The 69495-nt window shown below is 41.8% G+C and overlaps 12 protein-coding genes across 12 annotated transcripts in view; 6 read left to right on the top strand and 6 right to left on the bottom strand.

The window, feature by feature from the left end:
* The window catches only part of F4817DRAFT_12239 (uncharacterized protein), a 2038-nt gene extending 941 nt beyond the window's left edge, over positions 1-1097 (top strand). Inside the window, exons 4-6 of the mRNA XM_049297650.1 lie at positions 1-9; positions 86-548; positions 614-1097. The exon at positions 1-9 is cut by the window's left edge and continues 28 nt beyond it. Of these exons, the coding sequence (XP_049161406.1) occupies positions 1-9; positions 86-548; positions 614-1091 (950 nt within the window). The 3' untranslated portion in view covers positions 1092-1097. The remainder of the gene's footprint in view (positions 10-85; positions 549-613) is intronic.
* A 15615-nt stretch (positions 1098-16712) lies between these two features.
* Positions 16713-18053, top strand: F4817DRAFT_329697 (uncharacterized protein). The gene is made up of 2 exons (XM_049302301.1): positions 16713-17064; positions 17129-18053. Exon 2 carries the CDS (start codon positions 17265-17267, stop codon positions 17493-17495), a length of 231 nt encoding a protein of 76 aa, XP_049161405.1. The 5' UTR covers positions 16713-17064; positions 17129-17264; the 3' UTR covers positions 17496-18053.
* A 4753-nt stretch (positions 18054-22806) lies between these two features.
* Positions 22807-25836, top strand: F4817DRAFT_357120 (PLC-like phosphodiesterase; the record flags this gene model as incomplete). Its single annotated transcript, XM_049305878.1, has 1 exon — positions 22807-25836. One exon carries the CDS (start codon positions 22807-22809, stop codon positions 25834-25836), a length of 3030 nt encoding a protein of 1009 aa, XP_049161404.1.
* A 7153-nt stretch (positions 25837-32989) lies between these two features.
* Positions 32990-35655, bottom strand: F4817DRAFT_329692 (palmitoyltransferase PFA3). The gene is made up of 2 exons (XM_049302300.1): positions 35232-35655; positions 32990-35088 (listed from the first exon to the last, which is right to left on the bottom strand). The coding sequence occupies exons 1-2, from the start codon at positions 35422-35424 to the stop codon at positions 33605-33607; spliced, it is 1677 nt and encodes a 558-aa protein (XP_049161403.1). The 5' UTR covers positions 35425-35655; the 3' UTR covers positions 32990-33604.
* Positions 35656-35870: 215 nt separating this feature from the next.
* Positions 35871-37676, bottom strand: F4817DRAFT_11999 (glycoside hydrolase family 7 protein). Its single transcript, XM_049297619.1, has 3 exons — positions 36958-37676; positions 36482-36890; positions 35871-36332 (listed from the first exon to the last, which is right to left on the bottom strand). The coding sequence occupies exons 1-3, from the start codon at positions 37564-37566 to the stop codon at positions 36031-36033; spliced, it is 1320 nt and encodes a 439-aa protein (XP_049161402.1). The 5' UTR covers positions 37567-37676; the 3' UTR covers positions 35871-36030.
* Positions 37677-38612: 936 nt separating this feature from the next.
* F4817DRAFT_313394 (uncharacterized protein) lies at positions 38613-40071 on the bottom strand (the record flags this gene model as incomplete). The annotated part of the gene is made up of 3 exons (XM_049300243.1): positions 38613-39147; positions 39205-39827; positions 39895-40071. The coding sequence occupies 3 exons, from the start codon at positions 40069-40071 to the stop codon at positions 38613-38615; spliced, it is 1335 nt and encodes a 444-aa protein (XP_049161401.1).
* A 1037-nt stretch (positions 40072-41108) lies between these two features.
* F4817DRAFT_11965 (UBC-like protein) lies at positions 41109-42605 on the top strand. The gene is made up of 3 exons (XM_049297610.1): positions 41109-41247; positions 41313-42455; positions 42522-42605. The coding sequence occupies exons 1-2, from the start codon at positions 41199-41201 to the stop codon at positions 42158-42160; spliced, it is 897 nt and encodes a 298-aa protein (XP_049161400.1). The 5' UTR covers positions 41109-41198; the 3' UTR covers positions 42161-42455; positions 42522-42605.
* Positions 42522-49761, bottom strand: F4817DRAFT_11972 (uncharacterized protein). The gene is made up of 2 exons (XM_049297612.1): positions 49567-49761; positions 42522-49462 (listed from the first exon to the last, which is right to left on the bottom strand). The coding sequence occupies exons 1-2, from the start codon at positions 49631-49633 to the stop codon at positions 42984-42986; spliced, it is 6546 nt and encodes a 2181-aa protein (XP_049161399.1). The 5' UTR covers positions 49634-49761; the 3' UTR covers positions 42522-42983.
* Positions 49762-51135: 1374 nt separating this feature from the next.
* On the top strand, positions 51136-51388 carry F4817DRAFT_313391 (uncharacterized protein; the record flags this gene model as incomplete). Its single annotated transcript, XM_049300242.1, has 2 exons — positions 51136-51223; positions 51285-51388. 2 exons carry the CDS (start codon positions 51136-51138, stop codon positions 51386-51388), a joined length of 192 nt encoding a protein of 63 aa, XP_049161398.1.
* Positions 51389-57146: 5758 nt separating this feature from the next.
* F4817DRAFT_313390 (uncharacterized protein) lies at positions 57147-57566 on the top strand (the record flags this gene model as incomplete). The annotated part of the gene is made up of 4 exons (XM_049300241.1): positions 57147-57234; positions 57298-57396; positions 57456-57484; positions 57555-57566. 4 exons carry the CDS (start codon positions 57147-57149, stop codon positions 57564-57566), a joined length of 228 nt encoding a protein of 75 aa, XP_049161397.1.
* An 837-nt stretch (positions 57567-58403) lies between these two features.
* F4817DRAFT_363179 (uncharacterized protein) lies at positions 58404-62383 on the bottom strand (the record flags this gene model as incomplete). Its single annotated transcript, XM_049306619.1, has 11 exons — positions 58404-58839; positions 58977-59951; positions 60033-60458; positions 60534-60815; positions 60892-60978; positions 61054-61225; positions 61290-61589; positions 61651-61710; positions 61765-61990; positions 62041-62207; positions 62375-62383. 11 exons carry the CDS (start codon positions 62381-62383, stop codon positions 58427-58429), a joined length of 3117 nt encoding a protein of 1038 aa, XP_049161396.1. The 3' UTR covers positions 58404-58426.
* A 640-nt stretch (positions 62384-63023) lies between these two features.
* F4817DRAFT_363176 (uncharacterized protein) lies at positions 63024-63913 on the bottom strand (the record flags this gene model as incomplete). Its single annotated transcript, XM_049306618.1, has 1 exon — positions 63024-63913. A coding segment is annotated over one exon (789 nt), but the record flags the coding sequence as incomplete, so codon positions are not given.
* Positions 63914-69495: the final 5582 nt, after the last annotated feature.

Below are 69495 nucleotides of genomic sequence, written 5' to 3'. Positions count from 1 at the left end.
CCTATATGGGTATGTACTAGGACGGGGATTGGCTTGACTATATGTCATATGGAGCGACGGGCGTGACTAACTTTTTCCGCGATAGGCATGCGAACGGCATACCTAGGAGTCCACGTCTACGATATTCCGATGACGGCCGATGTCAGCCTCGGAATGTATTGGAACTATGTGTTACAGATTCTGTATAACCCGATACTCGCGCTTGTCAAGTGCTCCGTGTTGACGTTCCTCCTACGAATAGGGGGGCAAAGACGACGGATCAGATATTCGATTCACGCCCTCAATATATTCACCCTTGGATTGATGATCGCAATCTTCGTGACTGCGGTCTTCCAGTGCTCTCCGATCTCATATTTCTGGGAACGTATCACCAATCCAACTATGCCGGGAAAGTGTATCGATACTGGGACATTCTATGTGACGACTGCGGCATTGACGATATTCACTGATGTACTCGTTCTGGCCCTCCCTTTCTGGATATTCATGGGATTGAAAATGGCACCCAAGATCAAGTTCGCCGTAATGGTCGTGTTCTTACTAGGAGCCGTGTAAGTCATCATACTCACAGTTGGACGAATTGGAAGCCCGGAAACTGACTTTTTTTTATTTTTAGCGTTACTGTGGTTAGTATTCTTCGGCTGCTATGGATGATCGAGACTTCGCTCTACCCGATGAAATACGACTACTCGTACGATATTCGGTTTACGTATTCCGCCGTCGAAACAAACTTAGCGATAATCACAGCATCGGGACCAGCACTACGGCCCCTATTTATGGTTTGGTTCCCTCGGTTCTTCTCCTCTCTCCGTGGAACTTCGAACCAGAACTACCGCTACCGAGACGGGCCTTATGCATTAAACGATACGGGGAATGCCAACAAATCAAGCGGAAACGGTAACGGCTCTAAGGGAGATCATCTCTATGGCACGTCGTCTTTTGCTCTTAGAGACATGAAGAGGCGGACAGAGATACGGGGTCACTCACCGACAACCAGCGAAGAAGAGATTATGACGTTCAATGGTATTGTACGAACAACAGAGGTCGATATCCAGTTTGTTGCACGGCCACAGACAGCTCATCGAGGACAATGACGAAAGTCCTACCTATTGAGAAGTAATGTAATATTGAAAAGGGGGATATGTATATATGGCATAGGGCAAGGTCTGGCTTACTTTACCGCAAATAAAATAAAATAATGGCCTCGAATACTCGTGGGAAGAATACGGCGTTGGTATGTAGGTAGCTCTTAACTTGAGGCCGGGGTATATAGTAAAAGCAATGGGTAGTACTTAGCTTGCTAGTAGCTCAGTAATAGGATTTATAATATGTAGAAATCTAGGGGCATTTCTAGAATCCTGGGGCTCTTTAACCCTTTATATAAGGTAATTTTATAGTATCAAAGACCGCCACTTGAATATTATCTTAAGCTTGATTTCCTCGATACGATTATGCCCTATTATCTTGGGCACTGACTATCAGTGTATAAGTGGGTTAGGGGTAGATTTAGGAGTAGGTCTACTAGGATCGGGTATATAAGAGACGCGCAGCGCCTTCGTAAGAGGGTAGAAAGGCAGGCGTTAATAGTTCAATACACCTCTCCTGACATTCACTGTATGTATGACATTCATCAGGGGTATAAATCCGACACTGAACACTGACCTAGGCATCCATTAGGTTTGATGCTATTACCTACCAGAAGTCTATATCACAAATAACGTAGTTATACGTAGTTACCTAATATTAGATTGCCCTGACCGATAATATCTTTCAGAAAAATCCAAATAGATAGTACTCGTGTGTTCCTCTGTCGTGGTCGATGAAGATAGGAGTGCCTTACAAGTTAGTTCCGACGTCTGTAAGGTAATAGGTCACAACCAATAATCTCATGAATACATTGATATATAAACGTATGAAATTATAGGACTTAATGGATATATTGTATCATCTGTTCTCTTCAATATTCATGCCGTCGTTATAACAGTTATAGTTACAAGAATTTAAGTAGCCTTCCATTGGACTTTGAGAATCCTTATAGTACCTACTAAGTACTCGAAAACCAAGTATTAGCTTGAATCATTTCGATTGATAGATATTTGTAATCATAGCCCTCGTCTGTATTATCTCTGCCTATCTAATTCATACGAAATACAGAAAACAAGGCTTTAAAAGCTACCTTGGTAGTACAGAGCTAGGGGAAAAGCTAGGAACAAGTCTCTGAAGTTATATGAGGTACCTTATTGATACTAGTACTTTAGGTAATTCTTAAAGAAAAGAATCCTAAGGGGTGTCTTAGTCTTATCATCAGGTCAAGCTTGTTTTGAACCTAACGGTTGAACTAGTAATATATCTGGTACTACCACCGCCGTTTTCTCTGTTCTATTACTCGAGGGAATCGATATTTGGGGTGGGTGTACAAATTAAGTATGCATAGTTGAGTAAGCCAGCAGCCGCAATTGACCACTAAACTCTCTCGCGCAATCTAGGTAGCTTAGTTATACCATATTAAGATCATATAGACCTCACCAACTCCAGTAATTTGAACCCATCCAAGTACTACGGACCCCAATGACGAGTCCTATCAATGTCAAAACGAGATGTAGTTACAATCTAACACCGTCTAAATACAGGGTGCGATCAGCAGTACATCTAGTCACTACTTGCCACTACTTGTCACTACTTGTCACTTAAGCAGCGCCTTAAATACTACCCATTCTATACAATTTACAAGGTACAGTATATACTACAATTCCACTTACACTATATACCCTAGCAAAAAAACTGCTCCTTATTAATTGGTCCCGATATGAACACCATAGGGGTGGCTTAGATCGAGATACCTATGCAGACCATACTATTATTACGCGTATTAAGCAACACGAGTATAATTGACCCCATTAGGCAACCGCCTTGCTTGATTCAAAATCGAATCCCTGTAGCTTACGGAAGATAGTCCTAAATCCCGCATTCTCATGCGTCGAAGCCACTGAGACAACCCCAGTCTCTCTTTCTCTACCAATGTCCACCTCCACGGCGCATATCGTATAGAGCATGCCCGAAAAGCATACGAGGCGTAAATAACTATGTCGGGATTAGAGATATCGCAGGGTTAAGTATAATACCTTCTTCCAAGGCTTTAATCGTTAGTATCCGGAGGGATAGATGAATAGGGGCTGTGGTGGGGTGACGTCTTACCACGACGAATAATGGGAACACCCACGTACGTTTGTAAGTGAGAACTTCAGGGTTGTTTTTGCTTTTTCGTCTCTGGATTCATTATCAAACGTACCTACTTATGCTAGACAGGATTGTTGCTCGGCATGACAGCTAAGGATGAGAGCAGAGCCAGCCCTAGCTCTAGAAGTCTCGCTGGAAACTGAACACTTCTTAGCCGGTTCTTAGACGCCATAATACACTACTAAAAGAACTATGTTAGGTACGTCAGATCATATTAACGTCTTAATACATACAAAGGGCGTTAGGAGTCCCTTGCAAATACCTCGTATTGGGGCGGCTGCTTCCGAGTTCTCGCCAATGACAGCAAATTACGTAGTCGGGAGGGGCTGTTAATATTAGTTATAAGCGTAGGACTTGACACTGTTATTGGATCTCTCCGGAAAACTAATAAACACCTATTCTCACTCTCCTTAATATCACTTTTTACTCCTTTTTGCATATCTTTACCTACGCAAGGACTAGTCGGGCAACAACCGCACCGGGGCACGGCTCAGACAGCAAGTATAGCCTATAAGGTCCTCTTTTTCGTATTATGACTATACTTGGTTATGTTACATGGAGTCCTAAAGTCCTACTCGTATAAACAACGAAGGCCTCACAGCGCATTCTGCATACGCGGCTCCCTCATCACCCACTCCCGAGGCCGCCTGCATTCAACCCCAGGGCCAAGACAGGGGATGGGATGAGAACAGGCAAGAGATGCTGACGGTGCGGAACTTGTACCTTTCAGCGTCCCCGGCTTGGCAAGCCACCGTGGATCTGACCAGGTGCCGAAGGTTCCGCGGAGTTACGGCACCGCCGCAATTCTGCTTGAACCCCTTTACCCCTGTCTTCTCTTGCATAGATCTTAAGAAGGCTTGGCTTGGCGATGGACAAAAATGAGCACGGCTTCACACAGCGTATCGCTTACCACAGCTGGGCATATCTGTCTTGCCCATGTCGAGACTCTCGCCTGACAAACAGCATGTTGTCAGAACAGAAGCGACAATCGGCACCATTCCCATATCGCACAGCATCCTCCACCTATCGCCCCCATCGCAGGGATCTCATCGTTTTCCTTAACCCCCAAATCCACGGGTGGGACAAGGGAGGGGAAAGACAAACCGCCTTCGTACCTGAACTCGCCCTGCGTGGCGAAGCGGGGAAGCGGACGTAAATACAGATCTCGAAAGTCGCGCACCAAGACAACGATCAGTCTAGACGTCAGCCGATTTCTCTCGTTCATACGAGCTATGAGATCAGGGAGGAAGAAAGAAAGGGGAGATGAAAAAATTAGCTCGAGAGACAGCTCAAACAGATTATTTACTTCTCGCGGCACCGGAGCCTGGCGACGCCGGATTGCCCCCGTCCAGTAGGGTGAAGGCCTTGCCGCATCAAATATACATATAAAACATGGGGGTTGCACGACGTAATACGGGACATTCGACCAAACGGAGAGGCGACGTGGGGAATTGGCTCGCGTGGTCTCCCTGACAAGCAAGCGCCATATCGCCTGAGGTAAAAATATTTCTCGATCGCGCAGGGAACCATTTCGGCCCACCGCTGCTGCGGGATAGAGTTCCACGATGGACGACCACATCTTCGGCCAGGGCGTACAGGATACAGATGTGATGTATCAGACTTTGACTTATTTGTCTGCGAAGTCGGGCGTGTGTTTTGGGGTCATTCCATCTCCGCAGATTCCCGTTTGCCCCCAGGTAGTTGGATGATGTGGCATGATGAGTGATTCGGCTATGGTGCGTTTGTGGCCCAGCGTGGTAGAGAAAAAAAAAAGGAGATTGACTTTCCAAGGTTAGTTACCGATATGGCCGCACGGGCATTATGTTGAGCATGTCGGTGCAGAAACCACCTCCGCGAGACACGCATAACCCAATTTACAAGGACGGGCCTTGCAAATACATACCTACATACGATCCGGATTGCCAACTGTACCTAAGGTTACGCATTGGGCGAGGCAAGAGATGAGGCGTCCAGGTATCACGGCATTGCGCCGGGATTACATAGAGATGTGTACCCAGGAATCGTACAGATCCAACCGACGCATTGATTTCGACAGGGGAAGTTCTACGAGTTCTGGACGCCGCGCCGTCCAACCTTTTTAGAAGTGAGACAAGAGATGGCCTGTGGGACGTTTCACTATCCCCACAGAATCTGACACTCCTGTGGTACGCAGAAGTCTGCAGGAGAGAGATGATATCGAGCGGAAGATACGAAAAGTTGTGTAGCAGAGCATAGCAGAAACAGAGTAAGCAGCTGAGCTGCAATGGGGATAGCTCAGCTGCCGACTCGCCCAGTCGCCCAGTCTTCCTAGCTAAGCCGACTTAAGCACCGCTACGAACGGGACGTAATCCAAAGTGATGCATTTATTTTCTTGTTGTTGTTCCATTCTCCCGAGAGTAAGCGCGTATAAGGGAATGATCAGGAAATGCCACGTCAAGTAGCGCGGCGTGTGGTGGTTTAAGAATAAGCCAAGGAGGAGACTAGGAGTAGTACCATGACAGCACGTGCGGGAAACTACAGCGTGTTGGACTCCTTACATACCATACCTATGCATATAGCGTAGCCTTGTGACACTAGGGGACGGTGCGAGGCTCACTAATAATATGTCAGCCATATATGTGCGTGTGTGTGTGTGTGTCTGTACGAGGTATGTATATGTGTATGTATGTGTGTGTATGTAGGTGCGAGGTAGGTATAGATGGTGTATGTACCCAGGTTTGTATCCCCAAATACGTGCGTGCGTGCGTATATGATATTTCGGACCTGCGGCCCTGCCAAGATATACGAGCAGGGACGACAGAAGCGAGCTGCAAAACACCGTTAATGGTACCATCAGCGGCGCCGAACCGACCACGTCGTTTTTCGCCGATCATGAGCGGGCCCAGACCCAGCGCAGTGACCGGTTTGGTTGCAGGGCTGAGACGAATGAAACTCGGAAATATCATCCCGATCAGCGTGGTATTCAAAACCCGTCTGACCGGTATTGTTCGGAGAGGGAGGGGGGGTGGTGAGTAAGGCCCGTCCCAGGTGCCAGGTATTCAAGCTCGTGGGCTCCAGAGGACCGCCTCGGGCCCAATCTGGCCTAGGGCGACGGAAAGGTGCAGCGAGCGTCGAGTGCAGCCTGCTGCTGCATCACGGAGCTATTTCTGGGGGCCCAAGCCCTAAGGTACGGCACAAGGCGATGCAGGGCTGGTAGGGTGTGTAGCTATTTGGACCCCACGGCACATTTGATGACGCTCAGATGACCCAAGATTTCCAAGCTGTGTTGCTACTCCTGCAGAATGTACGATAGGAGATCTAGCTACTAATTCATGCTAGTCATTGCTAGTAATCCCCTAAGGCGGTCAGGCGCCCAACAGAGCTAACCAGGTCTAGGCTCAGCATGTCTAAACTATAGAATGACTGCAGATGAAGGATGGCCTATAACAGTAATCGTGAAGTAGCCGACGGAAAGCCGTGATAGGTCTAAGAGTAGCGGTCGGATCAATAGTGAAGAGAAGGGGGAAAAAAAAGTATAATCGGGCTTTGGGGCTGCAGACCGGAGAATTCGTTGAAGAAAGAGGACCCTTGATAAAAGCAAGCCACCTCATCTGGGTAGGTAGACGTCAAGGTCAAAGCCTTTGCGGAGAAACTACCTAAAAGTGTCCCAAAGGACTGGGACTGGGACTGGGGCCGGACAAGGGACGGGACGCGCGGAAAGGGGGGGAGATGGGCCACGGCACGGTGCGTCATCACGAACTTATTAGTGCCCAAATTTGCCGGCATCTTCTCTACCTTTACTAGCCATAGGTATCCTAAATAAGCCTGTGGTCTAATATGATGCCGTATTATAAGGGGATAATATATTCGCTGAATATTGCTCTACAGCTATTCTGCTAGGTCATCCTACGAAGACATGTGCCGAAAGTAGTAAATGTCTAGACCGCAAGAAGATGAAGTTTAATTGTATAGTTCGTTGTCAGGCCTCTGCAGCGTACTCTTTTCGGATTACTAGAGTCCAAATTGGGTGGCCTCTGCTCGCGTGAGGTAGCCCAACGTGAGGTAAGCTGATAGCATATTTGACAGAAAGTCTGCGTCGCTTAGCTTGCTGCAGTCATTGATTTTTATTATTATTATTATTATCTCCTTCCGTTTATATTAGATTAGTTACTTAGGTAGGCTACCGAGAAATTCGGCATGGTCTTACGACCAAAACCGCGCTGCGCTAGAGACTCTAGGGAGAAAAAGCGACATGTATCCAGAGTTCACGCTGCATGGCTGGTCCGTCACTCGTAAGTACCGCTACTAAATGCTACCCAGAGTACCAGACGCCGTTTATTCAACTGCCCTTGTTGACGATCAGGTTCAACCCCAATAACTAGAGGGAAACCTGCAGCGAGGGGGCAGGGGGGTTCGACTTCCTGGGTCGGCCAGCAATAGTTGGGAACCGTAATAAAATGACATGTCAAGTTCGTATCACTCTCTTCGCTGCCGCTATCGCTGACACTCCCTATGAGGCTGACTGACCTTGGACATGCCATGACGGAGTAGGTAAAATCTCAGGTTACTAGCTTTGTCGATCTTGTTCAACAGCGGCTTGAGTGGACTTATAGTAGTTCGCCGTGTCGCTACACAGTCGATCCTACACCCGTCACAATTTCATCACCGGTAGAATCCTCGACGCCAATTATTCCGTTAGTGACGGACGAGCCTCACGAGACTTCTATTTTTTTTTTCTTCCTGCACGACTAGACTCTAGGAACGGAGGGCCTCCGGAAGAATGGTATTGGTGATAGGTCAGGTAGCACACGCATGCTGTTGCAGCGTTTGAATAAGGCCGTTCTCGGTGAAGATTGGCTGGTTTCACCGACTGACCTTCTTTACGTGCCATGATCTTCTGTTATTGACCTTACAAGTCAGGTATGAAGGAGGAGACATGCAGCTAAAGGCGTCTGGACCCATGGAGACAGTCTTCGTTTACCATCCTTCCGCACAGATGCTGATCTATGAGAGGATGGGCGCACAGAGCACAAGGGCCGTCCTTCCGAAGATCGACAAAGACCAGCTCATGTGTAGTATATGCGGTTGGGAATATTATTTGAGAGTTACTCATGCCGTGTTCGTGATGTTAGACAGCGATTGAAAAAAATAATTAAGGGTGCTGACGTACTTGACCATTCGGCAACAGTAACATCGCTTGAACGGCCTTTTCGCTTTGCATAGTTTAGCTCTATGTAACCGGGTAGCGTAGGACGTAGTGTTAGGTACTCGAGGTGAATCAGTGCTTTACATAGTACCATACCTTAAGGGTTATGCCCACAGGGGCGCGGATGGGCGGTCAAATGTGACAGGTCATTTTTATACTTGATTGCTGCGAACCGAAACACAAACCCGTTCGGGCTAGCTCGCTGCCCAAGCGGGATGCCGACCCCCATCCCCATCTCCTGTCGGCGCGATTACGACCCAAGAACCCATTTCCCCCGTGGCTTTTAAGCTTATACCCTCAATAGGTGTGTTGGGTGTGTTGCTCCTACAGATTGGGTTCAGCCTCTGGGGGAGTTGGTTGTCTACTATCCAGAAAAGGGGTAGTGCATTGCACGAATTCGGAATATGTCTGTCTTTGCGAATGACGTTTGCAGTTATTAACCCATACGGAGTCTCCTAGGACTTGTCATGTCTTGGGGTCATGTCTTAGGCTGGGCAGACCGTGATAGCTCAAGCTGGGCGCCACTATTGGCATTCTTCTGCAAGCTCTCTCAGCTTGATGGAACGTCAGAGGTCTATCCCCAACATGTTTCCTTGCATATGTAGCGAGGGGTGACCTCTGGTAATGTGATGTCGCAAGCTATGAACATGCCTGCTTGAATCCTTGAGTGTCAGATCAGGCTGAGCACCAACCTGCATTGACAGGTCTGTGGGGTAATGCGCCATAAAGCCTGGTGGCGCACAATGTATTCTCGGTGCCAGTTTGCCGTCTCGACCGGCTCGAAGCTCATTGCATAGTAAGTAACCGAGGCCATTATCAGACAAGCAAGTATGGAATGTGTCCGTTCACGATAGATTCCGGGACAGTCCCGGCTTACAAGGCTGCGCTTTGACCCTCGGAGCCAGAACTGGCGTTGCTGGAAAAAGTAATCAATTTACACCTACTGCCGCCGTTGCTGCAGTTAAGGGGTATCATGCTGAAGATATGTATATTGTAAAGCACTATAGGGACGTTTCATGTGTTGTTGTGGGTTGACTAAGATACAAGCCGCGTGTCATTATCAACTAAACGATAGGACCGTAGCCTTGGGATCACTCCAAGGGCAACTAAAAGGGGTAGTAGTAGATGACCCCTTGACAGCTTAATGGGATCCGACTGCGTGGTTAGGGGCCCAATTTTATTCATGTGTAATCGGGAGGAGATCTGCCTGGGATGCTGGGTTAGCTTAGAACCGTTTCTTACTCGTTACTCGTTGGAAGCTTTCTAGAAGAGGAAACGGAATTCGAGCAGCTCTCTCAAGTTCCTCGGCTTAATGCAGGACCCCTTCGTCCAATGGGAGCTTACGATTGGGGGGTCGGCTCGGTCCAAATCTAGAGCTTAGTTCCTTTCGAATATGATGGCTCTCTCTACCACAGTACGCCCAAGGGACCAGAAAAGTTGCATCTCGTCGTCGTATCGCTTAAGCTTTAAAATGGGGGAACTTCCAACCACGTCTGCAAAGTAAATGAATGCCCCCCACGATACGAAGCACAGCGTCGATGAGCGTTGATTAACGCAACGGCACATGACGAATATCGGCACGGTGAACCTTGGAACGCGGAGAGCCGGCACCAAGTGATGATGCTCAAACCGAGCGAGATGACCAAGGTAAAACCCCCATGCTATTTGGGGGGGGGGAATCATGAACTTCTCTAAAATGTCGTACGATTGTTTACGATGTGGAGATGGACGAGAGGATAGAGAATCCTCTCGGAGAGACTTACATAGAAAGCTAGCTACTTTGTCGTAGTGCCTATGTAGCTTAATCTTAGAACGGGAATGTCGCTAGATTAGATTCACATGAGCACGGCAAGTGGAGATGTGGATTCGTTTCTTTTATCCTAGGCTTTTTATTCGACTCGATGAGAAAAGAAAAAAAAAATATGTAGGCGTCGTACATAGTAAACCCGAATTGCATATGGAACTGTTTGGAATGCCATTCCTAGCCGTGGAGCAAGAGAATTCGCGATAAGACTAGCCCACGTAGATTACCTACATAGTATGATTTATTTTTAATTTTTCTTAAACACGAAAATGGGGCTAACAAGAGTAGATCATTGAGAAATTGCTGCGCTACTGCATCACGATAGAGACTAACGATCTGATCTTGTGATTAACCAAGTTTAAACCTTGAAATACGAAAATCTGGTATCGGATTCGTACAAGTAAGTAAGTTAGCCTTGTGTTATGTTGGTTGGATAAAAAGACGGGTTCTACATGGTACAACTACACTACATACAATCATACATATCTTATATGTATGAGGCACCAGTTAATTATTTTATTTTATAAGCTAGGTAGTTATAGTAAGACTACCCGAACTAGTGCGGAATATGGCGCGCTCCTAGGGGCGTCTTTATTCTCATTGATACATTGGTGAAGAAGCCATCAATAAGAAACCTATAAGGTATACGGATTAGCACAGACCAACGTAGCAGTGCCGTGGTTTGCGATTGTCGAGTCGAATGGTGCAAACATCGTCTACTAGGCTCTCCCCCGGATGATGAATCTGACATATATTAGATCCTTCCGGCTAGCAATACCTGATGGAGGGTATATACAGCGATATCTATGTATCATCAATGTGTATTTGGAAATCACGACAGCTAATACGGCGGAAGGGCGGAAGAGCGGAAGAGGGGTTAATAGTGCGCTATTCCCATTGCTCAATGCCAAAGTTCGAGGCAGCTCTATGATTCAACGGCTTCATCAGAAACTGGTAACCGAAAAGGTGCAGCCGAGAAATTGATGATTTGATATTTGATATGTATAGTAAGTGCTATAAGTGCTATAAGTGCTGACTTCATGCTGTCGATTATTCGAGCGCGCACGTGGCGGCGGGACTTAGCATAGGCATAATACGGATTACACATTACTTCCCTAAACAGTACATCCGAGGGTTTCCGTTTTATTAAAAAGGCGAAGAACAAACGAATAGTATTTGGACTGACTGCATGTCGTTTAAGTTATAAGCATTTCTATTATTACAAGCTGTCGGATGCTTCGCTTATGGGAGGAGGGTGGGAATGGAGACGATGGGGACCGAAAAAAAGGTCGAGTAATAGAGTAATAGAGTAATATGAGGAGATTGGTGGTTGTATTGTAGAAATTACTTACGGTGCGTATGTAGGTATCGACTCTATTTTTATCAATGGTAAGGATATCTTGGCAGCTTGGATGGGGGTATGGTGGACGGTTAGGACATTTATGCCAAAATCAGGAAAATGGATCAGGGCTTTCCAAAAAGGGTAATATAGCAGGTGCATAGTATACTATGCAGGGTATATATAAAGTAAAATATATTAAATAAGCATAATTCGACCAATTAAATTAAAAGATTTAATTGTTAATTTAAATTTTTAATTATTTTATATATATAACATATTTAAATAACTTTTTAAAAATAATAATTTAAACGTTATAATTAATATCATTTTATAGCTTTAATTAATGCGAAAATAATTATTTAAATTACATTTAAATTGGCTTTTTAACTATTATGTTATAATAAAATCAAATAACGTTTGTTTAAAAAAGTAAACACGTAATATTTTACATTTTAATAAAGTTATTTTAAATAAACTTTAAATATTTTAATAATAATATAATATTTAATATATATTGTATAAATATGTAGTTTAATTTATTATTTTCGCATTAATTAAAGTTATAAAATAATATTAATTATAACGTTTAAATTATTGTTTTTAAAAAGTTATTTAAATGTATTATGTTATATATATAAATGTATAAAATAATTAAATAAAGTTTTTTAATTTAATTGGTTAAACTTAAAAATTAGTAATAAAAGTGGTCCGGATAATAAAACTTGTATAATTATATATATATAATTATATAACTTTTTAATAACTTTATTAATTTTAAGTTAAATTATATGTAACTTAAATTATAAATTTCGTTATTTTTTAATTAAAATAGAAATATTTTTTAGAAAATATTTGGATAAATATTCGTAAAGTTATTGTGGTATAAGGTTAAAAGGGGATATGTATTATCTTAGGTAATTGTGTATATAGGGCAAATAGTTGAGTTTATACTATACCCCTAGCGTCACTATTGCTGTATTAGACATAGTGCTACCAACTTTTTCGATTTTGGCACAAATGTCCTAACCGTCCACCATAGGGGGACTGGGATCCCCTATCGTCGCCAAGCGGGTTTATCGAACCAGCAGTGGCTGTTAATACATACCTACATAGTACTTCGTACTTCCAAGTAAATGCGTACGCACACAAGCCTCGGTTTCGTTTTCTCTCTTCTCCTTAATATCTTTAATACCTACATAAATATCAGAGCATAATTGATATTGGTCTTTACCATGGTAGCATGGTAGCATGGTAGCATGGGTCTGCCGGCCCCGAACGCATTCCGATACGCCGTTGCTGCAATACCATTGACGCATTATTGACGGCCGATGCTAGGTTTGTCCAGACATACTTCCGTAGTGAGGTAGTGAGGTAGTGTGTAAAACCTTATAATATGTCCGTCGAGGGTTATAATGTTGTATCGTATTGTAGCTCGACTCTAGCACGAACATGGATACTTAGAGACTTAGAGACTTACAGTAATAGGTGGAATGTAAGCACGTAGTGTATGTAAACAATAACCCCCATCCCCGGCAGATGCAAAAGACCGTATAGAGAGTATGGGCAGTTGGCCAAGTATATACCTCTATAGGTTAGGTACCTAGTCATCTATAGGTGGTCAAAAGTATAGTTGAACTAAATATCAATCCATATTAGTCTGACAAGAGATACATACTCGATTGCTCGACTACCTCGAAAGTAGCATCCTACCAGCTTTAGTATTTATTTAATCTGGCCTAACTATTCCGGTGCGGTCAGGTTTCAGCGCATTGCGCGCCGACTGCCTCATCAGGAAACTACCAAGCGAGTCATCGTAGTAGTGTCGGTCGATGGGGGCTGAAGTGATCGATTCTTATAGATAGACGATCCCCGGGACGTGGCCCGTGGTCCGACGCGGGTCCCGTCTGGGGTTGCCGTCGCCGTACCCCGTAGTCGCACTCATCGACCGATCGAGAAAGAAATACCGCGGATCAGGCCGCCTTGGAGCACCCTTTCCGATGGTCTGGCTCGTGGCTTTTACATTGACGGGCGTGGAATGTAATACGTACAAGAAGAAACAAGGGTGTGCCGAAGATCGACGTAGCCATGAGGCAACTTCTTTTTTTAACCTATAGAAATAAAAAGAAAAAAAGGTGATGACGAGATAGAGGAATAGAAATATGGAGGGGCTGATCGCGAGGCTCGCCAGCCAGTCAGCTACAAAACTGCCGCGAAAAGATCAGCTCCCTGACAACTGGCTCGCATGTAGGCCCGGGCCGTTTTTCGCTCTGCACCGTAATGAACCATGCAATTACGCCCACATTCAGAGTAGAACATAGCTGGATCGGCGCATGGTGTAGGCGTTGTCTCCATAACACAAGTATCGCCGGAGCGGGGAAGAGGGAGGGTTTTTTGGTGGTTTTTTCTTTCTTTCTTTCTTTCTTTTTTTGATCGTTGCACGTTTTCGTGGTATTGAGGGGACACAGTCCATTCGAGGTCTGGAATGGGCGCTGGTTACGTCCTCAATTTCCAGCTGCAGGCCGCGGCTGCAATCTCAAGATGCCGCACGTAACGACGAAGAACCCAGAATCCTCCCGTAAGCACGTCTGGTCTCCCTTTTTGCCTTTCTCGTAGCGTGCCGCGCAATGTAGGAGTAGGAGCTGTGGGAGGTCGACTACGCGATGCTTATTGCTATTTGCTATTTGCTATTTCGTGACAAATATCTCTCGAGGGATATAATCTATCTAGGTGGGAAAAAGGCATGTGCATGATGTTTATGAAGAGTTCGACATGTGAGTTTAGTCAGCTCGCCGCCGTGCAGATGCCCACGTTCATGTCATGTAGGTTACATGTGAGAGTTGAGATAAGAATGGATGTAGATCATCGGTTAACGAGGACGTCTTTAAACCGAACTTGAAGATATGATGGATCACGATGCGAGTATGATGCGAGTCCGGGGAAATTTCCCATCGCCATAAAACCAAAACACGCGACGACATTGGAGCCTCGCCTTGCAACGACGGCGCCGGGGACTATCCGAAAGGAACTATTCTACATCACTGCGACGATACAAGTGCGCGGATGGTATCGTGGCCATGGACGGTAGTAACTGATGACGAGCGAAGAGTTAGTTGCATGATCTCGGGGGCCAGGGTAAGGGATGCGTTCCGTCGATACCAAAAAAAACCCACTGCCTACCTCATACATTTACTTGCATTTACCTACATCGTGTACTAAGAGATTCTCTGCGAGCCGCTTTTAGCGAGGTTGACGTGCAGGGGGTCCGGCTGCAGCAAAAGAATCGTCATTCTCGGAGCAGAATGTGGTTAGGCTTGTATAAGTTAAAGATATCCTAGGTAATTGTACAAAAAGCCCTACGCCAGTCGGCTTGCATGGGTGGCTGACCTTTTTTCTTCATTTTTATTTTTATTAAATTCTTATTTTTACGTGCATGGGGACGTTACCTCGCGTCGTGGGTTGATGCTGGGCTGGACACGCAGTCCCGGATCGACGAAGAGACACTGCACTGCTTGCTCACGATCCTCTTTCCTCTGTATTGGGTACTGCGGTGGCGTCCAGGGTAAAAGGCCGAAGGGCCACCCCCGCGTTAGTAATAACCCGGTGAAGAGGAGTAGGACGTCTACATAGAGGAGGAGAAGGAATGCGTGGCCGTTATTATCACAGCCATCTCCTGCTTAGCCCTTCTAGGAGTCTTTCTAAGACGATCATCCCTCTTTGGCATCGTACTACATGAAATGCAAGCTCTTTACGTACGGGAAAGCCCGCCGTCTACTATATAAGTGCAATGCCGTACCTAATCTAACGTATCATGACCTCGACGCTTTACAAACCTTGATACATAAGTCGTAGCGTAGACGCAGTTGGAAGAAATGCCCCAATGCCCCAATGCCCCCAATATCATAGTATCGCCCTGCATATGAAAGAGACGTTAGAACATAATAGCATGGTCGAAAAAGTCCTCGTGACACATGCCCCTGGCTTGTTCTACGCGAATTGGTAGGAAGGATAAAGGCGATAAGCCAATCAACTCGGCAATGGTATTCAATCGGCGGCCTCGACAGCACCAGTCAGCGTCTACATCAATTCCAAAACGGGTTCGCCCATTAGTCGATTAGTCGTAGCAAGGATTACACGGGAACCTATGATATGTACCCGTCTCGTCATCAAGATGGGGCTCCTTCTCGATCTCGCATTTGGCGGATGCTTTACAGGGACTGTACAGGGAGATAGGGAGATCAACGACCATCTATTTGACAGCGGCAGGAATGATCATGTGTTTCGACGAAGCCCAGGAGAGGGGTTCAGGCCGCCTTTGTTACCCTTTTGTTACCTATAGGTGACGAAAACGACCGAGACGACAGGCACCGGCGCATCGAGAGACAGAATCGTGCTCGTAGGAACCCTAGTCTGCTTCGCTTGATTTGACGGGCTTGGGGGGGGTGATTTGACCCAAGGCGAATCTCCACCGTGAGGAACAGTCTGTGCCGAAGATGCCGGTGAATCTCCTCCTCACGTTCCCTATCCTGGAAACATAGGGCACAGCACATTACGAGGGGTTGATTGGATTAAGACGGTTGATCTGCCAACAATCCGATTCAAAGAGCTGAAAATCGATCGTCGCTAAGGACAGCCCGACGGACCTCGCTCGTAACTTGGTGCTGTTACGTTTGAAGAAAAGAAAGAAAAACATAGTTAACTAACTATTATTACCTATTAACTATTTTTTTCCGGCCAGATTTACATCAAAACTCTCGGATGTCCGATAGTAATGCACCGGGACTAAGATGCCTATTTGGGTCAGAAAAGTGTCTAATGGAAGAACGTAGCCGAGATATTACCACAAACAGGTCTACATGTTCTGCTATAGGTAGTATAGTTAGTCAATGTACGAAGCATGTATGTGCAGTATATGTGCAGTATGGTAATATGGTAATGTGTAATATGCATGTATGTTCTCCTACAGGCTACTGTAACTGGACTGACTACCTAAATAAGTTCTTGCATGGGAATAAGCCAACCAGCTGCTCCCCGCCTTACGGGTATGCTAAAAATGGTTCTTCTCATTTTTACAGCTTTATGTAAGTGGCTGTGTCTGTGCTCTGTGCTGGACTGCTTGCTGAGGTCCCATGCTGCTGCATTACTGCGACCATTAAGACCATTGGAGCCATAGGGTGCGACGGTGCGTATTCTCCTCCCTACGGACAAATACGATACGAAAATACGGTGTTGCGCAAGTCAATGGATCGATGTCGAGCGACAAGATTACGATTGGCTAATGCCTAGGAACCCCCCTGACGCTAATTACAACATGATGATGTGGAGTTGAGCACGCATCCAACAGGGTTCCCTGAGCAGGGCTGCAGCAGAAGAGAGATCTACCTTCTCGAAGACAGTTTCGGCGTTTTGTTACAACAGAAGCGGTACTCGTGTACCCATGTACCAGGCGTGGGCATTTGTACATACATCGGATCGTCGTCGCCGGTCCCTCCACCATCGCCAGTAAGATAGAACCATCACCAACCAAATCCAACCAATTTAGGTATGAAACCGCCTAACACGCTAGGTCTTCCTGGATCTGGGGAAGATTATCTTGACGTATGAAGTCGCACACCGTTACCAAATGATGATGAGCGAAGTGAAGACGAGTGGAAGTTTTGTTCGCTATGGAGAGGGAGGAGATGAGCTGATTGCAGGACCTGATGATCGCACTTAGGAATTTTGACGTAATTCTTTGGTTCCTTATTATTTTTTTCTTCTTTTTCTTTTCCTTTTCCTTTTCCTTTTCAGCTTCGGCACCATATCCGCGATGCCAGACGCTCTTCTTTCTTCTTTTAGTAATAACTAGTGGTAACAAGGCGAGTTCGCTTCCCCACCGGCGCCTAAAATTCGCCGTCGAAACTTGGGGCAGACAAGGCAGGCTGGCAGGCTAGGGCAACGGACCAAGACGGTGAGGGATAAGGATAAGGGGGACTAGAATATTCTAAAGCATTTCCCAAGTGGGAATGTCCTTGCAATAGTGGTATTTTTAATATATCGAGGGTAATCCTGTAGTAGTATCAATGCAGATGTCGTTATCGTCATCATTAAACTTATGAATGAGTCCTACTGTGCGTGTGTAGAGGCGGTGAGCCATCGTGGGTTCTGAAAATTTAGATTAGACCATGGAGCAATTGGACCAGACGCTCTACCAAGAATGTGAACTTCGGTCAGAATGTGTCAAGAGAGATACATGTATCACGACTAACTTGACCGCCTCGGTGTCGTTGGGCAAGGTGATATGAAGAGTACTGAAGAAACACACAGAGCCGCGACTCGTCTTACAGTTGGGTTTTTTGGTTCAGCACCGCCGTCATACGAGACAGCAAGATCTACAACTACGGGGGCTGCGGCATGGGGCCATGCAAGGTCGGGCGTGTAATGGTAGGTTGCGTCTGGTTTCTGGGCTTCTAAGCGCTTTTACTGGCTGCGTAGCGTAGGCAACGTTTTATTATTATCAGGAGAGGATGGCGACAAGAAGCCGTATACACTAGTAATAGATTCGAAGATGGTCTGCCAAGAGATGCACGCTCTCTGCTGACCGCGAAATTATCCATCGGACACGATCCGCAAAGTTTAGTTTCCAGCGAGGGCCACGGAGAATTTTGTCAGAAGCAAAAAGGAGCGGGAGGCAATGTATGTACATATTCCTTCGAAACGCGAACAGTAAAGAACAGCAAAACCCCCACGATTATATATCTAGATATCTTGATTTGAGTGGGTTTCTTCTTGGTTAGAGCTGGTAGCGGGCGCGCATCATCGTATGTCTTGCAGCATTGCCGCCCCCAAGGTTTTAATTTACTGGCTTTAGGTTGACATTCCGACTGCCGAAAAAGCAACCTTGAACGGTTTACTACTTTGCGTTTCGTTCTTTTAGGAAAAGTTGAAAATCTTAAGAGAGTAATAAGGTTGATGGGGGACCTTGTTGTGCATGACCCCTGACACCCACGATGTCACTTTTGTATTTTTTTTTTTTTTTTTTTTTTTTACTTTTCCTTTCTTTCTCCCTTTCTCCCCTTTACCCGTTTGTAAGTTACACATAATAGGTCGAAATGAAGTCATTTCCAGGCCAAGCTGGAGTGAAACAAAACATTAACGTAACGTAACGTACCGGATTCGATCGCAAACAAAAAAGAACAATGTCTATCCATGTGTTAATAACAACAATATATATGCATAATAAAGTAAAATAAGGAGACGGGGCATTGGTAAAGATTAGGTACTAGATTGAGCTGAAGCGCTTAAAGCATTGCGGATAGCCTTTTCATATGTACCTAGCTACCTATGTACTTGATTTTATTTTCGGGTTTTATTTTATTTTATTTTGTTCTTTTCTTCTTCCTTCCCTTCCACCCAGGTCTTTGGTACACCCCCGGACCCCTGTCAGAAGCATGCCTGTAAGCTGTCGCTACATTTTTTTTCTCATCTTGGGGAAGCCGAGTGCGGATCAGGCTTAGATGGTCGATGATGTAGTTATGGGACCACTACATCTGCCACCTGGCTCAGCACCCACCTTAGTTCCTTTGCCCTACCTTGCCCTACCTATTCTGGCGCCTTGTCTTGGGCGGCCCTGCCCTGACCCTAGCAGCCTAGCTGTAGCTGTCCTAGTCGAGCTGGACTTTTTATTGCCCATTTCGGCGTAGCGCCCATGTCTATTCTTTTCGCCTTTAAGCCGTTGACTTACCGACGACGAATGCGCTCCGTCGATTTTTTTCCTGGCTTGTCAGTTAGATTGGACATGTCTCCTTTTTTAGGTGTCCACCGACGATAATCAGAAAAAATATTGGCATTCGCTCCCTCACACCTGAGAGAATCCACAGCGAGTATGTTTGTTTCAGTTTTGTAAATCACTAACCCAAGTGCCCATCACAATAGGGTTATGGCCGGCCATCCTTTAGGAAGCATCTTGCCTCTTTCTTGTTGATATCACAGCCTACCCAAAAACCAAACCAGGTGGATGCAAGTCGAAGTTGGTTGGGGAAGACTCTTGTCTCAGACATACAGGTAGCACTTAAGCTTTTTTGATACATGGACAGTGTACTCGAGCTTTCGATTCCCGTTGGCTCGGCCATTATTGTCCCTCGTCTTTTGTCATTAAAGTTTGAGTTGACAAAGAGCCGGCAAAGCGCCTAGCTTCTTGTTCGAGACGACAAGCGGGAGGCCACCTGACTTTGTTCTCAAGTACATACATACACGTACATGTAAAGTAAGGTTGTAAGGTTGTTGTAAGGTAGGTAGTGCAAACCAAATCACGCAATGAGCGGCTTTTCCCCTGGACGGCTTTATTAGTTAAGAAGTTCATAACATACCCGTGCGATTGTGCCATCTTCATTCGTGTGCCTGAGGAGATCCCCCTGCGGTAACGTCGAGATATGACAATATGTTCGTGTAAGCGACTTACATAGAAGAAGAACACGAAAAGAAAAGAAATAAAATAAGCCATCATCATCATTAATGCAATACCTCGGGTGTAATCCTTTAGCATCAAGCTCCCGCTCCCCCATGAGTCCATAAAATGTGGTACATTACATACATACATACATACATATGGCACATACATATGGTACATACATGTATGTACATATGTAGGTACAAGGATACTTTTCAGCCCAGTACCAAACAGTGGAAGAACAATGATAATGGTAACTTAAGTATCCACATTTACAAAGCCGACTGCTCTCTCTCTCCCATCAATGTGTGTTCAATGTTGCCATTGATTGAATTATTGTGGACACGGTACAACGCACATGCACATACATACGTATGTGTATGTATGTACATATGTACATACGTACATGGTACATGCACGTCCAGTTCGGTCCAAAATTGAACGTGCTGCTTGAACCAACAAGGACGGGCTTCAGTATCTTACTGTATGTATTCCGTACTTCGTACCCAGACCCAGAATTACGATACCATAACGCCAACCTAATTGATCCCTTGGGAAATCTACTTAAGGTTAGGTTCTGATATGAGAAAACAGAGGTCTATTACATTGATGAATATTATAATTCACACTAGCCCCCCCTTCCTCTAAAGCTTATTAGATTATAGTACCTACCGACAAGGTAAGTTAGCAGGTTAGGTTAGGTACACCGTTGACACAACACAACAGCCTACGGGTATAGATGTACCTATAATCTAGTATTCTACCTAGTATTCTGGAGGTGGGAACTGGAATAGGGCAAGTACGTACCCATTATTTTAGGGGACCGTCTGCTAAACTATCTCTTCTTTTCCTCTTCCTGACTCCTTCCCTGCCTTTGCCATGCTTTAATCCCTTCCTTTTCCGCTCCGTCACTTAATAATTTCCCGACCCCATTTTCCTCCACCTGAAGAAGGGCAAGCAGAGCTGTACACCTCATCAAATTCGTGGAAGGAAAAAAAAAATATAGTTTGACGTTATTACTTAACTATTTATTTATTGTATCTTTTTTTTCTTCTTCTCCTTATTCTTCCTACGTTGAATATTTGTTAAGACCCGGTTTCCGGCCAGCCCCATTCCGCAATACCTAGAAAACAAATACCTACCTTAAGCAATACCTTGACGCCTACGCTGTCAGATACAGATTTTTTTTTTGTACATTCCATTAACGTCGCACAAGGATCTTCGCTTCGCTGTACGCTGCACCGTAACAACTCATAAGTTTACCCTGCCGGCCTTTCTCCTTTTACAATTTCTTCTTAGCTGCTGAGCCTCACTGGACGTCATCACGCACACTTTTGGCCAATTCTGTTGTACAACCGGCAAGCAAAAAAATTACTAAGAAGAGAGAGGGAGTCATCACCACACCGCAGGAGGGTCCACCTTAACTCACAAGGAACGAAGCGGCGGCGCATAATTTTTTTTATTTCTGGACGTGCCCGACAGACAGCCCAAACGTGGGGATCTGGAAGTCAAGAGGCCGGATTCATCGTACGAGATATATAAAAAGTATATATATCTCTCTGTTAGAGCCTTCTTTCAAGTCAATCGCAAGCTAAAAGGCAGAGGAGAATTAGAGACGAGTGAGTGTATACTTGCAGGGGGCTGCAGCAGAGCAATATCAATCCTCCTCGTCTCCTCTTAGAGGACTATCTCACTTGGAAATCTGACGCTTAGGAAAATACCCATCTCCCCCAACTTAGAAATACCCAAATCAGCGACCTGCATTCTGGCCTGCCACCTCACCATTTTTACCGTGAGCTATTGCAACATCAGTCCCCCATACCCGCCCTGTTTAAGTCCTGGTCTACCACCTAGGGCAACGCAGACGCACAGCACGCGCGCAGAGGGCAGCTGGCCGTGCCCGTACCTCGACGTACCTCTGTCAGAGGGCCGTACCAGTGACAGGCCTGTACTTGAATATATACCACTGCTACTTTCTGCTGGTTACTGCTCGGCCGCACCCTTGCGTTCCGGACCGCAATCGACATCTACATACGTCGTGGGAAGGCGCCGAGTATTCCTGCAGCCTCGAACTTGGCTTCGATTTTAATAAGTAGCCTTCCCCGGTGTGTACATTCACTACACATCTACTTCACGTCCAAACCTACCTACATACATTACCTACATACATACATCCATACGTACTCGCTTACCTACCCTATCTACTTACATTCACTCCCCCCAATTCCCCTTTTCTTGGGAGGTGCCTCTATGAAAAACATATCCGGAAAAATGAGGCCCACAAGTTCAGCCCTCCTCATATAGACGCTGTCTCATATATTTCTTGTACTACACGTACTACCAACTATTCACGCGTGGGCTGGCTTCCGGCCCCCCTCGAAACCTATATCATGACTGCAACCCCCAACAATAACGAACCTTTACGTCCCAGCATCGACTCCCGGGTATCTTGTTCTAGTACGCCGATCATGGCCGCTCAGGGTTCTCTGTTGCGGCGGCCACGCCCAACTCAAGTTCAGACTAGCCACCCACCTAGCACGCAACCTAGCTCGATGCCCACCTCAGCCATCAGTGCCTCGACGGCGGCGTCTGGTTCTTCCCAACATGATTCTCCTATCATGTCCCCAGACCATGCGGTGTTAACCAACACCAACAGTTCTATCCAACCTTCGCCGGAACCTTACCGTAGCCAAGGCCCTGATGTCGAGCAATTCCCCCCTCCGCCGCCCTTCCACCTTGGCGATCCTCTCCTCACTTGCAAGTCCAGCGGCAACAGCTCGGCCAACGCCAGCATTGCAGCGACAACTGGTAGCTCCATGGCAGAAGCCCTGAACAGTAGCCATTCTTCTGGCAAGGGTTTAATAAGACGTCTCTCCAACCGTGCAAGTAAATTTGCCAGGACTCGACGTCAGTCGGCGGCGGCACCTACGAGACGGGAAGGGAGTATAGGTCCCGGAATTCTCCGACGCAGGAGTGACAGCACCAACACGGCCCCTGCGGCGGAGTCTGTCCTGCTGACGGATTCCGACGACGAGTTTCACGACGAGATGAACGAGCTCGGCTCTATCTATGGCGCAGAGAGTATGGTACGCGATTTCTCTTCGGGAAGCGCTGCTCCATCACTAGCAGGTTCTGCATCGTTTACAGATGTTCCTACCGGGCCCGTTGTACCCATGGCGTTAGTGAAAGGGACTTATCTTAACAAGATATCTAAGAAGAAAAAGTCGAAGCGGTTGCTCTTCATTCTCGAGGCAGCCGCCGGTAAGGTAATTTGGGAGAAAGGCCGTTCTACCAAGTGTATCTATATCGATGACATCAAGGAGGTCAGGATAGGTTCCGACATCCGGCAGTATCGGATTGACTATGGCGTCCCAGAATCCGATGAGGGTCGCTTCTTTACTATCTTCTACGCAGTTCCTGACAAGTCCAGGAGCAAGACGATGCACTTAATCGCCGAAGACGAGGAGACGTTCGCGCACTGGGTTAATGCTCTGGACTTAATATCGAAGCACCGAGAGGTACATATGGCCTCGTTGATGGCGTTTAATGACAGCGCTATCCGTGGATATTGGAATGGTGAGATGACGAAGCAATTTGAGAACAAACACCACTCGCCCGCTCAAGAGGAGATGGACTTCCCTGGTGTTGAACGCGTTTGCAGAAATCTTCACATCCACATGGCCCAGAGGGATCTCCGTGCCAAGTTCGCCGTTGCTGACACCACCAGGTCTGGCCGACTAAACTTTTCCGAATTCCAGGTATTCGTCCGCGAGATGAAACGAAGAGAAGACATTCGACTGCTGTATCTCAAGCTGGCTTCAGATGCAGAGCGGGGAATCACCTTCGCGGAGTTTATGCGGTTCGTACGGGACGAACAATGCGAAGACGTCGATAGTAATCCCAACTTCTGGGAGAATAAGTTCCTTCGTTGGGCTCGCCGAGCTGGCGGATCTAGGGCAGAGACGGCATCGTTTCAGCGCCTCGACAAGGACTCAGCTACGATGAACGAGCAAGCTTTTGCGGCCTATTTAACATCAAAAGATAACTTCCCACTTGTGCGCCCGCCGTCCGAGTACTCTCTCGATCGACCCTTCAATGAGTATTTCATCTCCAGTTCTCATAACACCTATCTAGTCGGCCGTCAAATCGCAGACGTCGCCTCCATCGAGGGTTATATTTCGACTCTTGTCCGTGGTTGCCGTAGCGTCGAGATCGATTGCTGGGATGGATCTGATGGTCAGCCGATAGTCAAGCACGGATATGCCATGACGAACGCCATTTCATTCCGAGAGGTGATCAACACTGTTAATAAGTACGCCTTTGCTGCAAGCCACTTCCCACTCTGGGTGTCGCTCGAAGTTCACTGCAATGCACCACAGCAAGAGGTTATGGCCGACATTATGAAGGAGATATTTGGTTCTCGCCTTATCACCGAACCCTTAGACCCATCCTCGAATACGCTCCCATCGCCCACGGAACTAAAGGAAAGGATCTTGATTAAGGTGAAAGGGACGCACCGAAGCGCCACGCGTAACGGCGGTGAGGCTACAGGTCGTCGACGCGGAAACAGCCTGACCTCCCCTTTTTCGAAGCCGGTGCCCTCTGACAATACATCTATTCCAGCTCAATTCTTATCAAGCCCGCTCCTAGTCCCTACCGGTCAACCCCGGCGTGGTGTGGCAGCAAAGCGTGTAGACACCATTAACGAGGGTGAGGTGCATGACACGGTTAGTAGCAGCACGAGCGAATGCGACAGCGATGAGGAGAAGCATGGCAAGAAGAAGACGAGCAAGATTGTCAAGAGTTTAGGCGAGCTCGGTGTCTACTGTAGTGGCGTCAAGTTCAACGGCTTTGAATCGGCGGAATGCAAGAAGAGCAACCATATCTTGTCCTTTATGGAAGGCACATTTAGGAAGCACTCCAAAGCTTCGGATTCTAAGTTGGCCCTGGCCCGCCACAATATGCGCTATATGATGCGTGTATATCCCCAATACTCCCGCTTATCTTCTGACAACTTCAACCCTTTGATGTACTGGCGGAGGGGCGTGCAGATGGCTGCGCTCAACTGGCAGACCTTTGACCTTGGCATGCAGTTGAATCAAGCCATGTTTGACGGCGGCACTGATCAGTCCGGGTATGTCTTGAAGCCCGCGTCGATGCGCGAGATACGCATACTCCCCGACGGTCTCCCTCTAGAAGCCATTGGAAAATTGGAACGCCAAAACATGTCCTTTGACATCGATATAATTTCGGCGCAACAACTCATTCGTCCTTCTAGCCTGGGTTCTAGCCGCACTCTCGATCCATACGTCGAGATCGAAATATTTCACACCAACGATAAGCGAGACAAGCACGATAGCATGGCGGGCATACCCATACTTACCGACACTCCACTCAAGTCGACCACATCCATTGTTAAAGAAAACGGGTTCAATCCCGTCTTTAACCACAAGGCTCATTTTAACGTCACGACTAAGCACCCCGAGTTGCTCTTTGTCAGATTCAGCGTCAGGCTTTCCACTGACGGCGAGTACACGTCCGGTCGCAGTGCCCTTATTGCAACTTACACGGCAAAACTTGACAGCCTCAAACAGGGTTATCGAACCTTGCCGTTGCTAGATTCTAACGGGGACCAATACCTCTTCTCGACCCTGTTCTGCCATATCAAAGTTGACCCTACGACCAGCGTATACGTGTCAAAAGCAGGCGAGAACAACGGCGGCGAGGCCGCTGTCGGCAAGTTAAAGCATATTGGTCGAAATGTGTTTAACAGATCAACTGCTAACAGCACGAAATCGAGCTTTGAAAAGAGCGTCGACGGTGATTCACAACCACATTTCATTTGATCCAAGCACGCCTCTCTAAGCGGAACCGGCTTTGAATCATATTGTACTTGTACATCTTTTATTTGAGTTAACATCCCCAGTCTCGATGATTTCCCATTTTTGGTTTGAATCTACAGCGAATACCCTCATCGGATCACATGCTCTCAAAAGGGAGGCGGCGTAGTACGGCCATAAGCGAATTTTTACGATCTGGTTTTGCATTTTTTCGAGGGCGTTTCATATCAGTCGTCCACTCGAAGTACTCCCTTTGAGCAGAGCCTCGGGAGCACGAGGGATTGGCGAGAAAGGCATATCATTGGTGTTGAAGGGCAATTTCAAGATAGATCTGGGAAATGACAAAAAAAACTCTCATTTGTTTTTCACATGGACGGTAGCATTCGGGTCAAAGGTGTTTTGTTTGGTAAGAGGGGGGTTTTATGACGACTTTTCTTAGTGACGAGGACATTCTCCAGAGCATTTTATTGGACTTACATATTTGCATTCGCTTTTGCGAGTAGGATTTATGGTGCAAGCTGAGGCGCAGGGTCGCAATGGGACTAGCAGCACAAAGAAGAATCAATTCCAGGTGAAAGATTCATCATAATCTGACCGGGGGCTTGGGGGTTTCGGTGGCGGGCGGTTCTTGATATCTCGATGTGCATCAAGTTTTCACTTCGACACTCCATTTCTCCCTAGCAGGTTCTTCTTCAACTAGCATTGGCATGTCGGCTCGCATTTGCATGAACTCAGATAAACAATACCTGTGGCTCGCGCTGCACACTATGTACTGGATCCACAGCGATTCTGAATTACACAAAGCTGCATTCATTCGTCGTGGTGTTTTGGTCATCATGGTTATCACCGTCTTCATATTTCTATACTTTATCATTTGTGATAGTAGACTATCATAATGATGGCCGTCCATTAACGTGTTAGTAATTACTGCTAACAAACTGCTGACTAGGAGCTAGAATCGATAGACTGTACAGAGGCTTTGAAGTGGCTGCTTACCTTTTAATGTAACGGATTGCCAAAGGCGGTAGGAGTTCGTCCGCTATGGGCCATGGCGCGTAAGCATACCTTGCCCATAGGATGCCCATAGCTTGCCCAGACGGTGGACTCGGTTGGGTTGGGTCTCGGAAATAATGTAACTCTACGGAGGTATATTTGGTTTATTGGGTTTATTGGGTTCCCATACCTTGTTCAGCCTCGATTGGGTCTTGTTTTACCGTTTCGGGCGAACCCTGTCCTCGGGACCTGGGAATATGTGGAATAGTGTACGTGTACAGTACCTATGCATATTAATGCATTGTATGCAATGCAAGCCCCCCCCCCTTGGGTCTGACATACAGCTCATACTGTCCCATACAGTTCATACAGCCCAATGTCCTCGCACGACACGTCCAGTCCCGTGGGTCGCCCAATCTAGCAGCCCCGAACATGATCTGATCTGACGTCTAGGTAGCATATGTGACTACCGTACTAGGCAGGCCGCCGGAACTGCGGGATATTAATCTTGGAGTTACTCGCGGCAGTTTACCGTACCTATGATGGGTCCATGGTTGAAGTCGAAAGGGTTACCCAGAGGACAGACCCAGAGGATAGATGCTACTCTAGCTGCTTCCAACGTAAATGCATGAAGTGCTGGCCTGTCGCAGCTGGGGCGCGAACTACCAGGTAGCTGTGTTATTACCGGGCAGATTTCCTGGATACGGTAAGCCACCGTCAGCCCAGCCTTCCAGTTGCTGACGCTTGGAAGCTTCGAAGAGAGTTAGCTCCGGAAACTTGGCTTACTCACCAATTCCCTCGCCCATATAAGGGTACTATGTGCAAGAGGCGGATGAGGCGGACTACATGGCTTAGATATGTATACACATACGTATACGCACATGTAGTAGCATGTGCAATAACCCCAACGATAGAAACCTACATACCCAGGTAATACCCGTCTTAGACGAACTACCTACGTCGTATTATAATACCCAACGCAGCAGCAGGTGTGGGTGGTAACGAAAGGGAAAACGGGAAAACGGGAGAACAGGGGGGGGGGGGGAACAAAACGCGTCTCTCAGCCCTCAGCAGCTGCTGCCAACAAGAATCCCATGTCCTTGGAAGCGAGGCAAGGAGGGCAAAAGAGATACGGAGAAGTACCACACTCAGCTGCAACAAAAATCCCCTGCAACAACAAGCCCCTGTGGCTATCACGTACAGCCATGTACAGCGTGCCTATTATTGTTGCTGCGGCTTGCTTCATGCAATGCACGAGGCTGCGCTTTCATCACATTCCTTCTTACCCAAACGAGCCTGACTCCCCTGCCTTATTGGTAGACGATGCGGGCTGACGGGACGCACTTCCCTGACACACCCCTCGTCTCTCCCCCTCCCCCCCCCGTGTTCCATCCCACTGGAGAGAATAGGGCAGGGCTAGGTACGCATGCAGTGCGTGATGACGAGCCGCTTACGAACCGCATATTCCAGGCGTCCAATGATTTGCGGTCCCAAGCCTGTCAAATCCTCGCCGACAGCCTTACCATGCTGTCGGGTCCTGCAGCTCGTTCCCGAGTACCTATCCCTTCTCACCTTCCTGTTCACCTCGAACCCTGGCCGTGACGTGACGTGACGTGAGCGCCGGGACGCGGGGGTACAGTAGATGGATCATGGATGAGCACCATCGGCGCTAGCACATGGGGGAGCAAGATGGCTCACGCTATCGCATGGCATGGCTAGCTGGCAGCCTATTTTGGCTGTCAGAAAAGGACCTGCAGCATCGATCAGCCGTACGCTGTACCACCACTTACGTTATAGGTAATCACGTACGTTATAGGTACGTATGAGGCTTTTGCTCTGGGCGCGGGATGGGGGAACATACGAAATAGGTAGCCCCCTAGGTGTGGTCAATCCATGTTGCCTGCTTCCCCTGATTCCGTTCCGTTCCATTCCGTTTCGCATCGCTTCGCGTCGGCGTTTTTATTCCTTCTCGGATTTCTGTTTATCCTCTAATGGAATCTATATCCTGCGCTCTGCAGCAATACCTAGCAATATCCAATCCTCAGACCGGGGCATCTAACGTCTACCTACGGTACTTGAATATGCCAGAGACCCAATCGAGGACGCAAGGTGGGTTCCCAGGAGTTTGTACAGCAAAGTGAACGCAGACGATTCAGCGCACAGGTTGCAAGTACCAGCTACAAGGTACGGTATAATACGGTGAAATCCATGCAGGATTCCTGCCGTCCCGCTTCTTCGGAGTTGCCTCGATCGTGTTATGCATCATGTACGTATAACGCCACACACTCTCATGCTTCGCTACCGATAGCAACGACTCCGTGTCCTCGGGATTGCGATATTACTCCTACGTACAGTAAATGTCGCCAGCTATCTTGTCGGAGCTCCTAACTTCTCTAGGCTCTTAAATTCCGCCGATAGCCCAACTCTGGTTCCGGGGGAGCCATAAACCAGGGGAGGGGGGGGCCAAACAGCCTGCCTAAACTGCCCAACTACCTACACATACAAACGCACGTCCGCACCTACATGACTACGTGCTTACATACTACAAGATAACGCGCGGCACTACCCCTTCTTTAGCGGCAAGGGCGGCATGATGCGCTCTTGCGTCGACTCCACGAACCGTGGAGACAAGCCGTGGAGGATCGCCTGGATTCCTACCTGATTTCGCCGACGGTAGATCCGTCGACAGTGCTAAATAGGGCCTTTCGCAGCGGAAAATTAGGTGGGGGGAAAGCTGCGAGTTCGTTCACCGCTCCGGGAACACCAATGATAGGGAAACGGAGGATCCTCCGCTCTGCATGTGTGGGTGCGGGCCGGGACGACGAGCTTAGTGTAGGCACGAGCACACGAGCACACGAGCATGGGGTGGGATATATCCTCGTGGAGTGACGTAGTTGAGGGTTAGATGGGTGGTTAAGTAGCTAGCTAGCTACTTGGCAATAAACAGCACAGCAATTCAAACGAGAGACTCGGAATCAGCGGTCGTTCTGCGGCGAGCAGTACTGTACTTGAAGATACCTAGGTAGGTATGTATGTATTGTCACTTTCCCATAGAACTAGAACCCCTTTCCTGCATTGCTCAGGTCCACCAGGCAGAGACGCCTAGTTGGACGCCTCGAAAATGTCGACGTAGCATCATAGGTCACTAGATCGTGGAGATCGCTGTGCTTGCTTGCTAGCTGCTATTACGAGCATAAGACGGGCTTCGTATCTTGGCTCGGCATCTATGTATGTAGGAAGATAGAGAGAGAGGGGGGGGGGTCTAGATCTTACCCCAGACTTTCGTTGTTAACAATTGACCACTTACGTAAAGACGACGTCCCCTCAGGCTCTCTCTCTCTCTCTCTCTCTCTCGTGTCCCTTCGAATAGCCTATAATTCCATGTACGTATGGGGGCCCCTTTTGCGGTTTTGGACACGCCCGCATATAAGCTAAAAGCCTCTTGGAGAAACAAGAGTGGAGGACCCGTGGGACCGGAGCCCGCCCCGCGTCCCCCTACCTACTTACCTACTCTCACTGCGGTGGGCCTCGATACGCCGACGCCCCTCCTCTCCCCGGCCGGAGGCAGGCAGACACCGAGGGATTAGATAGATATTCCTACGCGGTCCAGCGAACTACCTAGCTACCTAGGCATAATGCCCCCGAGCCCGTGGAACGCGAGCCCCCAAAGCCGACGACTGCCGCGCGCGCGCGGACCCGCCACGTGAGGGCCGCCCGCTACTGTAGGAGCCCGGTCTAAACATACCTAGGTCACGCTATCTGCGCCTGGGCAAATTGGGCTCGACCGGGGGTGGAGTAGGTAGCTACCTAGGTAGGTACGTCAAGGTAAGGTAGGCAGGTAGGTAAGGCGAGGTAAGGTACGGTACGGTACGGCAAGGAAGGTAGCTTCGGGGAGCGTATCGGCGACTTATGCCTACCGCAGCAGCGGGCGTACCAGCGGGCGTACCCCACCCCCCAGCCCCAGCCCCAGCTCGTGCCGAGGCGATCCCGTGCTGGAGGAACACGTAGCCGGAGATATGTCCGAGGCCCCTTTTCGGCTGGTTTTGCTGGAATTTGGCCGAGTATGTATGTACGGTAGGAAAGTTTTGAAATTGGAAAATTCCGCCGAGAAGAGTTGTGTAATATGTATACATAATGTAGTGTAATGTAATACATAGATGGTGGCCACGTGATTAACCGGTGATCGACAGGAGATGGATGGATGGATAGGATGGGATGAGACGTGTCATCCACGAGCATTACATAGATTAGTTGCGTAATTATTACTTCATAAATTGTAATATAAGTGCCCATGTGGCTCTGCTTCGAAAAGCCATCGGGCTTTGCTTTGTTTTGCTTTGCTTACTTTAGGCATCTTTACCTATGCATGTCGTTCAAAGAGATTTGTGGTGGCGATAGTGACTATGAGAGTAGTGCACGATTACTTGGGCGTGTAAACTACATAGTGAGAGCATGAAAAAGCCTTAATGTATTTTATTTGTTTCGGTACTTACGTAGATAGGTACTGCAAGCCATGTTTGATAATGATCTTTACCGAAAGTTATTGCCACCGAAGCTGCTTAAGACTTGATGTGTGTTATGAAAGTTGCATTAAATTTATTAACTATGAGAAATATAGAAGATCAATACCGGCGAGACGATATGAAGTAGAATAAGTGAAAATATTAAGGTATAAACATTTATTTATAATACAGAAAACTTTTCTATGCTTGGGAGTTTAATTTAGTTACCTAGTTACTTTAACTAATAACTATAAAATCTCGAATACTTATTTGGTAGTTGTTGGGGACAAACACGGGGCTATTGACTGGCCTTACAAGGCTAACGATGCTATTCCCATTCGTACACTCATTTGATAGATAGCTAGAACATACCCTCCTAGTTAATCAATCTACTACTTTACAACACTTACATGATACTATCACTGAGACACAGTGATGTGATATCACGAGTGCGCTGTAGCGATTCCACCAATATCTGGTAAGGCCTGAGATAGCTCAGCCACAGCCGTGTGTTCACGACTGTCAATACCTCGTACGAACCGTAATAGTAGTGTTGAGTTTTGGCTTTTCCATTTGTAAGCTGTGAATTGGGCGAAAGTAAACAAGAAACAGCTGGCGTCTTACTATATGTAATATTAGATATAAGTAAGATGAAGGCTTATTAATAGGCCGTATGGGTGAATTTGACTTTTTCATATGCTAACGTTATTAGTAAACGAGGGAAACGTGAATTGCAGTCTTCTAAAATGATCTGTGTGTCAGATGTAACCCTTGATAAATGTCATATATAAAGTGAATGTCAGGATAGGTGTATTGAACTATTAACGCCTGCCTTTCTACCCTCTTACGAGATACCCGATCCTAGTAGATTTACCCCTGAGTCTACCCCTAACCCATTTAAACCCTGACACTATGGGAGTTCATATAATGTTCTATATTTGAATATTTGGTTGTATTCTATTTTAATACTTAGATAATTAGTCAGGTTCTAGAAGTATCATCCGAAAAAATAGTACTAGAAATTGCAACACGTCTTCTCAAACTCTAGAATTAAATGGGATAGATCTCGGACTGACTGGGTATTAAGACCATTGCTTTACCTTAATTTAAAATATAGCATACCTCGGGTGTCAATAATCATTTTATTCCCATGACAAGAAAATATAAAATCTTTTGCATGATTTTAGATTCACCAGGGAAACATTTTAAAACCATGCAAAAAAGCCGAAAAGTGCCTAAATAGGACAGATATTAAGCCAGTTAAAAGGATTCTAAGATAAGAAAGGCTTTAATAATTCAGTGAACAATATACCTAACATATTCGGAACCGTCCGTCATAATAATTCTAAGACCAATTCTTTTAAAGACTTACTTACCCTCGTCCATCTTAATGGTCTTTTACTTTACTTTATAAGACATGAGATAGTTGACATGCAAGCAAAACATACGCGAACAGGAAAATATTTTAGATGAATATATATTGTTATTCGCTTAAACTATGGATTTTTGAATATTTATTAACCATCACAAAAAGGGACGAGAAAGAATGAGATGATAAGGTTCCTAAGCATTGTTCCCCCTTTTAAGAGAAAATTACATAAGCAACCCCTGACAAGACTCAACTGGCATAAGACTTCATTACCTTATATAAACGTATATAGAAAGTAGATTATATTGCTGTGCTAGAGTAACTAACTACCTATGTAGCTTTTCTCGAGTATAACCTCTTATGCCTCTAGTTGTTTAGTTGTTCGAGATACCCGTTCCGTAGACGTTAAACCATCACCAGTACTACCCCTTTTCCATACTACACAACACTTATACGCTTTCACACAACCTTATCACCACCAATCTACTACAAACTCCCTAATCAACGTAAAAATATATATAATTAACCATAACTCATTTAACCAATGCCGTCCTCTCGGCCATGCGTCTCTATTTCCAAGAGCGCTAGGATGGTATTCCAATATACAAATGTTGCCTCGGCGAGAATCATAATACATCTTATCCTTAATCCGTATACCAACGTGACATACCATACCAAAAGGTACTTAAGGTATGACAAAAGAAGACGCCGAATATCAATCGTACCTGTTACATCTGAAACGCCTGAGCCATGCATGCAGTGATATCCACGAGCCTAAAAGAGAAGAACCGTAGAGACGACAAGAGTTGTGACGAAGCTTGCTCGTCCTTCCATCCATCCCCCTTATTCCTCCGTTTTCCTCGCGGATTGTGTAGTCGATACTCCTTTTCTCATTTCTTAACCTTCGTCCTTAATCAACCTCATCCTCATCACTACTCTGCCGCTTCGTAGCCCCCTTCGCCGGTGATACACTCCCACCATTCGCACTCTTTACTCCTGTGCTCGACTTTCTTAATAATCCACTGGCGCCACTTCGTGCCCACCCGCCGTTCGTAACCACGTTCATCGCCTTACTCTCCGGATCCTCCTCTCCCTTATCCTTCCAATCATCTTCGTTGCTACTACTCTCTTCATCAAACTCATCTTCGATCGCCATACCCTGTCGATTTAGCGTCCGCATCGATACTGAATTCGGTGGCTCGTCTACGTATAGGTTTGGATCGCGACCTAGCACGCGATCCGCCTTAGACGGGACACGTCGACCGCTGCGTTGGTTTTGGTATTGCGGCGGTTGTGGCGGTAATGATGCCTGGTAGTGTCTCCCGGCACCTCCGTTGGCCCGCTCAACCGTGATCGGGACAAATCCCGGGTCAGGCTCGCCCCAACCAGCAGCTCTTTCCCGCTGTCGCTGCTGCTCGCGCTCTCGAGCCATCCGTTCCCGCGCTGCTGTCCATTTAGGATTCGCTTCCCAGGTCCAGCCGTTGCCTGTCGTGTTCATGATCGGGAAAAACCAAAGTATGGGCTTGGGGCCGAATAAGTGTAACAAATTCCGCTTGGCACCGAGGTCAAAGGCGTTCGGCAGCTTCTCCGAGTCCTGCTCGTCCATATATTCTTCATACCGCTTCCTCGCGCGATACTGTTCCAGCTCCTGGAATGATAGCTGCCGCGGCGGAATGTCGTTCCTGGTCGTCCTCACCTCGCCCTCCTCCGGCCTGGTGACGCCAGGAAGCGCGTTCGCGTGGATATCAAGTAATTGCTGGCCGTACCTCGGTAAAGGGATGCCCTCGCCGTTGTGTTGCGCCTCAAACTGGTGCTGCAGCGTCTTTCGTAGCGGGCTTAGATAGCGAGTCTTCTCTAAACATTCGATAGTTGTCTGGTTGCGACTCGCAAGTAATACGTGCCAGCCGGTGAAGGCGCCGACGACGAGTCCAATAATGCCGGAGACGACGGCTAACATGATGTAGTTAACGGGCATGAGGGTATTAGTATATTGAGTTTGGGCGAACAGCTCGGCATACACCCAGGTCCCGGAAACAGCGAAGCTGTAGAAACAGAATATGGTGCTATATATGAGGAATAGTAGGAAGGCCTTGTGATTGCGTAGGCCGATGCAGGTAGCCAGCCAGGGGCAGTGATGGTCCATCTTGAGGACGCAGCGGCGGCAGGTCGAGCAGTGATGCGCACGATCGGGTTTCCGGGCCTGGCATTTCTTGCAGAAGCGCAACTCGCCGTTGGACTTGACGGTGAAAGAAGTAGCTTGCGGCGGGGCGGCGGTGGGTAGGGTAGAATAGCCGGACTCGTTGGTGGTGCTACCAGGGTTCGTGAAGACGGCGGTGGTGTAGCACCAATTAAGCATTAAGTAGAGAAGGACGCCGCCGATAGAGGTTTTAGTTCCTATGAATCGATGTTAGCTTTAAGCAAGCTTTAATTCTGCCTTCAACTTCGAAACTTCAATCTCAGTCTCAAGCTCGCAAAGGCTGTAGCTCTCGTCGCATAGCTCGTAGTATTAATTAAAAAAAAAGACTTGAAATACGAACCTATCCAACCAGGTTTTGACATGGCGCTGGAGCCGATATTAACAACGACCCATACGGCCCATGTGGTCATACTGTAGACGAAGGCGAGGGGAAAGTAGGTGAGAGCGCCGCAGAAATAGCGCTCGATGCGCCGTGACCATCTCCGAGCCATATTCGGAGGTGATCGCAACGAGGGCGAAGGGATTCTATCCATGAGGCGACAGAGGCGACAATAATGCAGGCATATAGCTCGAACACGTTGCAAAAAGAGAAAAAGAAGAAAAAGGAGAGATTGATACAATAAGATAGCGAAAGGAAAAAGTGACGTTCTGCCGACCAAAAGAAAGAAAGAAAGAAGCAAGTATCACATCATGAAACCCATTCACTTAGGTACTTTATTCTTTTTGGGATGAGTTGCTTACGAACGTCCCCTGACGAATTCCAGGATCCAGATTCTAAGTGGACCTGACGTGGACCAAGGGGAGAGAGACAGGGGTTACGGAAGGAATGGGGCTGTGGCTGTGGCTGTGGCTGAGTAGTGCTCTTTTGATGCTTACCTTATCAGGTATGTATTAATCTGGTATTGATATGCTTCTATAGCAAATATGAAATAGAGAAAGCTGTCATATCTAATGGAACAAATCTCTTATTCACTCAATGCAGGTATCATAACTCATCATCACTCATCGCCTCGACTCCCGAGAAGATTGATATGTGAAATAATTCTTTAACTTATTCATATATATAAATATCCTACCTATCGATCTGCTAGTCTCCGATAATTCTTACTTCACTCCCCTCCTAATCACAGCAGATACCCTCACGATACCGTGCCATTGTTATAAGTGCTCCCCAAATCTCCCCACCTAACATTCATAAACGTAACGCTCGTATCCGGCCTCTTGTTCCGGATGAGCTCCGGGCTGCCCTCTTCATACGTGCACGGCCCAGCATTTCCCGCGTCCAGCCAGTTCATGAACTGCTTGTCGTCGTTCCAGATGCTAAACGCCAGCACCATTCCCCTGTCCAGGGCTTGCCCCGTGTTCGTCAGCCCGCCCATATTCTCGAAGTTGTCGGCTACGGCCTGGCAGTGCGACATGCGCAGCGAGTCTCCGGGAGGCACTGGTTGTAGCGATAGTTAACAAATAATTGCCCGCTTTGTTTATTTGATACCTACTTAAGAGTTTAGGGGTCCGGGCGTGTTTCGGGAAATCCCAACTCCCGAGATATGGGACCAAAAGAGGGAGGGGAGGGGAACTCATATCACATACTGTTACGAGCTATCACCGGTGCATTCTCAATCACCACGCCATCCTGAACATACAGCCTTCGTACTTCGTTCAAGATCCCCTTAGTAATATTTGACGGATTCCCCTGCGTGAGGAATTGTGTCGTCACAGTGAACGGGCGCGTAGTGTCGACGGTAAACCGCGTCAAATTACCGTTATCCGACGATCCCGGCGGAGGCGTGCGAGGACCGTAGTAAGTTGTATTGCCCATTTTCCAGTTATTATACGCGCATCCGGACTTGTCGCAGACGCCCAGAGTGCCGCACTGATCCCCTTTGCACTCGTACACGCCCGGCTGGCTGCATGCGTGAGCTGTGAATGCCGAGGCCAGCGAGTTGGCTTCCCAGAGGTCCATCTCGTTGCAGCAAGCCCCTCGGGAGTCGATATTGGCCTGGATTTATAGATATCCTATCAGCTTCAAGGTATGTAGGAAGGATCGAGGGCGCGGTAAAACTTACCACACCGTTGATAAATGGCAGGTTCGGGCACTGCGCATCACAGTATCCAGTCCCGTACTTCGCACCAGCCGGGTTGAGAGCGCTGCGGGCTCCAGTCTGGTTCATCTCGGCAAGGTACATCGCGCCATTCATACCACAGATCAGCTTCGACACATCTACGTCGAAGCTAATCTCCTGATTCTTGAGATGTAGGATCTCATAATCATCCTCTTTCGCATCTAACAGGTACACGCGCGGGCTCAGCGTCGCAAGTTTACCATCGCGCTCTCCGTACATATTCAGCGTGAGTATGTTTCCATCCGCAAGCACGCCATTGCCCTCATAGTCGGCGCCGTCGAAAACGCAATTCTTGGCGCACGCCTCGTGGTCTGGACACAGCTCCTTATTCAGCGCGCCATCGTACCCCCCGCAGCTACTGGTCCCGTCGACCTGCCGTAGGGGGTGGAAGCTCGCGTCTAAGACGATAGACGTGTTCTGCCTGACGCAGCCGCCCGCCTTGGTGCACCTCTCTGTCGTAAGCTGCGGGTGCGTATCCGAGTTACCGATGCCCTGCGCCACCGCCTGACGGGCGAGGAGCCACGCGGCTGTGATCACTACGCGTATGTGCATGATCGCCGTTAAAAAATGGCCGAAATTGCGATGGATGCCAGATAGATAGATCGGAGGTGATGTTGAAATAGGGCGGCTGCCTATATAAATGCCCCCAACCGTACCGGACCCCTCTCTATCGTCATGGCGTCGACCTGGTAATTAGAGTCCAATTCACGCATGAGGGTGCATCTGCCGACCCCCTTCTCAGTAAAGATGATCACCAGCCGACTGGGCAATATATGAATATGCAGGGTTCGACCACGCCAATGCCCATCGTAACGATAGATTACCCGCGCTGCATTTGGAGAAGGCGGAGAACCCAGTCGCGAGTCGTGACACTCTTAAGCGCGGGAACAAAGATGTCTCCTGGGGTCATATGGCAATGCCAGAAATAGAATACAGAGTAGTCTAAGATCAACACGAATGCTCTATGTATCGCAACTACGTGGGAAGAGTACGAGAAGTCGGTTCGCAACAAGGGATGGGTTACCTACTCTGGTAATTAGCTCTACTCACGTCTAGAACCCTGGCGGCTGAATTGTGTAGGGTGATGTGCGGGCTATTCAATCATAATCTGCATGGATAAAATGCCTTACGGTAAAGTATGGGGTTGTTTCTTATTACTTGATTGGCTAGAGCGTCTAAGAATCACGGAAAACACCATGCTATAGTAATCAGTTGTTGAGATCCAGTTGGTCCTCATTCAATATTACATCACTAAGCTGAGGCGGTATTGCTGAGAGAAATCATCGCGTATATTGGCAAGTTGCGGTAGACCTCTGCTGACTAATAGTTAGGACTATGAGGTATCAAGCCATTGATCTCAACTAGGTACCTAATCTAATCGCAAAGGAGGAAATTATTAACGCAAATCAACGCATAGAAAAAATCAACGCAAACCCGATCATCATGCCTTGAGATCGAACCATGATTGGTTGAACAACCAGCCGTCTCAGAGTGGAAACCAAGTGCTCTGATGAGACACAACCGTCCACTTATACCAACGTATCCGCAAGAAGCCTATATTCCGCCACTGAGTTCTGAGAGCCTCATTCATAATGTTACTACCATGTGTACTCCTCGTGGGTAATTTTCTTTCCTGCGTCTGATTCAGACTTCTCCAAGTCTGATTGGGACTTCTCCGGGCCTGGCTGAGACTTCTCTGGATCTGACTGAGATTTCTCTAGATCGGACTGAGATTTCTCTGGATCGGACTGAGGTTTCTCTGGATCTGACTGAGACTTGGAGGCCTCAGCATCCTTCTCCTTTACCCACGCCTCCGAACCTGGCACATGACCAGGCTCACCACGTTTCTTGGATGCGGCCCAGTCATTATCAAACTTCACCTTCGCCGTATCATCCGCAAGCTTGATGAGGTCATCGATGTTCAAGGCACCGTTGGTAGCCGTGTTTAGCGCTTGCCTATAAAAACCCGTGTTTCGAATGCAGCACTTCTTTTCGTTTACGTTATCTGCGTGCTGAACCCATGAACTACCGGATGTGAATACAATTGTGCATCCCGGGCATTGGAAAGGAGTACCGGTGTGTGCCGGTGATTTTAGATGAGTGATCAAGCCTGATGCAGTAGAGTGCTTCGAGCTACGAGAACGTTAATACTTCGTTCAGACGTGGTGATCCGAGTGGTCAAGTACTCACCCGCATTCCTTGTAGGTAAATTTATCCTTGTGGGGACATTTGAAAGTCTTCAAGAAGGGATTCCAAAACAATCCCGCGTTGAAGCCCGGGTGGTCCGGGTTAAGGATACGTTCTCCAGTAGGCTGGGTTGAGGGGGGCGGTCTTGTCATATTCTCGAGGAGAGACGGCGGAGGTGGTACAGCGCGATGTGCTGCCTTCTCCGGGAACAGATTCTTCTTCTGAGCCCAAGCATTGAATGGGCGCTGTTCAAGATTGGCTCCATCTCCCGTCAGCAGGTCAGTCTGCTTCGAGCCGCCTTGGTAGAACTCCTGCTGTGCAGTTCTCGGAAATCGCTCGGGGTGGTCTCGCGCATCAAGGCTCTGCTCCTTGTTCCATTCGTCTCCCCAGACGTCACCGATCTCAGTATACGATCTGCCCGAATTGACGGTGTAGTCTACATCCTCGAATCTGGATTCGCCTAAAGCCTTCGAAATGGACTCTACGGCTTGGACAATATTTCCAGATATATCTGAAGGAAAGATTGCATGGCACTCGCCCCTTTCGACATGGCACATCCATGTTCCTGCAGAGACAAACTTCGTACCACAACCGGGACAGGGAAGGTCTTGTTCCGCTTTATGGTCCTATATAGGTGAGTTTAGTGAGTTAGGGTCTTATAAGGAAAGTGTCGCAATTGAAAGGGAGACTTACTTCTACCCGATGTTGGATCAGGGCCTTGATATCGTGGAAAGACTGTTTGCAAAAACCACAAGCTAGGTGTCCCTTTTCCTGCTGATGAAGGTATAGGCCACGCTGATCGGCGAATGTGGCTTTACACTTCAAGCATCTCAGACGAGGGGCGGGAGTACCGCGCACGCGGGACGCCATAGTTCCTCCTCAAAGCGCAAAGAGAAGGGTAGAAGTTCCCGTAGAAGAGTTGACTAATGCATTGGAGAAGGGACAGGAGAATAAGAATGAAGTTACAAATTACCTCTCCGAGGTATGTTTCTTCAAAGTCGATACCGACAGCGGCGACCGCGAAACCTCTTGTTTAAATATTTGATCGGCAGAAAAAGAATTATATCTAACGGAAGGCGCGTGGGAATTAGGTTAGGTACCTTAGGTAGGTGCGATAACTAAACGACCATATCCTCCTTAGCGCGCCTTCTCCGGGCAGTCGCCGTTACTGCTATGTATGAATATCATGCGCATGTACTAACTACATCTATCCCAGAGCGACTTCCCTAAACATATCTCGTAGGTACCCATGTATCGCTTAGAACAGCCAAATGAGTGAATCACATGTATCTATTAACTCTGTAGGCGAACAACTACATGTAGATTTTAATTGTTCCAGAACATTATGTACTACGTTTAAAGTGGAAGTCGCCGTGGTTGACTTATATTGTCTGTGTCTTAACAAGGAAAGGGGTATCTATGGTGAACAGTCTACTCCTGGCAGATGACCTTTGTAATACATGTAATAACAGTTGTGGCCCCTGATCTGATTTGAAAATCTAGAAGGAACGCTATTTCCTTCATGGTGTAATATAAAACTGGCTTGTATTATTGCAAGAGGTTGTACATGTAGTTACCCAACTTTGATTTGAGATGTTACAACGCACGTGACTTAAACGCGACATGAAAATGGAAATTATCACGTGCTTTCGGCGTTATTGCTAGTTCGGCAGTAGCTTACGTAGGACCTTCGCCGTTTCATCTTATCGCAACAAGGGTCCCGGGTGTACTTGTCCTTTGTATGTATTATAGTGCGTGCATCGCATCAATTTGTGACTTCCAAGGTGTATCAAGACAATCTGGCCTCGTTTATTAGAACCAGTACATAAGCCAGGAACAACCGCTTAAACTCTCTCTTAACCTAAAACCCCGCACATTTTAACTCTATCGGTGTTGAACTATACCTATTTTCCATCCCGTAATAAGCCCTATGTAATCGATAACCCCTCTACTCCCTCTACTAATACGAAAGACCATTTTAAACATCACCAGCCATCATGGCTACCTCTACCTTCAATTCCAAGTCACCAACTATCAGGCGCATATGTACGTAGACAACAATTACTCCCTCTAGACCATCAAATATATACTGACCAAACCCTAATAAACAGTAAAAGAAGCAGCCGAGCTCTCCACCTCCCCATCCCCAGACTACACAGCAGCACCCCTCGAATCCGACCTCTTCGAATGGCACTTCACGCTGCGGGGCCCGCCGAAATCCGCCTTCGCCGAGGGCATATACCACGGGCGAATCATACTTCCGCCGGCGTACCCGCACCGTCCGCCGTCGTTCCGGTTCACCACGCCGAGCGGCCGCTTCGAAGCCAACCGGGAGATCTGCCTGAGCATCTCGGGACACCACGAGGAATCGTGGCAGCCGGCGTGGGGGGTGCGCACGGCGCTGGTCGCGCTGCGCTCCTTCATGGAGACGGACGCGCGCGGCCAGCTCGGCGGCCTCGATACCAACGACGCCGTGCGCCGCAAGCTTGCCGTCGAGAGCCGCGCCTGGCGCTGTCCCGTGTGCGCTAGGACCAACGCCGAGATCATTGCCGAGTGCGAGCAGCGGTGCGCCGAGGCCGATGGCGAGACGAAGGAGGAGGTTGAGGTCCCTGCTGAGCTGAAGATGGGCTTCCGCGACGAGATGGAGAAGGCGAGGGCTGCGGCTAATAGCGAGGGCGAGAAGGAGGATGCGGAGAGTGCGGAGTTGGCGGAGGGCTTTGTGCAGACTGTGCCGAGGAGGGAAGATCCGCTGCCTGCTCCTAGACCTGCACAGGGGGTTCCGACGCCGACGCCGACGAGAACGATACCATTGCCAACAGCTGTAGGGCAGTCTGCGCCGCTGCAGACTTCAAGGAGGGTAGATCCGAACGCGGGAGTGCCGCCGTGGGTCGACTACGCGATCGTGTCGTTGGTGGTGATATTGATTGCGATGTTGACGAAGATCATTATAGGTCATTAGTGGTGACAAGAGGCGAACATGGGCAATCGGCGTTATAGGCGGGACAAAGGCGTTATTGAATTACATGCGACAGCGGGTAGTGATACCATGGAAGAACTGAATTAGAGATTGAATTTAAGGCTTCGGACGCTACCCGAAACGAGCTACACGAATTTAAGTTTATAGAAACTTATGGGAAACTTGCAATTGAAACGCTCTCTTTAATGCGGACTACAATGTCGAAATCGGGTAATATAAGATGAGGCGATGGTTGAAGAACTGGGTGGTTAACTACAAGTTGATAAATGCCACGATCGTAAGCTACTACACTCTATCCCAACGCCTAATTACTTCATCAAGTATGCTAATATTCCTTATGAAGTTGATAACTTCCTAGTAAAGTTCTAGTTAACCCAAAAGGAAAAGAGCCAAGAATCTGGCGCTAGACGGGATCGAATCGAATCGCCGTTTACATGGGCCGCCATCTCAAGCCCACGGCCCGCAACTATAACGTATCGCCCTACCACCAACGTGGCTCTCTATAGCTCGAGACTAGCGAAATAAATATACTAAGAAAATATATACGTAGGTACCTAGGTATTCAATTCCATAAGTGCACTACCGCTGTCTCTTTTCGCCTTTCCTTAAACGAAATCATTGCATTATTATAAACTTGACCATTCCTGTGCGACGCTGCCAAGATCCTAACAAGAAAAGTCTGGAAATGCTTCGCAACAAACTGATGGATATCTCCCTCATTAAACGCCCTAATATGCCGCCTTTCTATGCCACGCAACAAATTTGCGTTGGTATAGTGTACAATGAAAAACTCTCTTCAACAATCCTAACTTTGGGAAACACCTCTTCCCATCACATCAAGTGCCAGTCGGCCCACGACCAACCACCACCACTCCCCCACCGTGGCGCTCTGCCCTGAGTCGTAGCGCTCCAAGATGCCTAGACCATCAATCCAATCCATGATTAACTTGGCCTCGAACGGCTCGACGAACGGCTTCAGCAGCACGCTTGCCGTCTGCGGCGTCAGTGGGCCTTTGGTTGCGAGCGCTAAAGTTGTCATGCTGAGATATGTAATCCAGCGGGTCTTATCGAGATTTCCGAAGAAATCGACCCAGATCGGTATCTCGTTTAGAGGTCCCTGCTGGGGTACACCAACCTGCCCTGCTTGTTGGAGAACTGGCAGATCTTCGTTAAACACGTAGCTCGTCGTAGGTGACAATATTACGTTGAAGTGATAATAACTTTTCGGGAACGTCCGGCCGTCGTAATTGCCTGGCTCAAACCCAAAGGGAATATTAGGGATATCCATGGCTTCTGCGCGGATGTGGCCTTGGGCTTGGAGGTTGAAAATCGCCATGATTGTCCCGTCGTCGGCAACGTACGGGACAACAAACCCCTCGCCTTTGCGAAAGCTTTCATCTAGTTGTGTTTTGAAGTTGGCAGACTGTGCAAACTTTTCGACAGTAGCCGGCTTCTCAAGGTGCTTCGCAAAGACTCCGTGTAGTCGCAAGGACTGACCCAGTATCTTCCCTTTGCTCCTTGAGGCTACCCTTTCTGATATAAGCTTATCAACTACTTTCTTGAGCAGCTTATTTGTTTCTGCTTCATTTCCGCCGCTTAGACTCAAGAGTTTCGCACGAATCTCTTCGGGCATTTTTGCACCCCGTATTGGGGTTACACACAAAGAGCGAACCCACGATCTCGCCCGGCTAATAATTTCTTCTTCATATGAAACATCGTGACTTAGAGGGATTGAGATAGGCTCGCCAGACGTCGCCTCAACCCGCGAGTAGATAGAAGCTAAGTTCTGAAACCATGTCTCTCTCCAATCTGTAGCTTCGTTGCCTACATCCTCAAGGGAATAGGTCTCTTCTAGATCGCGTCGGGATCCAGGAAGTTCCACCTTGTCGTGTGTCTCCAATTTAGTAGCCCAGATGATTAGAGACTGCCAATCGTACGAGTCGATGTCGTCGTAATTAAGGGGTTCAACTTCCCCCGCTTCATAAGCCTCTAAAAATGCCGATTGAAACTTCTCCGTCAAAGCATCAATATATGTCTTCCGTTCCCTGCTGACTCTAGGCCAGAATTTTCTTAGTGCTGAGTGAGAGAATTTAGGGAAAGCCTTCAGTATTGAGCCAATGTCTGCCTTTCTATCGATCCCACCTAGGAGTGTTTTGAATACCACGAACGCGGCTATGACTTCTGTTTCGCCACTGAGGCCAAGATTATCCTCATTCGGGCGCGGTATGCTCACGCGGCCACGATGCTGGACAGGTATGGGTCTGAGTGATCGCGTCTTATACTGAACTTCTGCTTGGGGTACTGGAACTGTTTGTGCCTTCCTTCCAGGCTTCTTTGCGCTGGGTTTAGCTTGTTCTTTAGGCTGTGACTCGGCGGGATGTTCTCTTCTTGGTCTACCCCTGTTGCGATGTATTATTGACAAGCCCGCATTTTCATCGTCGGGAGATGCGTTCTTGATCTCTTCTGGTATATTCTCCACAGTATACTGGCCGTTACTAGGCCACTCGAGGGTAATGGGCTTCATATTTGCCCTTGACTCTTCAGATGAGAGGGAAATGAATATATAATCTGGTGCGACCGATCCGTGTAAGAGAATTTGGGACCCTTCAGCTGATTGTTCCCACCTCTCGATGATGCCCACTTCTCGTAGAAATTTTCCGTAGGAGGGGTCTGCCCAAGAGTTGAATTGGACCTTCCCCCGGAGAGATTTGATGATATCCCCGGAATTCTGTGGCAAATTCGCTCGTTGGAACCATCGAGCCTCTGGCATGGCCCCGGCCAATGCAAAGCTCGTGGAGTTCGACTCGAAAAAGCTGACCGGTAGCCAAGGCCAGCAGCCAGTTCGCGTATTCCGAATCGTTTTGCTCTTTGCGAACGTAGTGCTAACCCCTTCAGAGGGGAAGCTTGAGTTTTCCTCCATACTTTCTGCATGGTGTACTTCGGTTAACATCGTATCGTCGTCTTCTTCCTCAGACCCTGAATCTTCAGGTACAAACGATGTAGAAATGGAAGGTTTCACAAATCGATCGACTAGGCCTTTCTCGACCCTTTCTGCTACGTCAGGCATTATTTCATCATAATGTTCTCCATTTTCACCGCCTGTCGAATCGTGACTCCAAAGAAGTTCACCAGGTGAGTTAGCATTATTTCTCTTCGGGTGTCCCTCCGTACCATTAGACCCGCTGGTGGAAACATGTCTCATTGATACTAACGCATTTTCGCGGGAAGTTCGAAGTGAAGATAGGATTCTATCAATACTAGGTCGCATGGAGGTAGCCTCTTGGGGCAAAGCTGACCATGCTCCTGTAGCAAAATTCTGAAGATTGGCGTGTCTCTGGCCCCATTTTTCACCTGGGTTTTGCTTTTGGTTCCAAATATATTTCGCGACTTTCGCAGTTGCCCAGTACTCACGTTGCTCGCCTCGTTTCCTCGGCCTGGGCGCTTTTCTGGGCTTATCTATGGTGCTAGTATCCACACGAATCTTCTTCGCGGGTGTCACATCCGACAATTCGTCTTCTTCGGCGGGCCGCTTTGAGCTGGCTATGTGTGTAGAGGCATCATTGACAACATAAGCTGGGTATTGCAATACCTCAATATCTTCGGTCACGTTCGACTTTCCAAACTGCTTTCGAGGTCCGTTAGAAGGCGTGGATTCTCTATATTTCGATGCAAGCGCGTCGAAGAGCTCGCTCTCATCCTGCGACAGCGAAAACTCTTCTGGGATATACGGTTCCGGGTGCATTTCTCTCATCTTCTCCTTGACCATGACCACTTTGGGGTCAGCAGCTAAATCTGTGGTAGTAGATCCACCTTGCTGCTTCTTAGCAAGTACGCAACATTCTTGAAGCTTGCCATTATCGTCGAGGAAAAAGAAGCGTTGCTGTGCTAGTACACCGGCTTTCTCCATCTTATTTACTACATTCTGGCATACCTTCCAGTCGGGGGGCTCAATATCACTATACTTTTTGACCCAGAGAGATACCATAGCCAAGTACAAAGATCGTTGTCCCGGGAAGACACCGTTGTTCTTGTCAAGAAGATGCTGGATGATACCGGTTGTTCGATCCTTACGTACCGTGCCCACAGTAAGTGTAGATGACTTGCGGGACTTTTTCGGAGTCAATTGGTTTAGCCGTGTAGTTTCGTTATTTAGTTGGCTGTCAACCATCCTAGAATCCGGAATATCGTTTCTCCCATTGTCATTAAGAGGGTGGCTGATGGCGGCCGGCGGGACAGCTGCTCCAGATATATGATGGCCGCTAGGTGTGGCCGATTTTAATGAAGTAGGTCGTAGATTGAAATCAGATGGCGCAGGCTCCCTGTTACTAGCTTCCGTTTGTTCTGAATGAGGTTGATAGACTGTAGTATAAGACTCGGGTTTCTCAGCTCTGGATTTTCGGTCGCGGTCGCGTGCTAAGGCAAGGTTACTTTTTTGTTTCTGACAACTCTCCTGTATACTAGTACTAGCCTGTCCTCGTCTGATATCGGGCTCGCTAGCTTGATGTTGTTTCTTAGGTGTAACCTGGAATAACATTTGATTCGCCTGGTGTGTTGGAGAACCCGTACCGTAAAGGTTGGGCAAAGCTGCCTGGCTATTCTCTCTTCGTTTTCGATGATCGATAACATCATAAGCTTCTACATCTTTCAACATGATAGAGCTTCCAGCATATACTTGCGCAGCTGAATCACTGGTATCCTCACTGGGTACGAGATTCTCACTAAGACGAATACGCTTAGGAGGTAGCAGGGGCCGACCGCTTCCAACGTCAGAGCTACGGTGTGATGGTCTGCGAGCTAAGTCTGGTAGTTGGAGATCACCGAGGCCCTGGCCCTGCTCATGGTCATAAGATGCTTTTGACAATATCGTCTTAGCTATTGGTTTTGGCTTCGCAAGTTGCCTGGGAGGTGGCAGCGGGGCTGGGATGTAAGCGGGATTGCAAGCAGTACGAGATTTGTTAAGGTGATAGTCCAAGCCGTTCGAATTCTTCCAACTATTGCCGCACTTATCACACCTAAATACCGTCTTACCGCCACGCTTTGTCGGTTTCTGCTTAGCCTGACTTGGCTCTGGTTCTGCTAATAAGGTAGAGTTGTCTTCAGTTTCAGCTTGCGGTGGGCCTTGCGTCGGATTTGTAGGCAGAGAACCAGGTTGGTACGAGGAAAGTTCACCAGAGTTTGCTGGTTGGCTATTATATAAACGTTCCAACCAAGGCTTGAGTGAATTACACTTTAGTGTGAGGACAAGTGATTTTTTTCGCCGCCCCTTCTTCCCGGGGGGATCTAACGAGTTGTCAGGCTCACGATATACACCAGGTGGTCGAGAAATTGGTGGAGGCGGTAGAAGCGGTGCAAGAGGAGCTGGTGGCCCTAGGTCAAGGGTAGGTTGTTGCAGAATGGCAGTAGGTACAGGAATAGGCTCGTTCACGTTTGGATGTGCCCCCTGATTGTCGTTCGTCATCTCTTCATCTCCCTGAATATCTCTTGATGGTGGTTCCTCTATTCTAGGTATTTTATTGGGATGTTCTTGCATATCGCCGCTCGTATCCTTAGTTGGTTCCCCATTCGAACCTCTCTTCCGCTTCCTACCCTTCTTTGGTTTTGGCGCTAGTAGAATATCGTGAAGGTGGGAGAGCGAAACAGGTTCTGACGCCAATTTGGATGATTGGGGCTGCGAATACACATAACTAGCTCCCGGAATCATTAAATCGTATGGCGAAGTTTGTCCATCCACAATCCGGTTAGCTAAATTTGCTTCTTGGTCATTAGATTTGTTCTCGTTGCTGTTTTCGACAACGGAATTGCCGGCTTCGCCATCCGCGAAGAATTGGTAGGTCATGGTCTTTCCTATGCGGTTAAGCTGTGAGGTAACGTTGAGGTGCTGTAGATGAGGGGGCTGGGAATTGGGCAACGATAGTGTCCCGGTAAGTGCGGCAATGTACTTGCGGTAACCATGTCCCAATGTCTGGCGGCCGATTTCGAGATTCGAGGACCCCTTAGAGCCAGCTCTCTTGATTATCTCGAATGTTGTGTTGACCATAGGCTTATATGGAGTCCACAAAGATGGTACTAATTGCTCTTTATCTGATGATTTATTTTGGCGCTCTTGGCTCGGTGACTGCTTGGATTTGACTTGACTATGAGGACTGAACTTAGTCCCCTTATTATATCGAGCTCGCGACGCTTGCCCTCTTTTCCCTAGTCGCGCCGAGGGGACTCTAATATGAGCACTTGGCGTAGTTCGGAAGACTCTCCACTCCTCAGCCGTCGGTTCTCTGATAAATTTGACACAGTCTTTGAAGAGCTTCTGGCCGTTCGCGAATCTTGCTGCCACAAACGTGACTGCTCCTATGCTGGTAAACCATCGAGATGTCTTTGCTAGGGCTCTCATTTGTGGCACGCGATTAGCATCCAACTTAGTTCGAACATCGCAGTATCTCATAATGCCCCATGATTTGATGACAGCATTAAAAGCTTGTGCAATAGCTATATAATCAAGTCTCTCGCCATTCCAGCTAGCGCTAAACGGAACCGGACGAAGATCTTTGGTTAAAGTCTCCTTTGATAAGTCAAGCTTCTCAAGATTGAGGCCGTCGCGATTTTCTTTCGCGTTATCGGCAAATCGAGCAAGCCAAAGCTTACTAGAGCGACATCCTCGAAGAATAATAGACTGTTTGATAATGTAGCCCTTTTTTGCTAGAGCGTCGGTGCGCGTGGGCAGGGATCTCTTGTCTTGACCAGACAGTCGGACCAAATCCCCTTGAAGAATACCTTTCTCCCTCACAGATGCAATATCAACAAGTGCTTTCCATTCAAATAATGGTAGCCGTTTTAGATCTGGGCCATGGCCAGCGATCGTCTTCCATTGCCGTTCATCCGAAACATGAAGACGAGGTCTGTACTTCGAAGAAGTTCCTTCCGGTCCTCGGTGGCTCTTTAAAGGGCGCTGACGCTCATTTAGTGGAGTCGAAGTTTGATTTTTGGATATTTCAACCACCTCTGCGGACGACAAGTCATCTTCCTCTTCCGGAAGAGCTAGGATCTCCTCTAACTTGCAATGGTTGAATTGCCTGTTGGTGCCCACAGAGACGTCTGCCCTTGATACTAGCCATCCCCAGACCTTTGAGCACATGCAAAGATCATAGCTGCGAGCATTCTGGTGGGTCTGTGGTGCATCGCTTGGCTTCTGTCCTTCATCGCGATGCTCTGCTGCAGAATTACTGATCTGTTCTTGAGCACCGCTATAAAAAGCTTCTATTGTCTTCAATAATGTAGAAACCGAACATCCTAAAATAAGTAAGCCTTAGTTGAGGCCATTAAATAGAGCAGCTCTCGACAAATCCTAACGGGAATCGTCGAGAGACTTTGGTAGATTCAAATATTTTACTCACCTCGAACGCCAGAGAAGGCTATTTCTGTCAGGAGAGACTCGATCAGCTCGTCGAGGCCAATCTCCATCTTGCACGTGGGTATTTAGGCATGGAAAAAAGGGAGAAAATGGTGATAGAATTTTAGGCGCTAAAAGGATCGAACCAGTGTGCTTCGGGGATCTGACTTGCAAACACGCATGAAGTTGTTTCTAAATTGAGAATGGAAGAATGATTTGCAGTGAGGGGAAACTTGAAACTTGGCAGCGAATTCAACTTGTGGGGCGCGTATGTACATAGGTACCTCAATAAACTTAAATGCACATCAGGTGACTCACAGTTCCGAATCAAGCGGCTTAATATCGGCTGAACTTTTCAGGTTGTTATCTCCCGGGCGCTATTTTACCTCAAGACATGAACAAAGCACTTGAAGTTAAAGTCAAGGTCAAGTCCCCAAAAGGAGACACGTACCCTCATATCTACATGTAAATATAAAAGTACCTCCGATAAGCCATATATTGGGTACATCAATAAGACTCAAGTTACGAGTGAATTTCATCCCCGTACCCTCGTTACTCAGTTTGCTACCTCTCCGTCATTTCTCTTCCCTTCATTTCTTTCAGGCGATATCGGGAAGAATAAGTACCCGGGTACATGAACTACCAGTTCCAGGTATTCATCGCATATTTTCAAATAGCCGACATACAGCCCCGAAGAATATCATGCGAAAATGGCTGCCTCACTGTTGACTTTTTGTTACACAAGCTTGCTCTGACATGGTACGATAATAGGTCAAAAACTTGGATCTAGGATTATATAGCCCGGAGGATTTCTGAGTAGACAATTTTAAGTAAATGCGCATTATGCTATCTCCTATACTCTTCAGTCTGTCACGATAAACGGCAAGGTTGAAATGAGTACAAGTAGGACCTGTTTAGGTATAGTTATCCCAACAAGAACTAGAGTCTAAAACAGTCCCTTCAATAATGTCCATCTACCTTAGGTAGTCACACCAGTCATCATCACGGATTCATTAAAAGTTAGACGAGAACCGTATTGAGGGAATAACCTATATGAGGCTAGAAGCATTCCTCACGCGAATCACTATTAGGACTCACGGCTGAGTTGGGAGGCCTGCTTTCACAGTATGACATCTCCTTAATTCGCAGGGTCGTCTGAAAGATGAATCCAATTATCTTGAAAATATACGCATACGTTGTATTTTTAATGTCCAATTGTCGTACAAAGAGGATCTGTCCTATTTCATCTTAATGGTTACCATCTTGTAAGGCCATCTTCAATGACAAACCACCGCTTGTTTACAGGATGTGTGGAATTCCCGAGATGGTGACTTCATAGTTTACGGTAACACAGATATACCTTTATTTAGTGAATTGAAGAAACTCTTCATCTCATAACCCAGGCCACAATGACATGACATATCTTGAAGATAGGGAGTATAAATAAAACCTCAAGGACAGCTCGTTGTCGAGTTTTCTTCTCCATCAACACCCAAACACCCAACTCCCAACAAGACATCGAAATCTAAGACTATTTTCATCTCTATTGCCACTTCGACGACATCCATCCAAGATGTATTTCAAGACCGCCATCGTTTCCGCTATTGCGCTCCTCTTCGCCGGCCAGGCCATGGGTGCGGCTCCGATTGCCGCCGACGCACGTTCGTTTGCCTTTCCTAAACTCGGGGCTTGATATCAGTCTAACCTCCCTGTCTATTACAGGCGCAGCTTGCAACTGCCCAGACAACTGCTTTCGTAAACCAGGCTCCAGCTGCGAGTACTATGCTGATGCCTCCCACGTTTTAGTCTATCATGGGAGTAAGTGATATTGAGAAATTGAAACCGAATATTATATTTGACAGTTAACTAATTTTCTATTGCAGCATGCCAAAGGAGGCACCGCAAACTGACTGTATGTAACTCCAATAGTTATCTTGGTTCCCCTCTAGCTTTGAGCAGACGAAGGAAGCTGTTGTTATATCAGATGATAAGGATTATAATAAGTATATAACGTAATAAGGATTTTAAAATTTAGGCTAAAACTATTTACTAATTAATTATTTATTATATTATATATAAAAGAACCTTAAATTCTTTATAAATTTAAAAAAAAGTAAACGTTAATAATATTAAAAATTATATATATATTATAAATTATTTATTAATTAATTACTTGTTTTTTTATAGTAATTATATATTAAAAGTTATTTATGATAAATTAATGCCTTTTTTTCCAATTTACGGATTGATAAACGTAAAATAAAAGAAATTTTATTAAAAAAAAAAAAGGTAAAAATAGTAAAAAATAAAAAAATAATTAAATAACAATTAATAAATAATAACTAAATAATAAACGTAATAAAAATTTTAAATTTTAATATAATAAAAAAGTTAATATTTAAATCCTAGTTAAATACTAAATTAAAAATAATAATGCAAAATTAAAAAATATAATAAAAACGAAAATATTTAAAAGTTTTAAAAATAAAAATGGAACCAGATTTTTATTTAACCAAAAAAAAAATAAATAATAGTAAAAAAAATAAATAACGACTATAATAAAAAAATTATTTCTAAATTAATTTCTTAACTTTAAAATATAAAAAAAAAAATAAAAATAATTTAATAATATTTTTTATAAATTTAAAAAAAAGGTTTATATTATTAATAAACAATTTTTTAACAAATAAAAAAAAAGTAGTATATATAAATATATTTTTTAAAAAAATAATAAATTACCAGTAAATCCGTTTTTTAATAATAAAAAAACGTAATAATTTAGTAAATTTAACATAGAAAAAATTCAAAAATTAATTAAATTTTACTATTAAAAATAAAGAAATATGTAATTTATTAATTTATATAAAATTAAATATATTATATTAAACTAAAAAAGGAAAAGTTTAATACGTTTTTAAAACAATACAAGTTAATAAAAGCAAAAAATTTAAACGATTTAATAAATAAACTTTAAATTATAAATTTACTAATTAAAATAACGCCAATATTATAATTAAAAATAATAAAAAAAAATTTACTTATTATTAAAACAAAATTAATTAAAAAAACTAAAAATATTAAATTAATATTTAAAAACCTAATTGCAAATATAAATTAAAAAAGATAAAAACGTTTTAAAAAATTTTAAATTTATAAAATTTAAAAAATTAACCGGTTACTCCCAGAAAAAAAAGAAAAAATTTTCAATAAATTAAAAAAAAAAATTATTCCGATTTATTTTAAATGTTATAAAATAAGTTATTAAATTACTAATTATTTAAATTTAATATATTATTAATGTAAAAAAAAAAGGCATTTTATAAAACAATATCAAAAAATTTATAATAAAGTTTTAATATTTAATATTAATACCTTTTTTATTAAAAATAAAAAAGAAAAAAGATAAATATAAAAAAACTTAACCTTACAAGTTTATTTTAAAATTATAATTAAACTTTAATTAAATAAAATTTAGGTATATTATAAAAGGTTTATTAATTTTGCAAATAACGTAAACGTATTAAAAAAAAATTACTTTTTTTAAAGGAAAAAAGATAAAAAAATAATAGGGAGTTATAAATTTTTAAAAAAGTTATATAAATAAAAAAACAAAAAATAACATTAATAAAAATAAAAGATAATGTAAATATTTAATAAATAATTTATAACAAATTTAAATTAATTAAAAAAATACTAAATAAAAAATATAAAATAATATTAAATATTCTTTAAAATGTTAAAACAAATTTAAATATAAATTAAAAAAATAAACGTTAAAAATATTATTTAAAAAATAAAAATTTACATTTAATAATAACAAAAAAAAAAATACATAAAATAACAAAAAAATTAACAATAATAATAATTATTGCCGTAATAAAAGTAAAACTTTAAAAAACTAAAAAAAAAAATTATTAAATACCTAAAAAATATAAAAAATATATTAATATTTTTAATATAAAATTCTCCAGCGTATTAATAACACATCATAAAATAAAACATTTAATTAACTTAAAATCAAAAATAAAAACCTTTTAAAAACTTATTTATACATTATTTAAAATAAAATAAAAAACATTTCGAAATTATATTAACCAATTATTAAAAAAAAAGTAAATTAAATTTTTAAAAAGTTTAATAAAAATATTAATATTATTTATACCAAAATTAAAAGGTAAATTATAACTTTATATTAATTATTAAACTTTAAATAAAATAATAAAAAAAAATAAAATAATATTACCACTTATAAATAAAATATTAAATTATTTAAAAAAAGTAAAAATAATAATTAAACTCGACCTAAAAAATACATATTACCAAATACGCATTTATAAAAAAAATAAATAAAAGATAACATTTAAAATAAAATATAGCTATTTTAAATATTTAATATTACCATTTAACTTTATTAATATGCTAGTTATATTCTAAAATTATATAAATTACGTATTAATTAATTTAATAAATATAATATATATTATCTATTTAAATAATATATTAATTTATTTAAAAAAAAAGAAAAATCACCACTAATAAATTTATAATATCTTTAATAAATTATAATAATAAAAACTTTATACAAACCTTAAAAAATATATATTTAATATAATTTAAATTATATTTTTAAAATTTATAATTAACATTAAAAAAATCTTTATAAATAAAGTTAAAATTAATATTATTATTAAATAACTAATGTTTAATAACGTAAAAAATATTTAAATATACTTAAAATTTATAAGTTTTTATAAAAAATTTATTAAAAAATATTTAAAAATAATTGCCTCATTAACCAATTTATTACAGCAAAACAAACCAAAATAATTTTTATTATAAAATAATAGTTTATTAACTTTTAAAAAATTTTAATATTTATTTATTTATACATTATTACTTAAACATTTTAATTTATAATAAATTACTAAAATAAAAACGGATATTTTATAAAATATAATAAAGGCAATTTTTACGCAATTACATAAAAATGCGTAATATCCGGTAGCTTTTTTATTATATAAATTAAAAAAAACAAAACTATATTATTTAACCTTTAATATAAAGTTAATAACAATATTACATATTTTTAAATAATAAAGATATTATTTAATTTATACCTCGTAAAAGGTGGTAATATTAATAAATTATTTAAATTATTAATATTTAATAATTAAAGAAAAACCAAATATTAAATAAATTTATTGGTTAAAATAGTTATTTAGTTTCGATTTTAAAATTAAATATTAAATAAAATATTTAAATTTAATAAACGGATTATTAAAACGTTTAAATCATTAAAACCTAGTTATAAGGTTAAAAGTAAAGCGTAATATTTAAACGCAATTTATATTTTGCTTTAGCAATAAAATTAAAGAGAATATAGTAAAAAAAGCTTTGAAACTGCTGTTAAGGCGTAATGGAATAAGGAGTAGCGGTAACTATTATATAATGCCGACGGGTAACGTGGTAGTAGTGTACTAAGTGGAACCTGTTGATGGGAACGTGAGTGAGGAGTAAGGCAGGCGTTAATAATACTGAAAATTATATATATATTATAAGCTATTCACCAGCTAGTCACCTGTCTCTCCGTAGTGGTCACATACCAAGGGCTGCTCATGACACGTTACCGAGAATATTCCTCGGCAGTACAGATATTAATTACTAACTTCTGTGAATGTAGTGCATTCGTCATTAAGGAGCTGAAGTGCTGATCAGCTCGGTATCCTGACGATTAAAATAAATAAAAAAGGCATGAAGAGCGGAGATATAGATAGACAAGCTGTGGAATCTTATATTGCGTATTAGATGGGGATGTTCATTTGTATACTTCCGCAGCTTTGTATTTAGTATGGAACAGTCGTTAGGTACTATACAATCATATTGTCGAACAAACCGCTATACCACTAAAAGGTTATTTGGTAACAGATTTTATTCTATTACATTTTATATGCCGGACAGACATTTGTCTGACACATATTCTTCACCTAGGTGCCAACGTATCTAGGCAGCTTGTCTTGTGCCAGTATTTCTTTCAAAAATAATTACAAAGAAGGAATTTCTAATTCAAGCTATGCCTTTAGCAATAAACTTTGAAGTTCCCCGCCGCTATAGATTAGGTACATAAGACTTTATCGTCGTCAACTAATACTTCAAAGGCCGTCCATATTTTCGAGTTCGTGTAAATTCGCAGCGTAATATGTCAAGTTTATCCCATTAAGGGGCTAAAAAACGTATCTACTACCATAACTAATGGCTTCAAAAAGTTGAAGTTCGCTGCCAAAAATAACCTACGCCTCTTACATGATCATTCTAGAACAACCAAGATGCCACATAGCCGATCCGTACTAATTAAGATGTCAAAAGAGGTTATCTTAATCAATTTCTTGATGATCTAATTGATTGTGTCGAAATCACGGACAAGAAATCAGAGGTCTCCTAAGTTACCTGACAGTACGGACTAATCTGACAGATGTTTATACCGCCGGAAGCATCTGATCTGACTTCCGGGAGTATCTAAACCTGTAACCTACCGACTTTGGCTTCCAACGTATTTACTATGTCAGTGGCAAGTTTTGCCAGCAAGGCTTTCCAATTAGCACTACTCGTTGTATTTTAAGTAGGCGCATGTGCTAAGACCCGCAAGAGTTTCTAAGCCGTACTACTGTCTTACGACTTATTAATTTCGGCTTACTCCCGGTACCAGAAAAGCCATCGACCTATCATTTACTTGGTAGTTCGTATAGGCGGCTTGATAAAATACTCATAAGCGCGCATAATGGTATTTATTTGGAGACATCTACTTCCTAGTGTAGGATTCTTTGGGTGACACTTCCATCGTGGCTTTCATCCCCTTAAGCCTTTGTTACACTTGCTTACTTCAACCTAATATAGAAAATTTTACATATAGGGTTATGTTTGTCGAAGAATCGGTGATCAGGAAGTTCGGACATATAGTAAACGCACCCTATGCCGAATTTATATTATCTTTTACTTGTCACTGTATATTGTGGATTTTAGATACCTATGAGTGAAACTGTCTATTCAGCGAGTTAAACTAGAGATCACAATGATGGATTCCCTAAAAGCTACCTAAGCAGCCGACGGTGGCTTTCAGAAGTAGGTAAGTAAATCACAGGAGATGCTGGATCCTTTCCTCCCATAGACTGTCGTTTTCACACACGGCCCCCATGGCCGACATGGTTATATTCTACACCAGTAATATTTATTGGTGGCACGAGGATTATTTGTCTCATTCCACCATGCAGCCACCATTATACAAGGTTTATCCCCCTGTATCGGTCTTTAGAACACTTATGACTAGGAAAAGAAATTTAATAAGATGCAGACGCCTGAAAGTTCATCACAATACAGGCGGTGTGATATTTTAAGACATGAAAGAAGAATTTACCTCATAAACTAGATATGTAAGAGATACATAGTAAACATTCGAGCCAGGAAGTATAAAAGGACCAAGAGGGACCGGTCCTGTCGACTTCTCTTCTTCACCAACATCCACTCAACTCTTCACAAGATATTAAGCTCCAAGACTACTCCCAGCCATATCACCAGAGATATCTATTCAAAATGTACTTTAAAACCGCCATCGTCTCCGCCGTTGCGCTCCTTTTCGCGGGCCAGGCTATGGGCGCCGCCCTCATCGCTACTAACCCAGGTTTGCTTGTCCTTTGATTAACTTAAAACCTGCAAGCAAGGCCTAATTTTCCATCTACCATAGATGCTGCCTGTAACTGCCCGAACAACTGCTCCCACAAAGATGGCTCTAGTTGCAAGTATTATGCCGGTCCCTCCGACAGCTCCACGGTTGTTTCTGGCAGTAAGCAACCCCGAAAAATCGAGCTTTATATTAGACGGCTAGCTAATCCCCCATTATAGAATGCCGTAACCAAAACGGAAGCCTGACCGTATGTGGTTTTAACAATATTTTTCTTTGTGACCTTCAGGATATATCGGTTACTGAATTTATTATGACAGTGCGTTCCATAAAGGGTCTCCAGCGTTGATCGTTCGCATATCTCGACACCAAAGCTCGAATTGGAGAATATGAAACATAAAAAATGGCTGGCAGTATCTTATATCGTATACTACATTAGCATGGGACGTTCATTACCACAGATTTTTATTCTCTGCCTAGGATACCTGCGTATCGTTTAGGGGTCCAAAACTTGCCGCAAGCTTTAAGTAGTTATGACAAAATATATAACTACTGAATTAACCCCAATAACTAAGGTTTTTAGAGTATAATACTTCTAGTTCATTCTGTGATATTATAGATAGGCCTTAAAATGCTCTGCTCTGCTATGGTATATAGGTCATTTATAGAAGAAGGTAATCGTACGAGATCGTCGTTAGCTGCCCCCTAAACACGATCATCCATACTATTACTTAATTTGGGCTGAAACTGTCCGAAGTAACCCTTTAGCATAATATATTACCCGCGAAGTAACAGGTAGCTAGCTGGTAGAAAACCAAATATACAATACATTGAAGGAGTCGGTTGACACCTACCCCTATTCAAAGCTAAGGGCACCCCAATACCCTATATATAGTATCCAGTAGCTAGCTGGTGGCAAGCTTTTGCTTAGAACCTTAACTACGTCTCTTGACTACCTACTTAGGTAGTATTAATCTTTGTCTCCTGGTAGGAATTGTAGTTGATTGAAACAGTTCTTGGATTCATGTGGTATACCTAGTTGATAAGAATAAGAATATTTTTAGATTCAATGAAAGATGATAGCTATTCTAAAAGAGTGGTAGATATAGCAAGTAACTATCTAGGTACCTGTCTATAGGGCTAGGTGGTAGCCTTGGCAATTATCCTAAACACTCCCTATATTAGATATCTATCAATACTGTCCTTTGAACTGCGGGATCGTCTGGTCTGCTTCGAGCAGAGTTATAGGAGAGATGGTGATCCTCACACTATCATCGCAGTTCTCGGTTTCCTCATCAGCTACTTCTATTCCATCCGGCTCTTCCACACTCATAAGACCATCGAAGACACCGGTGGAGATATCACGCTCTTTTCCTTTTCCGCGGTCAGTCTTGGAACCGATACGCGTTTCCGAGGGCAGGGGTCTGACGATAGATCCGAACACTTCTGCATTCAAAATTTGAATGTGAAGAATCTTAGAACTTGCAAGATCCCATAGTCGCGGATCCGAATTGTCAGGGTGAATGTGCTGGATGATGTTGCCCCCTGCCCCAATGCCAAGAGTAGGCTGCGGGTATGGAAGTACGACGAGCTCGAGAATCACGTCTTTTACACCAAGTGGATTATGTAGAATAAGTTCTTAAAAGGCAAATTATTAGCTCTCTGCATCTTAAAAAGAATTAGGACGTAAAAGAACCGAAATTTGTATTCGGAAGATAGGGCAGTGGTTTTGGTAAGCATACCGTTTGGAAATTCGATTCCGTTACGTTTAAATACTTGACGATGTGGAATGATTCCAAGCGTACTGCAGAGTATTTCTTTCAATTCCGAAGCATGTCTCGGAGACCCGCGGAAAACTTCTGCTCTGCCGACCATCACTACTAATGAAGAGAATCCCTCTACCTTAATATTATTGCCCCAACCCATTGGCTTTGCCCTACCTGCCCTATATCGAGCTTTACGGCATTTAATTTCCCCATGAACTCTCAGCTCTATGCCACCTGAGCGTCCTTGTGGCTTCGGCGCTTCTGCTATGAGATCTATGTCATATGGGCCTCCTGGTGGTTTCGGTGCTTCTGCTATGAGATCCTGTACAAGCTTTGTTCGCCTGAGACCAGGATTGAATTCTTGAAGAGTCTTAACATGAATGGTATCACCATCATGTAGTCCAAGTTCCCGAGGAGTTTTCAAAACATCATATACTTTCGCATCTGTCGGGACGGGTTGGTAAGACTCTAAGGGGCCCCCGATGTATGTAGGACAGACATCTTTCATACTGCCCGCAAAGATCCGTTTCGTCTCAAACTTAGGGATAACCTGCAGTTGGATCCCGCCTATTTCATCCTTTCCCGTCATTTGACATTCGATTGTTCGGCTTTCGCCGGCTATTGTACCTGCTCTCTGTACGTTCCTTTCGCTAGGTGCTGAATTGGAAGTGGATAAAGTCAATGTTCCAGGTCCCTGGTGTTGTTCTGCTGTCGATAATCTCGTAGCAACGAACTGCTTAACAACTCCAGGATGACTAGAGATTCCATCTAGCCGGGTTTGTGCTGGGACTGCAATATAGTCCTGACGCGCCGCCTTAATAGAACTCTCGGGTTCAGAGCTGTATGAAAGGATATTGTCCCCAGTAATTCCGTTGATGCCTCCGACAAAGGGGCGGATAGCAAAGTCGGTGGATTCGTCACAATCAAAACACATCCACATTGCTTCTCTTTCTTCAAAATTGTTTTATATTAGCCTTGATCGAAAGATTTAAGTTTTTATGCTCAGACAAGTTGGATTAGGCGTATGCGTACCGTGCATCGGAAAGAATAAGCCACCTTTCGCTGCTACATTAGTAGGGAGTTTGTCCTTGTGTGAGAAGGTATCGAATAGAGGGAAAGTCCCCAATCCTATTGGTGGTGTATACTGGCCCTCACCTCCTTTTACGCGAATGGTCCGCATAAGGGATATGTGAAGATTTGGGCCATTGCTTCTTCCGACTATAACAGAGTGAGACATGCCAGTACTGGATTGTATCTGCTGGGGATATTGACGGAGTTTAGCTGAAATTGGATCTGGGAATGTTCTGCTAATGAACGCTGCAATGGATTGCTCGGTGTTGATTTTATACCCTGCTGATTCTTTGTAGCAAGGACGACCGCTAGTCACTTGAATTGGAATTGTGAAGACGTCTATCCATTCATATGATATGGGCAATGACTGACCAGGGAACTTAAAGCCTTTGGTCGTTGATGGCTCTTGAAATAGAATTTGCGTCGAGGGTTCCCAATGTGCAAGCCCCTGCTTGCTTGGACATATTCTATCAGATAGATGACGTCCTAAGTTGTATAATGTCATGTTGCCACTGACATCCAGGGTTATAGTGTCCTCGTTACGTTCCCCCTCCGATCCTAATCCCAACCGCTGTAGACCTGAAACTCGAATCTTGAATTTCTTATACTCGGAGGAAGTATCAGTCATGTTTATAGGTACATCTTTCTCAGGGTTCTCATTATGGGAGAGTTGTCCAATGCCGTTCGACGTGCTGAAGCCAGGACTTTCAGATATCGAAGAGAATACTGAATGCTCGACCAACCCTTCCGATAGACCTAAACAAGGCCCGATCTAAATCAAAGACATTAGCGCAAGGGTGACATATATTTAATATCGTACACACTCGTCCTTCAATCCTTTCCGTGATACCAAACATAGGCTGAGTATGTCTTGGACCTCCAATTACAGATGATTTATTGAGTATAGCTTGTCATAGTGAGTCGGGTTAGTAGCATATCGATACAACTGGTAGGTATCATTATATACCTAGGAATGACTTACTAGGAGTAGAGGAGTCACTTCCTATATGCATAATATCTTTGAGAGAACCCTCCACAAGGACATATGTCTGATCGTTCTTTGAAGAATAACGGCAAATGTTGCGGTGATGGGTATTGACTGGGAAGACTCTCTCATTGGGAAGATTGAGTCGCGCAGATTCTTCAGGTACAACCTAGAGTCATGATATATTAGCTACACTGACCGTAAATGTGATTATTATGAGGAATTTGCATTACTAGAGTAGTTAGAGGACGCTCGATTTGTAGTTCAATAAATGACATGATTTTCAGTCCAGTTGAGCGGGGCAAGAAAGACCTCGAGATTTCAAGCAGAGTTGAGGAGTGGGTGCTGAGTTCTTGGAGGAGATCGGTCCTTATAAGATGTGTTCCGGACGTGATATGGATGAGGTTCTGCAGAAAGGATGTCCAATCTACAATCTGAGACCCTCGGTGTGGGGTTCCCATGAACACAATACCAATCGTATAAGAGAGAATATCACCAAAATGATGATGGTTCTCATGAGCTAGGATAAGCGCCTGGCGTTATCAATATCTTACGATTTTATCACTGATCGGGTTGATGAGAAGGGTAAGATACCTTTTTGACGACTATCCCCCCAAGGCTGTGAGCTATAAACACAAGCGGTCTGTTTTCGGTCTTAAGCCAACACATTAGTGTGTTACAGGCAAGCAGGTTTCGATGTCAGCATACTCTCTGTCCTTGTCTCATAACCCATAATCTATTCAATAAATCTCTAGCAAAATCTTCAATTCTGCCTGTCGAGTTGCTGAAGAGCAAATTTGAGTTATATCCGAATGTCATAATACGAGCGTTTGGCATCGCCTCTGGAAGAAAATCCTCCAACCAGAGTATGCCACTTTCCTCATCCTTCCATGTCTCCCATGCCCTGCCGTTTAATCCATGAACTGCAACGATGCTGAAATGATATTAAAATCTATTTAAATCTAGCATGGGCAGTATACTTACTCCACATATATCTGTTCTTGCTCAGCGGGTAACTCGGGAGGAGGATGTAGAATAAATAACCCGTGAGCAAAGATTTTGGGAACAGGTTCAGACACGAAGCAAGTACGAAGTCTAGGAGGTCTAAGTACCCATGATTTCGTGGTCTGTTTCCTCCGAAAAATTGTAACCTTTGACACTACCTTTCGAATCTTATCCATCATAGTTCGCTCAACTGGGAGACTGAAGAGATATTTTCGATTAGAATCAAAACTGCGGGATAGTTTTGCATTGGAACTGGTGGCAATTAATTAGGATTCGGAATAGGCAGTACAGGCTGTGTGTTCCACAACAGTACAAGCTCCATTTAGACCCTTTACGCCACCCGCTGGGGGCCGTAGCAACTATGCTGTGTTATCGTGACCGGGGATTCCGATGCTACACAGCTCGGGATAAAAAATTGCATAAAGCAAAAAGATTCGTTAAGCTTATTTAGATTATTTTCAACTTAGCATAACTAACCCCAATCACCATACATATAGTTTACCAGACTTATAGGAGAATGTAAGACAGTTTTAGTGAAGGACGTTTTAACATAGTACAGTCTTAGATGCCTCAGGGGGGAAATCTTGGGTTTTTAAAACTGTCAGAGAGAACCCTTGATTTATGTCATACGTAGAGTGAATTTTAAACCTCGCTACTATGAAGTAATAGTTCAGTAGTAGGAATCTATCAACGCTTGCCCTTCTATCCTCTTTCGAGGGCTCCCTATATACATTTATTATATAGATTTATTCCTGTTCCTGGCTAGCTCTACTTATAACCTGACAAAAGCTGAGTCTATGTACTACTATGACTACCTCACTTCAAGCTAGCAAGTAAGAGGTAGATCATGAGTATATCTACTGGTTGCTGCAGAAAGCCTTCTAAGCATTGGTGGGATGAAACAATTAAAGTATGCGTAAAATAAGAGTATATTTATAGTGGAATAGTCATATTTGATTTGGCTATCATATAAACATTTTAGAATGAAACACTAAGTTAAGTACTTAAAGTATCGTGGCTAGATTTCTCAATAGGGATAATCTAAGCCAAAATCTAAACGAACTCAGATAATATTATCTTCTGGTATGTTCACGACACTAGCGGTTGTAAACTGCCTTGAAGTATGCCTTACGCCAGTGTAACCAACTATGCTTGAGGTATGTACGGATTGAGTAGAAATCATGTCGGTACCAGTAACAACGGACAACCCACGGGATTGTCGATACTGGACTTGATCCGGTCCTGGGGGGTTAGCATGTCTATTTGTAGGGTTAGCTCCTCTAGGTGCCAAGTTTACGGTAGACGAGTAATGCTCAGAAACCTGATTTGGCGATCGGGTGACAATAGGATGTGCATCTGTCGGTTCTGTTCGTTGTGATATTGTCGGGGATTTGCTTGTCTTCTTGGGAATATACTGGCTGATTAAACTTCTAAGCGATTGAGAGGTTTTAGCTGGAATACTCGGGTCGGGTCGTGCTCTCGTTTGCTCCCTTTCTAACCCAGAAGTAGTCAGAAAAATAGGCAAAGAATTGGTTGTTGACTGGTTGCCTTGAGCCGAGTTATCAGTTCCCCCTATCCATGTTGTCATATCCGATGCAAAGTTTTGTCCAGTGCCAGGAGTTGAAACTATATTCTCAACATTTGTCCCAAATGGAGATATCGGGACGATATGTGCTTCTAGACTGACGTTGAAAATGGGTTGGCCATCGAGCCAGTCAACAGAATTTCCGAATCGACCATTTATGTTAAATTCACAGGTTTGCGTTTTGTGCTCCCAAGTAGCATTGGCAACAAAATGGATATTTTCAAATCGTTCTTGACTTGCCGACCGCCATATTCTATTAAGATATCCTCGTCTTGTTTCTATATGCGATGGCGCCAGTTGCGAACCAGGCTCAATTAAATATAACTAAAGCTTTTCCATATGGTTGTTAAGATATAAATAAAGCTAATATAAATTAAATATAAATTTATATAGGATAAATATATAAAAAAACATTTTATATTTTTATAAAAAAATAAAAAGTTAAACGTTAATAAATTTTTATTATTATATAATTATTATATAATAATTTTATTATTATTTTTAATATTTATTTTATATATAATATATATTAAAAGTTTTTTTTAATAATTTAACGTTTTTATTTATTAATATAAATTATTTATTAAAAATAAAATTATTATTAAATTATTATAATAATTTTTATTAAAAAATAAAACGTTATATTTTTTAAATAAAAAATAATTAATAATAATTTAAATTATATATTATAAAATTAATTAAAAAGTAATAATAATATATTAATAAAAAATATAAATTTTATTTTAATAATAATTAACGTAATAATATTATTAAATATTATTAATTTAAAAATTATAATAAAAAAAAAGTTAAATAAATATATTAAATAATTAAAAAAATAAAATAAAAAAAAACGTAAAATTAAATATTTTATAGTTTTAAAAAAAAAAAAGTAATTTATTTTTTATATTATAAAAAAATTTTATTATAAAAAAAAACGGTAAAAAAATAATTATAATAAAAATTTAACTTTTAATAAATTATTATTATTTAATATTATTTATAAAAAAAAAAATAATAATAATATAAAATTAATAATTTTTTTTATAATATTATTATATAAATAAAAATAAAAATTTATATATAATATTTTATTTAAAAAATAAAATAATTAAATAATAATTTTAATATATTATTAATAATAATAAAAATTTTAAAAAAATTTTATAATTAAAAATAAAAAATAATTATATAATATAATTAAAAATAAAAATTTAAAAATATTTAATTTTTTTATAATAATAAACAAAAGGTAAAGACTTTTGCAAAGTATGGTTTATTACTTTAATAATTTAATCCTTGTAAAAGGTTTTAAACCGTTAATGATGGCGTTATATTTTGATTTATAAATACGAATTTAACTGATCAATGATCGAGGAATAAAAGGCAATAAAATAAAATCGATATAAATAAAAGGCTAAAATAACTGTTAATTAAAAGATGATTTAAAATAAAAGTGTGTGTGTTTTTAATTAAAGAGATAAAATGATTTTAAAACTTTTATATGATTTATAAAGCTAAAATTACGTAATAAAATACCTTATAACCGGGCTTAATAACACCACACTTGTTTAATAATATAAAAGTTATATTAAAAGTTTAATAAATTATTTTTAATTTTTTTAAAAAAGTATAAAACGATTAAAATAAAAAATTTAAAATAATATTTAAAAAAAATAAAAATTTTTAATTTATTAATTAAATTAATTTTTAAATTCAAAATTAAATATATTAAAAATTTATATTAATAATATATAATAAATTAAAAAATAAAATAAAATTATTTAAATTAATTTATAAAAATTAATAAAAAAATATAAAAAATATTAAAAAAAAAGTTAAAAAATTTAATATTAAAACGATATAATAAAAAGATAATAATTATAATATTATTAAAAATAAATAAAAAATTATTAATTAAAGTAAAAAAATTATTTTTATTTTTATTTTAAACGTTAAAAATTTAAAATATTTAATAAATTATTTTAATTATAAAAAAAAAAGATTATATTAAATTTTATTATTTAAAAATTATTTATTATAAATATTAAAAATATAAATATTTTATTTATAAATATTTATAATTAAATAATAATTTATTAATAATTAATTTAAATAATATTTTAATATAAATAAAAAATATTTAAAATTTTTAATAAAAATTAATTTTTTTTTAAATTTATTTTAAAATAGCGGTAAAATTACAAATAAAAAGTAAATAAATTTTTTTAAAATTTTTATAAATATAAAATTTAATTATAATTTAATTAAAATTAATTACGTTTTATTAAAAATATAAAAGGAGTTTATTTTAAAAAAAAAATAAAAAGGTTTTTTAAAAAAAAAAATATTAATATAATTTTATATTATTATAAAAATTAAAAATAATTAAAAAATTATATAAAAAATTATTAATTTTATTAATGTAATAAAATAAGATTTTAATTATAAAATTATATTAAAAATATTATAAATTATAAAAATTAATATTATTTTAAAAAGATTTAATAAAATATAATATAATTTTATTAAATTTAAAAATATAAATTTAATATAAAAAAAAAGGAAATATATAAAGTTATATAAAAAATAAAAAAAGTAATAATATTTATAATAATAGTAATAAAAGATAACGGTAATATTATAATTTTATAATATTTTAATTTATAAAAAACGTTTAATAAAATAATAATATTTTTTATTTTTAAAAAATATAAAAAGTTTATAAATATTTTTAATATAAAAAAAATATTTATTTTTTTAAAATATTAAAATTAAGATTATTTTATTAATTTTAAAAAAGGTAAAAAGTTTTTATTTAATTTAATTTATTCTTTAATAAAAATAAAATTAAAAATTTTTAAAAAATATATTAATAACGTTTTATAAAAAGAAAAATTTAATTTTTTAAAAGTTTAATAAAAATTTTAATATTATTTATTTTAAAATTAAAAAAAAGTTATAATTATGCGTTAATTATTATAATTTAAATAAAATTATAAAAAAAGATTATATTTTTTTTTTTTAATTAATAAAATATTAAATAAATTTTTAAAAATAAAATATTTTATAAAATTAAATTTAAAAAATATGTATTATTAATTATATATTAAAGTAAAAAATAAGTAAAAAATAACGTTTTATATTAAATATAAATATTTTAAATATTTAATAATATTATTTAAATTATTAAACGTTTTAATTTTATTTTAAAATTATATTAATAAAATTTTTATAAATTTAATTAATATATTATGTATTATATATTTAAATAATATTTTAATTTATTTAAAAAATAAAAAATAATATATTTAAAATATTTATAATATTTTTAAAAAATTATATAAATAAAAATTTTATATAAATTTAAAAAAATGTAAATTTTATATTAATAAAATAATATTTTTAAATTTTATAATAATTATAAATAAAATAAAAATAAATAAAAATAAAATTTTAATAATTTTAAAATAATTAATATTTTATAAAGTTTTATAAATAATTTATTTATAATTATTTAAAAATAATAATTTTATTAACGGATATTTTAAAAAAAAATATTATTTTATTTTAATTTAAAAAGTAAAATGTTAAAGATTTTTATAAAATTAAAATTAATATTTATAAAAGTTTTTATTTTAATTTATTTTAATATAAAATTATAAATTTAATTAAAAATTAATATTTTATAATAAATTATTAATGTAATTTTTTTATAATTATATAAAAATATTTAATATTTAATAATATTTTTGTTAAAAAAATTATAAAGTATTAAAATATATTATATAATTTTAAATATAAAAATGTTAGTATAATAAAGTATGGGTGGTGGTGTACATTAAATAAAAAAACGAAACATAATACGAAATAAAGTTATTATAATGACTGTTATTAACTTAATTATAAATTGTGTATATAAATGTTATTTAAAAAGAATTACCTTTTGTGTGGGGAATAGTCACGTGTTATTACGTGATTATCTTTACGTAATTACATTTTAACATTAATAACTTTTTTTTTTTTTTTTTTTTTTATTATAACGTAATTACATACAATTTAATTAATTTAACATTAATAATCTTTTTTTTTTTTTTACCTTTAATCCGTTTTTTTTATATTATAACGTAATTGTTAATAAGTTTTATAATAATATGTAATAAACTTAAATTAATTTAAGTAAATTAAATTAAGTTAAAATGGTTTTATATGTAAAATCTTTTGTTAAATTAATTAAAGTTAATTAAAACTGGTTAAAAAAATCGAAATAAAAGTCTTGTTTGGTTAAAAACGAGGTTATTTTCGGTTAAAGTAAAGTTAACTTTATGTAATTGTTTTAAGTCGATTATTTTTTTTAAATGTGGATTGTTTTACGAGATAAATGTGTTTAATAATTTCGAGGTTTTTTTAAAAGTTATTTTATTAAAAAAACGAGGTTATTTTAAGTTATTTAAAATTTTAATTAAAATGTTAATGTAAATACAGTTTTTAAAATATAATTTATAATTATATAAATATTAAATTATAAATTAATAAAATAATTTTATTAATAAAGTAAAATGTTTAATTATTTAATTATTAAAATTATATTTAAATTAATTTTATAATTTTTTATTATATTTATAAATGTTTTTATTTAAATTTAAATTTTTAATAAAACTTATATTTTTATATATGTTAAAGCTTTTAACAGTATACGTGTTTAAAAAATTTTAATTTTACGGTTTATTTAATAGGTTATAATTTTAATTTAAAAAAACTGGGTTAATAAAATCGTTTTACGTTTTTGTTTTTTTTATTATTATAATTATTAAAAGGTAAATAATTGGTTAAAATTGTTTAATTAAAAACAAAGTTATTTTTAATTAATTATACGACGTGTTTAATAAAAAAATTGGTTTTTTAATATAAATATCGGTTGTTTAAATGTAATAAACGGTAAAAATAATGGTAATAAACGTAAAATGTTTTTGTTAAATAAAAGATATATTATATTTATAACGTATAAATACGTGTAAGTTGTGATAAATTGATTTTTCGTGCGTGATAAACGCCGTTTTATTAACGTGTTTTAAAATTTGTTTAAACGACTTAAAAATGTTAAGTTAACACAAGATTTTATCGTATTTGTAACGTTGTAAAAAACGTGCAAGTTGTAAAAAACTTATCTTTTTTTGTTAAAAAATTTAAAGTATTATGATAACAATAATAATTATTCAAATAAATCGTATTTTTTACAATAATACTTTATTAATTTATAACATTATTAATTAATATTAATATAATAAAGTATAAGTAATGGTATATATTAAATAAAAAAACGAAACATAATATAAAATAAAATTATCACGATAATTGTTATTAATTTAATTATAAATTATATATATAAATGTTATTTAAAAAAAATTACTTTTTGTGTAAAGAATAATTACGTGTTACCACGTGATTATTTTTACGTAATTACATTTTAACAAAAAATATTAATAATAATAAATATTTTTAAAAAATAATAATATTATTTAATTTATTTATTAAAAATAATAAAAATTATTATAAATTATTATAAATTTTTAATATATTATAAAAAAATTAAAATTAAATAATAAATAAATATAATAAATAAAAAAATTAATTAATTTTAATTTTAAAATTATTTATAAGTTAAATATTTTTAATTTAATAAATAAAATATTATAAAGATTTAATTATATAAATATTATAAAAAAGATTAAAGTTAAAAAAAATATATTATTAAAATTTTAAATAAAATTTAAAAATAATTAAAAAATATTTAATATAATAATAAATAATTTTATAATAATTAAGTAAAAAGTAATTATAAAAATATA

Source organism: Daldinia loculata (genome assembly GCF_022478755.1).
Source record: "Daldinia loculata strain CBS 113971 unplaced genomic scaffold F4817scaffold_10, whole genome shotgun sequence".
Classification (NCBI taxonomy): Eukaryota; Fungi; Ascomycota; class Sordariomycetes; order Xylariales; family Hypoxylaceae; genus Daldinia; species Daldinia loculata.
This window is presented reverse-complemented; position numbering and strand designations above follow the sequence as displayed.

What these genes read in the sequence shown, in the direction of transcription:
- F4817DRAFT_11972 (XM_049297612.1), bottom strand. Translation starts at nt 49,633, where the DNA reads ATGGAGATTGGCCTCGACGAGCTGATCGAGTCTCTCCTGACAGAAATA. An exon ending in AGCCTTCTCTGGCGTTCGAG is followed by an intron (nt 49,463 to 49,566) that starts GTGAGTAAAATA and finishes TACTTATTTTAG; the next exon opens with GATGTTCGGTTTCTACATTA.
- F4817DRAFT_11999 (XM_049297619.1), bottom strand. Translation starts at nt 37,566, where the DNA reads ATGCACATACGCGTAGTGATCACAGCCGCGTGGCTCCTCGCCCGTCAG. An exon ending in TGCCATTTATCAACGGTGTG is followed by an intron (nt 36,891 to 36,957) that starts GTAAGTTTTACC and finishes CTATAAATCCAG; the next exon opens with GCCAATATCGACTCCCGAGG. An exon ending in ACCGGTGATAGCTCGTAACA is followed by an intron (nt 36,333 to 36,481) that starts GTATGTGATATG and finishes CGCTACAACCAG; the next exon opens with TGCCTCCCGGAGACTCGCTG.
- F4817DRAFT_329692 (XM_049302300.1), bottom strand. Translation starts at nt 35,424, where the DNA reads ATGGATAGAATCCCTTCGCCCTCGTTGCGATCACCTCCGAATATGGCT. An exon ending in GTCAAAACCTGGTTGGATAG is followed by an intron (nt 35,089 to 35,231) that starts GTTCGTATTTCA and finishes ATCGATTCATAG; the next exon opens with GAACTAAAACCTCTATCGGC.
- F4817DRAFT_329697 (XM_049302301.1), top strand. Translation starts at nt 17,265, where the DNA reads ATGATCGCACTTAGGAATTTTGACGTAATTCTTTGGTTCCTTATTATT.
- F4817DRAFT_11965 (XM_049297610.1), top strand. Translation starts at nt 41,199, where the DNA reads ATGGCTACCTCTACCTTCAATTCCAAGTCACCAACTATCAGGCGCATA. An exon ending in ACCAACTATCAGGCGCATAT is followed by an intron (nt 41,248 to 41,312) that starts GTACGTAGACAA and finishes CCTAATAAACAG; the next exon opens with TAAAAGAAGCAGCCGAGCTC.